This window comes from Thermobia domestica, chromosome 17 (assembly GCF_964235325.1).
Source record: "Thermobia domestica chromosome 17, izTheDome1.hap1.1, whole genome shotgun sequence".
Taxonomy (NCBI): domain Eukaryota; kingdom Metazoa; phylum Arthropoda; class Insecta; order Zygentoma; family Lepismatidae; genus Thermobia; species Thermobia domestica.
The window spans coordinates 117,225,173-117,297,261 of record NC_137470.1 but is presented as its reverse complement, the minus strand read 5'-3'; the positions used below and the strand labels follow the sequence as shown (position 1 = coordinate 117,297,261).

Below are 72,089 nucleotides of genomic sequence, written 5' to 3'. Positions count from 1 at the left end.
TCTGTGAAAAACTTCAAAACCCGTATTTTGTACTTTGAAGTCATCTTTGCATCGGCAGAGTTTCGTTTCTTTTTTTGGTCCTCTTTAAATCAAAGGTACCCTTTTTTAAAAGAGACCCTTTGCCTCATTTAACCTGTTCTCCGAAAGAAACAAAAAAAACATGTGTGCATTTATTTTCGGTCTAGTATATATGTGCCAAGTTTGAAGAAAATCAGATGAAGAGAAATCCTTGTGAAACTATCTCCTTTATACTTTCACTTTTTGGACTTGACAGGTCGTTTGCCCCGAAGTCTTCAATTTCTTTATTACCTCAAGTTGCATTGTAAATAAATGCACTTGCAAATTTGCAATATTATATATTGTTATTTCTTAGCCGATACAATTTTCTGTCCCCGAAAAACAAGAAAGCACCCGTCAAAAGCAATTCCTCGAACTTTCTCCTAGAATTTATCATAAGAATGTTTTGTGTTCCTCTCTTTAAGAGATTTGCATCCCTTTTGACCTTTAGGGCCACTCATCGACAAAAGGTACTCACATGACCGCTACATACAGACATGCTCTTAGGTACGGTCAGAGATTGGGAAAGTAGACGATTTTTTAGTAATAATAATAATAATAATAATAATAATTATTATTATTATTATTATTATTATTATTATTATTATTATTATAACAATTAGGTTTACAACTAGGGTCCGATCTCTTTATCTTGTATGAGAGGCCCGCTAGACAGCTAAGCCATTGGTGTTCCTTATTCTGTTTCTCTCTCTTTCTGTGTCGTGTGGATGTTTGTTTTGGGGTTGTTAGGCTTTTATATTAAACCTTTACATTATATAATATTTTTCTTTTTTACGAGATTTTCTTTTGGAAAAAGGAAAGAAACTGCTTTCCTCTTATGTGTGTTGGTTACCGTTCACCTTGTTTGAACTGCTTAGGTAAGATGATTTTGTAACTTTTATGTCATCCATTGCCATCACGATAATAAAATGGTAAGTCTTAACAATTTATTTTATTCTCTTATTTGCAGTTTGCCACACTGATATATTTGTAACAAAATTGAGGTTTGGTCCAACGCCTTTCGAATGTGCAACCAATCCAACCGCTGAGCGTTTTGGGTTGCCTGCTATTGCAGGAAAGGGAGAATTGCAGGTGGTAATGCACTTTTGGAGTCGTGTGTACATTTAGTTTCGGATGTAAGCTTATTTTTAAATTTTATTAACGGTAAGGAATCTAGAATATCGTCACTTTTGATCTACCTAGGTAAAGTCATACTTGCAGCCTTATATTATTACCTTAGACAAGAATACGAAAACATCTAACAGAATGACTCCATATACAAAACTCTAACACTACAAGTAATGGCTCTTCCTTTGACGAAAAGAAAAAATACTATAAGTAGTGGCTGTTCCTTTGACGAAAAGTTTAAAAAAGTATATATTACAAATAATGGCTGTTCCTTCGACGAAAAGGGAAACACTTGACGGAGATTCGATCATGGATCAGCTGATTGGTAGGATAGAACTTTGCCCACTACACCACGCACTCCGTTGCTTGTTTTCATGCTATACACATTAAATATTCAGTTTATGGTTTGTGTTTCTATCGTCTTACCGTATAACAGTTTCTCTGGTTTCCCTGCCTGTCACACTATTCGTGTTATTTGTTGTGTAAATTATATTTACAACCATAATATGTTTTGCTGTTTTACAAGTATCAACAGCATTAAAAGTTTTTAAGGTCAATTATATTAAGCAAACTGATTTTCTCATATCTTCCATCACTTCAAAGGGCAAAAGGTACTATCCAGCGGAAAATTTGCATTTTACTTATGAGACAGACAATATCTATGCTACTTGACACTACTATATGTTCATTTTTTTTTATTGTATTTTGAACATGTAATGCTTACATGAGAATTTCTCGTGTGTAAGCTATTGAAACAGACAAATAAATGTAATGAAAATGAAAGGAAATATAATACAAAAACAGTAATGATTATCGCATGGAAAATTTAGAGTAAAGGAAAACTAAAACAATACGATTACCTACGCCAATACGATTTTCGCTTAATATTCCTTTGCGAACACTAATAAATATTCACATTTTAAAATGAAATGAAATCTTTAAGTTTTACGTCCCACGGTTATGCCGGTTAGGCTAAAGGAGACGGTGATAATGAGAGATGAGTGAAATGGTGGAATGAAGAAAGTGGGAGGAAACGGGAGAACCCCGAGAAAACCCACGAGCACGGTGTTTGTCCACCACAAAGTTCACTTGGCGGGGGCTGGGATCGAACCCGGGACCCCAAACACCAGAGGTGAACGCTCTACCACTGAGCCACCGCGCCCCCCTATTCACATTTTACTCATTAAAAAGTAATGTTTACCCATTCTATATATATATATATATATATATATATATATATATATATATATATCAATGGTTGAGCACCAAAAAGGCGTAACTGCAATTTTTTAGTTTAGAGGCTTAAGTGATATGTGCCTCTCTGGCACAGAACCAAATGCTAGTAACTCAGTTATACCTTTATATCTTTTTCGAATAACGTTCCAAGGATAGAGATTTTCATTAAGGCGTCTTGGCACAAGAAAATTCAATCCATTATACATGTCCTCATAGCATTAACTCAAAATATGAAAATTCGACAGTTACGCCCTTTTGGCTCTCAACCATCGATATATATATATATATATATATATATATATATATATATATATATATATATATATATATATATATATATATATATATATATATATATATATATATATATATTCACTTCACACACACAGAAACGGAAATTTACATCATTTCAAATTCTTCATTATAATTTTTCGAACAACAATTGAGGCATCCTATGTAAAAAGTGCACATACTAGAAAATTATGGTTCGAGTAAACACAAAACGAAAGTTGTAATATTATATGCTGTTTGTTACTGAGTTGGCAACAAGCAGCATAGAAGATATATTCTTTGCCAAATGCAATTTCCCAATGGCACTGTGTTGTACGTGTGACCTTTTTACCTAGGACATTTTTGTAGTACAGAACAGATAATTAAAATGCATATTAAAGTTTCAGAAACTATTTTTATGTCTCCAAATATATTCAAACTGAAACTTGTAGAGATTGTGAAATCATAAGTTCGATAAAGTCAATATCGTCCTGCTGTGAAAAACGATACAAACTTTTAACATCAATGACATATAATTGATTCACTTTCGGGTAAGGACACCATGTAGGTTTTACGTTGCGAAAATCTCCGATCTAGTTTATTAAGTCGCCAATAAGTTAACACATTAATACTCTCCAAGATAAGTTTGAAAACACAGCAACGCACCATTTTGTAATGATTTGATGATAACATATTTCAGTAAAGCAAACGGAACCTTAATTCTTGAGACTTTTTCTTTTTAAGAAACAGTTCAGAAAAGACTCATTGTCATGCAAATGCTCTGCGTTCACTTGAAGAGGTAATGGTATTTACCTTCACAACAACATTGCAGTTAGATAAGACTTTGAATTACCAATCACATCTTTTCGTAAAATGTTCTTTTTGATCAGACCAAAGTGTCGGTCGCACTGAAAAAATCATACCCTCTGACGGGAAATGGTTGAGCGTATACTTTTTATAAACTCTTGCAAACAAACGAGTAAGCTTGGTCATCAGAAACTTTATATTTTGAACACCTGTGCCACCAGAAGGCATATGACATCGCCTTTCAAACAGATGTACCAGCCTTATTTTGGGGGGTATTGAAATGAAACTGGCACAACTAAGCCTTTGGACACAGGAGAAAAAGAATATATAATTTGTGTAAAAAAAAGTGCATAAGCTTATGCGCCCTTTTTTACGTAGTCCATCTCAATTATGACAACGTTCGAAAACTATGACGCCATATTTGAAATCAGAGCGCGAACCGACTTCGAGGAGGTGAAGTTTATTAACTGCGACGCGATATGTGTGGAAAAATTCACTTGCCATATTTTGGCACAGACGTGGATTAGATCATTTCATTCTTCTCACTTTTAACACACGAATTCCGAAAGTTAGTCATGTTATTGCCTTACTAAATGACTTTTAGAATCACTGTTAAGAGCTCAATTCAGTGTTATGATGATTTACTTCCTCCTTTTATCTTGTTCGATACTATTTCCTTTGTACATTATCGAAGAACAGAACTATTGTTCTTCTTTTGGTCCCAGTAAGTCAGACGCCCTCTTTCTCTTTTTAGATGTTATGCTTTTGAAAAAGTGGTTGTATTCCGCGTCATTTCTGCTGGTGGATAAAAGGTGGGGCGATATCACTGCACAACCAAACATATAGTTTCACTGAAGGGTTATTTCAAAGAATGTTAATTTAGTTTCACTTTTTATTGAAACGTTTTGCTTATTGAAAGGATTGGTTTAATATTACAAATATAGGCCTACCTTCTAAAAATGTTATCTTTTCACATACACTCCGCTTTCATAATTATACTATGCACTTAGATTTTGCGTCATACTAAAGAGAGCGCGTTGTATGACATGTGGTTAATATCATAAGGGAGAAATTTTATAAATATGGCTGGTATTTGGTGCAGACGAAATCTGGGGAAGAAAGCGGCTCTCTTTGGGTTAAACTTCTCCACAGAAGTCTAGCATAGCAGAATAAAATATTCTTACACTAGAATAGCATAATCTGAAACAAGACACAAAGTAAATTAAAGACAGAACATGATAATAAAGGGGATATAACATAATAATAATTGACTATAGTGCCAGTGATAACGTAGCATTACGTCTTTGCCCAGCTTCGTTACTAAAAAAATATGCCAATTAAAGTTTTTATAAGTGTGGAGATTCGGATTCATTTAAGCCGCCAGTTGAATTATCATTTCTTTCTTCAACAAGTTAAGGAGTATATTTATTTATTGATCTAAGTTTCTCTTCCTGTAAACAGTTGAAATGTCTCAAATTGGGGAAGTTTTATATACCTATCGGTCAGTTGTCCAACCTAGTTGAAACATCGCAGTTCTACAATATTTTGGCGACACGATTAAGTCTCACCTAATATTCCAGTTATTTGGCATACTCACTTTTAAGCGCAAACGATTGATAATGAGTCCGCTTCAATACTATGTAGCTAATACATTTGCAAGTTAACTCCTGCCTCTTGTGATCTTGTAGGCAAGGCTGTTTTCACTAATACAGAACTTTGCAACCCAAGTATTTGTTCGAGTATATCGATGGAGAACAGTTCTTCTGGCCAACATTATGCTCTTTCGAAGTCTCTATTGCCTACTACGACATAAAGATTTCGGCAGGAATTGTTCGAGTAGAAGTTTTGATGGTGATGTTAAGAAGATTCTAGACCAATTTTGTCTCTCGTATATCTCATTAATATGATTTTCACTTACCTTTAGCACGTAAAACTGAAAAAAAATGTGGTATAAGTTTGGCCATCACCAAAACTTTAATGGCCACCGACATTAAAATTTAATTTTGAAATCTGGATGTCATCGACGTTTATGCCAGAACATCTATCGATATCATTAAAATCAAAGTACCGTTTCAAGAGAAATCATCAAAACTATAACATAAATTTCACAACTGGGACTATAAGCACAACCAACATCAAATTCCACAGAAATAAAAAAACCTCTACGACGCTTGCATAAAGTATATTCCAAAAATTGTGTCAATATGCTGTCAGTTAATATAACTTTATTACAAAAGCCTATTAAAATATGACATAACGCCCACGAACACCAGAACTATAACGGTCGAGAACGCCAAACTTATGACATATAAAAATCTCCACGATACTGACTTACATACAAAATACATATCAATATCATAGTATTTAATATATCTTTACGATGACAAATCCTGAAAAATATAATAGAAATCGAGCCATCTCAAAAATAACAACGACCACTGATATTAAATTTATCAGATATAAAAACCTTCATATCGTCGACATATATTCCAAAAATTTCGGATATTTACAATTGAAGATAGGACGAAGAAAGTTGTTTATAAATATTGCCAAGCTAAAATTGTAACGGTCATGGACATCAAATTCAAAACAAGAGAGATCCCTATAACGCCAACTTCTAAACCAGAAATCATATTAATATCGTTATATTTAATATAACTTGAAATTTTAAAACTTTTAAAAATATGATATAAATTTTGTCACCGCTGAAATTTTAGTGGCCACCGACACTAAATTCAAAGGAAATAAGTACTTCCGTATCGTAAACATATATACGAAAATATATCAATAGCACGATATTTAATATAACTGTATCATGGAAAGCAACATGCATATAAATTTAACCATCACATAAAGCAAAATGACACCCAACACCAACCTCGAAAGAAACATAAACGTTAATGTTATTAACGTGCACCCAAGAAATGAAATCAATATCATGATATTTACTATATATTTATCAGCAAAGTGTATCAGAATCAACATATAAATTTGGGAACTATCAAAACAATTACGGTCACCAAAATGAAATCCGTCAAAGTAAGAATTTCCATGTCATTATTATAAATGCCAATAATCATATCCATGTCATGATTTTTAATAAACCTTTACCTCTAACTTATATAGACTAAACTCAACAAAAGAACTTTGGGGTAGACAAACACTGTGCGCGTGAGTTTCCTCGGGGTTCTCCCGTTCCTCCCACTTTCTTCAATTCACCATTTCATTCATTTCACCTCATCACCGTCTCCTTTAGCCTAACCGGCATAGCCGTGGGACATCAAACTCAAAGATTTCATTTATTTTTTTTCTACTCAACAGAAGTAAGAACCTTCATTTTGTTGACACAATATATGACATATATTGTATTTAATGTATCTCTATTAATAAAACCTATAAAAATTCATTAAATTTGGCCACCACAGAGACTCTAATGGCCACTAACATCAAGTACAATAAAAATAAGAACTTCAATGTCTTTGATATAAATGCCAAAAGCCATGTTAATATATTATTTAATGTGTCGATATCATGATAACCAAATATACAATATAAGATATGCTACACCGAATGGCCACCGTTAAAAATTCAGAAGTAAGAACCTATATTAGAATAGTGCGATAAAATCAAATTTTTGAGTTTCGAATTCTAATAGGGCTCAAAAGTTACGTATAACGGTGCTAATCAATGGAAAAATAACGAAAATAATTACACTTTGGATCTTCAGTTCGCGCAAACGACCTTTTTTTTTTTAATGACAAAAAACACTAAAATTCACCTTTATCCAAGGAATATACAGATTACTTTTTTTAAATTTCCTTAGCGTGTAAGTACTTTATTTTAGTTAAGTGAGGGAATGCTTGTTAATAATTCGTTAACCCTGCGTTGGATGCGTACGTTTGTGTTGCACAATTAGAAGCGTGGGTGACTGGTGTCACCCACCCAGAAAAATATATCTAGAATAAGTAAACTCATCTTTAAATGACGATTCTTTGATTTCTTTGATACAATGTTAATTATAGGTTATGGTTTTGGTTGTACGCAGTGTTCTACTGAATACAATGGACTTTTTTTCCATGACTACTAGACTGAGTGCAAGCATGTTACACGAATGTCTTATAGATGCTCTCGACATATCCATATCTTACATTTTAATCACCACTTCCTCGTAGTTTTTTTCTCTTCCTGTTCCATAGTCATGCCAGCGTCCTCAGGAACCTAATGGCTTTTCAAGATCGACCATTCCCTCTTCCTCAACACCCAGTAAGAATCCAAGTCCGCCCCTCTTCCTAATTTCAACTGGAACTTGGGGGATAAAGCATCGCCGTTGTAACTGAGATTTAGTCATTTTCCACACGATATCCTCCAAAAAATTCCTTCGTGATAATCGAGATGAACTGGTATTGAATTTCACAATGTAAAGTGCGTTAATTGCACATATATTTGGAAGATCAAAAATACCAATTGGCCATTTTATTTCGTTTTAGTATTGTGTCACTTGCACTTATTTGACCAATGTCATAATCACTGACATCAAAACACACTTCCCACTCCTGCTGTTCCTCCTCAGGTCATTGCAGAACAATATTTTTATCTTTTGTCGTCTCTGTCTTCCGGCGTTTTGATATTTTACTTGTTACGTACATAGGCGCACGGTTTACAATTGTCTCCCAAACACGCTGCTGCAAAGATAATTTATTTCTTGTAAACTGTAGACGGGAAACACAATTGTACTACTGTTGCCATATCAAACATCAACAATTAACGCTCAGCTATTGAAAGGCGCGACTGCGAACACCAACACACAGTGTTGCCATTTTGAGGCAAAAATCACTGAGGGACACCTGTCACCCACGCGCCTAATCTAGGGTTAATACATTTTATACATTTTATTTTCATAATGATTTTGCAGCTCTTCGCCCATTTGCCAAAGTTTCCCTTTTTCATGAAATGGCCCAGAACTCATCACGAGGAAGTGGCTGTTATTCGAGTTCCACACACATCCCACTCAACTCTGACCAATTAGGGTGTGCCAAATTATGTTGATTTAGATTAAATTCAGATTTTTAAATCGAATTTTGGCAGTGTGTGTCTTGAGAGCAAAGTTTCTCTAATGTAGTCATCTCTGGTTTCTTGTCCAGACACTTTTCCTGCAAACTCCGTAACAAGTTCGACACCATTCGACTTTCTGAGTATGGCACGGAAAATTTAAAAAGTCAAACTGATGGGCACATTTTTCATGCATAAGTGATAAGATAATTTCTATTGTCAAGCTTCCGAGGACTGGAAGGCAGTGATAGCTTACATTTTCTCCAATATTTCATCTGTCTATAGTTCGTGGCATTAAAATTTCTTAAAGTTGCCATAAAAGTTCTAACAGAGCAATTTAGATAGGGCAGTGTGCTCCAGATGTGGCTATACTTACTTCCGATGGCTGACATGTGCAAATCGGGTCCTACAGTCGTACGTTTCTCAAACAAATCCTACAAACGAACTTCAAGTGCTTGTAAACTATATTATAGAGGCATATGTTCCTATCTGGTTTGACATAAAGAAATATCAGTCAGTGAAATATGGATCTAAACATATTTTGAAGGTAATTCAATCAATTAGACATTTGCCAAACAACACTAAAAGAATCTATCTATCCTGTGATTTAGGGAAACGCAAACGCGTTTTTCTGCGATACGAAGAACATATTGTTAGCTATGACAGTGTATGAGAGACAACATTTACGAGAGTTGGTTTACGGGAGAGTGCTAGAGGCAAAAATCATGATCCGAAGTTGAAATCTGTTAAAACTTTTGTGGCAACTTCAATAAAGTTTGATGCCACGGACTACGGTGAGCTGATAGATTCGAAAAAATGTAAGCAATCACCTCCAGTGCTCAAAATCTTGACAACAGAAACTATCTTATCAGTTATGCATGACAAACCTGCCCATGAGTTTGATGTCTTAAATGTTCCATGCCACACTCAGAAAGTTGGAAGATGTGTCAAACTCGTCACACAGAGTCTGCAGGAAAAGTGTCAGGACAAGAAAACAGAGAGGGCTACATTAGAACAACTTTGGTCTCAAAGATCACAATGTCAAAATTTGATTAAAAATCTGAATTTAAGACAACGTTCTTAACTAAATCAACTTAATTTAGTACACCCAAATTGGTAGGAGAGTTGAGCAGCATGTGGGTGAAGCTCGAATTGTAGCCACCTCCTCGTGATGAGTTCTGGACCATTTCATGAAAAAAAGAAAACGTTGACAAATGGGCGAAGATACAGGGTGTTTCAAAACAACACCGACAACATTTGGGAGGTGACTCCTGGCACCGGATAAGACAAAAAGTATAGACCAACTTGGGTGCACAAATGCTTCCTTTCGGAGTTACAGACTGACGAAATCATGAAAAATTGAATTTTAAATATCCATAGCTCCAAAACTGAGACCTACCGCAGTCGGGTCAAGACTTCACTTAGGAACTAACATGTGCCCTATCCAAATATCCATGTTTCAGAATCCTGCGGTACTTCTGCAACAATTTTTATACAGGTAGTTGGTGAGTACTTCAAATTATAAGCCCGTAGCTAAACTCCCTCTTTACAAACTGTTGTTGAACTACCGCAGGATTTTGAAACATGGATTTTCGGATAGGGTACATACTGGTTCCTAAGAGAAGTCTTGACCCGACTACGGTAGATCCCGTAGTTTATGACCTATGAACCTTTAAAGTTCAATTTTTCTTAATTTCGGTACCCTATAACTCCGAAAGGAAGCATTTGTGCACCCAAGTTGTCTATATTTTTCTTATCTTGTTGTCAGGAATCACCTCCCACACGTTGTCGTTGTCTATGTTGTTTTGAAACACCCTATATATATATATATATATATATATATATATATATATATATATATTATATATATATATATATATATTATATATATATATCGAGAGAGAGAGAGAGAGAATAGATGGATAGGTAGGTATATGAATATAGCTCTCTTAGGAAGCAAACCATACAAGGTGGATAAAAGCAAAATTTTTATTGGATACCGCAAGTAACAAGTAGAAACCTAGGCAGCATCCTAATACCAGGTGGTGTCATAAAACCAGGTAATATTGCGGATATTTTTGGAAATAAATTATCCAAGATAAATGCTTGTCAAAAGCATTGGAAAGACCTTAATTTAGCAGTGGATCAACAATTTTGATAATGGTATATTGGTGTTTCAACTATAAATAACCCTCACCACTATACCAATGTGACCCCAGTTCTTCTTCTTGTCATCAGCATTTGCGATTAAGAAACAAATGCTTACACTTGTTGTGAGAGATCATACGTTTAATCCTGTAGTTGTAAGAAATTCTAAAAACAAAAATAATTAAACCAAAGTTTACTGTTCCTGAATATAACTGGCTAAAATTTACTGTTATGTCTGGCTATAACAAACAGTTCTGCAAACTAGAAATATTTTAACAATCGGTTCTAGAGAACCGGTGCGAACCGGCTGAATAACACCACTAACAATCAGAGATTAATCGCCACGAATAGTGACATAACACTCACATTTTTATAGGAAAGGCTAACAAGCAGTCTATTAGCCGATAAGAAAGCAAAATTTATTAAGATTAGGCCGGATCGTTTAATTGCATTTGATCATCAAGTATCAGCATTTGATTGCCATGGACAGTGGCGTATTTACGATTTTGTTTCGGGAGGGGCTTTGCTAACTTTCGGGGGGGCTTTGCCTGAAAATGTGAAAATTCTGCAAGATATTTCATATACTTCACTATAGTAAGTAAGATTTCGGGGGGGGCTTAAACCCGGAAGCCCCCCCTAAATACGCCACTGGCCATGGATAATAAAGTGATATGCATAATTAGTAGAACGTTAACAAGTTAAACTATTCGGCCCCATGCAAGAAAAATAGATTGAAATTACAACAGATCGTTTGTTCGTCGTTTAGTCGTTGTTGATCGCCAATAACCACCCTTCCATCGCCTCTCTATGCGTAATGACATAATATATATTGTAGAAGGTTAACAACTTAACTTATTAGCTATCCTTACAAACTAAATTGACTGAAATCAGTCAGATTCTTTTGTCGTCGTCAGATCACGTTTAGTCGCCTATAATATTCGTCTGATCACCAAGTATAGTGACGTAATAAGCATATATTTGTAAGGTTAACAAATTAATCTATAAAAACCCATAAAATCAAAAATTCAGCGTTTGATCGTTACTTGATTGCGTTCAATCGTAAACAAACTTTCGTTTGATCGCCACGCGTAGTAACATACTAGGTGTTACGTTACTTAGTTTCGGTATAAAGGCGACACAAACAGGACAATTTTATAACAATTGCATGTTTGGGTTCCTCTATGAAACTGAATTTACAGGGGATAATCTCCACCAACGTCAATGAATAGCGGAATTTAGAATTTCCTAGCATTAGTAGCGGCATGGGTCGTGGATCTCTAATCGGTGATGATCCCAGGATGTTCCTCACTTGATGACATGTGTTGGGGAACTTCGTAGCAGCAGAAATGAAGTAGAAAATACAAGAAGATACCCGGGTGTAGTAACATTGAAGGCACATTCTCTTCCTAGTAGAAATCAATTACATCGAATTTTATGTACGGGAAGTGGGGAACAACTACTTCAGACAAGCTGGCACATTAGAAAGTGAATAGTTATGAAATATGAGTCGCAGCTTAATAACGAGAAAAATCAAATTGCGATGTTTATGGAAATGTGATGGAAGAGGAAGTTTGCGAAAGCACCGAATTTATTGTCCGTAAATATTTTCTACAGAATACTCAAAGAGCTTTTGACTACAAGTAATGATTTGAGTAAAAAAAAAATAAGGGAGTTCATCCCGAGATGATGAATTACTAAGTCACATGTAATGGGAGTCGAAATCAGGACTTGTGGGTACACAAGATGGCAGCCCCCCCCCCCCAAAAAAAGTTGATTTTGCTTATCGATCAATTACAGGAAGATCCTGGGCATATCATTTTAAATCTTAAAAAGACTAAACGAAATATATATATATATATTCTAACATGGTTTAAATTTTCGTTCTTTGAATATATAGGTTTAAAGGAAAGAAGGATGTTTGAACACGTGCAAAGAGTACATTAATATACTCACAGATGGCGACTGAAAACAGAGCATATCTGGCGTAGATACCTCTACCGATGATTTCTGGAGTTACTGTCAGTGCGATGAGTCGTACGTTCCGTAACGACGGAGACTGCGACTGAAGCACGAGTCGGTATAGGAGGCGAATAATGAAAATGAAATGAAATATTTGAGTTTTACGTCCCACGATTATGCCGGTTAGGCTAAAGGAGACGGTGATGATGAGTGATGAATGAAAAGGTGGAATGAAGAAAGTGGGAGGAAACGGGAGAACCCCGAGAAAACCCACGCACACAGTGTTTGTCCATCACAAAGTTCACTTGGCGGGGGCTGGGATCGAACCCGGGGCCCCAAGCACCAGAGGTAAACGCTCCACCACTGAGCCACCGCGGCCCGAGGTGACTAATGAATCTAAAGGTTAATTGATGTGATAACATTGTCATCGTGGGAACTTACGTAGGGCGTCTTCAGGGACTTTGGGCGGGAGCCTCAGAGACCATGAGCAGGAGCGAAATAGAGCATCCGAAAGAGAGGGTAGTTCGTGAAATCTCATGCAGATTCTTAAAAGAGGAGCACGAAACTCAAAATCTTGAAGGCAGATGCTGAGGACTTTGGATTTTAATATATCCAAACGATCAGGTGCATGGCCACCTGAAGAGTACGAAATTGTTCAAACCTGGGTTTTCGAAGAGAGTTCAGTTCTTCAAATACACATGAAGTCAGATGTGTTATTTAATATATTAATACTGTTGTAGTATTGTACACACGTATGTAAACTAAAGTTACTAGACTAAAGTTTGAAAAATAAAGAACCTTAAGTACAATTTTGTATTGCTGCGTTCTTTCACCACGTTACAACCTGTTATTATTTTGTATGCATTCGTTTCAATTTTATTGCCATTTTCATACGCTTTGGCATACTTTTCGTTAGCTTTACACAATTATTTTTCACTTTCTCATCGCGATGCCATATTGTGGTAAGTGCTTAGATAATATCAATCTTCAGTGCTATCTTGTCTCTCTTCACTTTTCCCTTAATAATAGCCCACAATTTTTTGATAGGATTTAAGTCGAGACTATTTCCTGGCCATTGCGGAACCTGAATACCATTTGCCTCGGAAAATTAGTTACAGTCCTTGCTTTATGGCATGGTGTCCCATAATGCATAAAACCAAAGTTCCCATCCGGAAACCATTCCTTCATTTATGCGATAAGTCTGTATTTTAGCACCTTTTGATATTCTTTTCGATCCATCATTCCTTTCACGAGATGTAATCTACAATGACCAAACTCTGACATACAGGTCCAGACCATGACCGGCGTGGGTCTTTACTGTTTGGAGAAAATGTTTCATCTGACGTCCTACGAACATATTGACTACTTTCCTCACTTATGGAAAATACTGATTCATCATAGAAACATACCTGTAAATAGTATAGTGTACCTCAGTGTATTAATTTTAAATTTTATCTCAATATCATGCAACAAGCATCATATTCAGAGGAGCAGATGCTCCCGTAAGCCCTTGTATATACAATAAAGTTAAAAACTTATTCAAGTGTACCATAACACCACAAAGATGCAAAAATTGATACATATACAGGATAAATATATAATGCTTGGTACCTGACTTTGCTCCAGCCATCCTTGAATACATTTTTCGTTTTCTTTGTCCATTCCCTTTTCCCTCATTGCCGCGGTGAACTTCGCCTTTCTGCGGGGCCTTTGCGCTGGTAAGCCCGCTACACATAATCGTCTTCTCACTGTAGACGGAGGTATGTCACTTCTGTACGCCTTTAACTGATTTCACAAATCCTTCCTAGTAGCTCTTCTATTAGATTGAGCCATCTGTAGTAGTTTCCTTTGAACACGAGGGCTGATTTTCGGTTTACGCCCACATTTTCCTGAGCTGTTTTGCGTGTATGACTCCCTGGGCTTCAAGTCCCGACTTATTTGCCTTCTTTTTTTTAATAAATGGACAAAAGTAATTTTAGTACTTTACTGCAAACCTTCAGCTAAAAATAACACTTAAGAAAGCAAAATTTCATGTGTTTTGCACCTAATACACATTAAAATATTATTTGGAATACTAAAAAACATAATAACACTCAAAGTAAATTTAGTATATAGAAAGGACCTACTCCAGTTCACGTGCTCATATAAGTATACAATGATTCAGTTGTTTACCACTATTGCCAGTAAAGAATAAAAATAATCATTACTTTCTATTGTTAAGGTACACAGAAAGTCCAGAACATATTTTAGCTTTAAAAAATATCAACTCTACACAACACATGTGGAAGGTCAAAAATTCCTCGAAAATCCTGAAAAATCCACATTTTATCTAATTTCCACACGTTTGTATATTTACTAAACTTAATAAACTTATGCAACGTGTGTAAATAATAGTAGTTTTAGTAAAGTATTTTGTGAACACATGCATCAAGGTAAGCATGTATTCGCGACTAAATTTGTGTGTCAATCTTTAGCCATAAATGTTGCACACTCGTCTGTCTAAGTCAGGAGCCCATTGCACGTAGTTAGTGAGGTATGAGAATGATAAAGTCAGTGCAAGTAATAAATGTTTTTTTAATGGTACAACTTGTAAAGCTAGTGTAAAACTTGTAAGTACTACAATTGTATATACAGTAAAATTTGACCTGGACAGGACACAAGTAAGACAACTTGTATTTGTAACTGGCTTTCATTACTCTATTATTGTTTCTTTTTCCATTTTTAAAGACTTGTGAGAAAAACACACGGTATAAACTTATAGGCTGTAGATTATAGGTTGTAGGAAGTTTGTTACAGAATATCCCTAGTATTCAACGGAGACATGGTTATTCTTGAGACTTCAGCAATCTACTCTACTTTAAGCACATATGTATAGAGATGCAAGGGCTCGGAAAAAAACCGGCTTTTTTGGAAAAAAACTCGGTTTTTTCTGCTTCGCTTTTTTGCTTGGGAAATTTTGGGCTTTTTTGAAAATTCTGCTTTAAATTGATAAACCAGATTTTGTTTCGCTTCTCTACAACACAAAAAGTCATTTAATTAGTGGTTGATGCCGATAATAATATAAAACCTCGAAAATAAACCATGAATTTCGAAAAGATATTTCAAACAGTTTTACTTCTCAACATATTTACATTATGAATTCCAAAGGATTAACCAATGTATATAATAAGATCTTTTTAACCTCCTACATACAAAAGTAAGCAGGGTTGGCAAGAGCCATGGTTGTTTTTGAAAATGCCAAAAACCAGTTTTTTGGGGGGAATTTAAACTAGGCTTTTTTGGTTTAAACCAGGTTTTTTTGGGTTTAGATATTTTGCTTTATGTATTTATATTACATATTGACAGAAATAAGTTTGTTTCGCCTTGGTGTTATTATGCAACAACGGGGTTATGCTGGAAGAGGTCACATAAGCTTAAAGAAGTCCGGTCAGTAAATTTCTTAAATTGAGAAACTCCCGCCCTAGCCATCGGGAAAATCCCGTCATTACTCTAAATGTAAAACAATAACGGAAAAAATCCTGTTATTGCTTTGCATGTAAAATTTTAGAGGTCAACGTATCATAATCAGTACGCTAAAACTGAGGTATTAAATTACAAATTTAGTATGTAGATATCATTGAAAGTACAATCCAAGCTAATGTTGGAAGCTACGTAGTCAATCGATAAATTTTGTCAATTTATATCAGTATATTTAAGCAACCTTGGCTTCTTTATAAAACAACAGGCATTCAGGCATGCAGAAATATACAATTTAGTTTCGTTTCTTATGTTCAGGCTTAACATCCTTACGTAATACTGAGGTTATCAAGGAGAAGACTTTCGCTTAAAGTGACATCCGAACCGCTACTTTGTTTACGCATGAAAGAAGGGTTGTGGTTCGACCGAGAATTGAACATGGGACACCTTGATTAAAAGGTGAAAAGGAAATAAAACTAATGCAGATGGTTTGATGTATGGAAACATCACCATGAAGTTCACACGATTCGCATTTTTCGTACCTTTTATTTTTTTTCGGTTTAAACCAGTTGTTTATTTAAAAAAAAGAAGAAAAACAGCTGGTGTAAACCAGCCAACCCTAAAAGTAAATACTTCTTTTTAAAAAATACTCAAATAAGTAGCAAAATTCTATGTAGTATTTTTACTTCAAAATATTCCATACCCTCTTTTTGGAACAAAATAAAATTAAAATAAAACATAAGAAAAATACTTAGATTTATATGATACACTTAGAGGCTGCACACCTAGAGCTTTTGGTTTTGTATATTCTTGAAATTCTACAGTTTTATATAAGCACCATCACGGTTTATTCAGTCCTCAAGTTTTCTGTATTTTTAACAAGAGGGATTGAACATGAAGGGTGTGAGATAAGAACATGGTAACCCATAATTTTACTATTTTAAGAAATTAGAAATTTTCTGCTGCACAATCCATTTTGAAAGTCGGAAAGCTGATTTTTCACATAAGTCTATACATGAGGGATTAAACGAAGCGGTATGCGTTGCTGCCTATCTGATGCTGCGTAACTCAGCAATTGAAAATTTGTTAGTTACCATGTTCTTGGCTCACACCCTTCATATCATTATGGAACTCTCCCCACCCCCACCAACACACACAAAAAAAAAAGGACTACGGAATATATTTAAGTTAAGATAAATACAACTGCACAACAAACATGATTGACTGGAGCTTTTGCGCTTCTATCGAGAAGTCCGGAATTCAACTCAGCATTCGACCATTCTGACAAAACTTTTCTTCATTCCATCTATGAAGTAGAAATAGTGCGTGTACTGTGAGTTGGCTGACTTCATTTCTTATTGTTTTTAAATCGTTATTATTACTAATTACCAGCATTGACGGTTTTGCGAGGGTTAGGGGGGCGGTCTTTCGGACTGAAGCCTGTTCCCCAAAATTACGGAATGTCTAAAACAAACAAAATATCTATTAGAAATGCCTTTACTCATAAACTTTAAGCTGCCGTCAAATAAAAATTACGAATGTTTAGAAAAAATAAACATTAGTAAGAAAAAAACCCTCCCAAAATACTTTTCTAAATCCGCCACTGATTCTCAGTATAAAATGATCTTCAAGGTTGTATCCGGAAGATTATCGCTAAATATATAAACGAAACGAAATACAGTATTAGTTATGCCTGTACTCATAAACTTCAAGCTCCTCCCAAATAAAATTAGGAGATTTTAGAAAATGAAACAATCAGAGAAACCCGCCCCAAAGTACGTTTCTAAATGCGCTACTGATTATTTGTATAAATTAGTATTCAAAGTTGTATCCGGAAAATTATTGCTAAATCGTTGCACAGCTACAGTATAACAGAACAGAAATGTGGAAGTATGGTTAGACGGATATATTGAAAAACGTACGCTTTGACGGATATATAGAAAAACGTAAGTTTAACTTCTGCGTTAGAAGCTAGAGTACTAAGCTCTTAGAAATGAAACAGGCGACAAACTGAAATGATATCGAGAAGAAAAAATATCGATAACTCAAAAGTTAAAATAAAGTTAAATAGCCTCTAAAATTACCCTCAAATACTACATTCTTCATGTTAGCTTTAATTCGTAAAACATGTGCTCCATCCATCTTGATGGTGAATTTTAGAGCGAAATATGGCATTTAGGTCATGGAATTCTTGTCTAAGTATAGAATATACTATAAGAAAGCTATTTAGATAGAAAAATCATGAAAATGAAAAAAGCCAAAATTTCCAAAATTCTCGTTTTTTTTCAAAAAAGCCGGCTTTTTATGTGAAAAAAAAACATCGATTCAAAAAAGCCGGCTTTTTTGCATCTCTACATATGTATGACATGCTAACTTCTTGGTATAGCTCTCAGCACTATGGAAAGGTTTCTGATTTTATCTCACATCATTTGAGGTTGTAGTAGACAAAATCACGTCATTGGTTTCCTCCTATTTTCTCCATCTTGTTATTTCGGCAATTTTCTCATCGTATCCCGTGAAGCATTGTACAGTATCACATAATGTCCTTTCGATCGAAGTATTGACGTGCTTACTTGGCCCGTATGGATAGATATGCATTAATTTGGCAATTTTCCGAAGGACGTATGCCATCGGAAAGCATTGTTACCGGCGTGGGAGACCCGGGTTCTATTCTCGGTGGGGGCTCATGTGGTTCGGATTCCACGTTAATTAGTAGGTCCCGTCTAATATGGCCTCACTGTTGAAAGGGACGTTAAACTCAAAATCAACTCAAGTCAACTCAGTACTGTTCCCACCTCAAAGCATACCGTTACGATATGGTGTTGTTTCTCCAGCTGCGATGTGATTGCATTGCATAACAACATTAATTGCAAACTGCATTCTGGTAACTCATTGTCGATACATCGAACGGTTTCGAAATAGAAAACTTCATTTAATTTCATTCCAGACTTTACTTTCCTCCGCAATTATGATACTGAAATCATAAGTCAGGCTTATGCAGATTAAAAGCAATTTGTGCTGGTAATATTAGTCACTGTCCTGAATGCAAAATAAATCAGAGATCAATTATGCTTTCCTCGAACTGCGTTTAATAAATTTGCCAATAAAGTTAGCGGATGTAACACCTAGCACTTAGATAAAGATTTTGTTTACCAAAATATGTGTACACATAACAAGTAAGGTCCAGTGGAAATTCACAGAATATCTTAGAATTGTTCGAGGAAGAGTCTCCCAACATCCTATTCATGTAGTGCGAATTTAGCTGGTCTTGATTTAAATCGATACTTTTGTAAGCCAATATAGACATCACTGGGTAACGAACAGAGGACTACACGCATTAACATTAACCATGAAATATATGCAAGATATCTTTCATATAAAAATGTTAATTTATTTCGAATGTGTTATGAAGAGATTTCGTATCTTTTAAAAAAAATACAAAAGTAAGATAACTTTTATATAATAAACATTAATTTATTTCGCATGTGTTAAAAATAAATTATGTATTCCTTTAATAGTCAAGCAAGATAACTTTTACATAATAAGTCTTAATTTATTTCATCGGTGTTAGAAAGAAATTGCTTCCGTCCTAAATCCCACTTGTGATGAAGGAGAGAGAAAAATATAGATGTGACAAGCCATCGATCTCATTGCGACATATCTTCGTGAAATGTTCGCATCTGAATTTCAGGACTATTTGTCTACAGGAATTAAGGTTAGAAATTAAGCACTTGTTCCATTTTATGTGCCTCTAATATTGTAATATGGAATTGAAGACTTTGAGGCAAAAACCCGTTAAGTCGAGAAAGTCAAAGTGTAAAGGAGGTAGCTTCACAAGGGTTTCTCTTAGTCCGATTTTCTTCAAACTTAGCACATATGTACTAGACCGAAAGTAAATCGACAAGTACTTTCTTGTTTCTTTCGGAAAATAGGTTAAGGAAGGCAAAAAGCCCCTTGTCAAAAAAAAAAGGATCCCCTTGAATAAAAGGGCCACATTAAAGAAACGAAACTCTCCCAATGCAAAGATGACTTCAAAGTAGGAAATACGGGTTTTGTCGCTTTTGCGAGAAAAGAGTTTCAGGGGGCAATGGCTCCCTTCGAAATGACAAAGGACCCCGCACATTCCTTACGAAAATTAGATTTCGGTGGAATTGCTTGAAATCATGATATGTTGTAGATATTGTGTACCTGAGAAAAAGTCTCAATGGGCACAACCAACAATCACTGACCGTTTGGTCACTAACGGGCCACATTTTTGAAATCAGCGAAAGGTAAGGTTTTCTGGATTTCGGTAAAATGAATGAAACCGTGATGTGTTGTAGATATTGTGATCCTGAAAATACGTCTCAATTTGTACAACCATCCATTTCTGACCGTTTGGTCACTACATAGCTTAAAAAAAAGAGCAGAAGATAACGGTATTCTGAATTTCGGTGGATGTTGTAGATATTGTGATGCTGAGAAAACGTATTAATGGGCAAAACCACCAATTACTCACCGTTTGGCCAGTACGAGGCCACTTTTTTGAAAGTAGCCGAGCCGAAGATAGTGATATTCTGGATTTTGGTCAAAATGACAGAAACCGTGATATATTGTAGATATTGTCATCCTGAGATAAAGTCTTAATGGATACAACCACAAGTCACTAATCGTTTGGTCACCACAGGGTTACTTTCTTGAAAACAGACAAGTGTAACGATGTTCTGGATTTCTGTAAGAATGAGTAAATTTGTGATATGTTGTAAATCTTCTCATCGCTAAAGAAAGTCTTAATGGACACAACTATCAATTGTTGACCGTATGCCAGTACAGGTCCAGATTTTTGAAAACAGCCGGGTATAACGATATTTTTGATTACGGTGTAAATAAATGAAACTGTGATATATCTACGTTGTATATGTCATGATCCTGAGAAAAATTGTCTAGTGCTTTCCAGGATTTTCCTTTGTCCCTCAACTCTTTTCTCGCAAAACCTTACTTTGAAGTCATCTTTGCATCGGGAGAGTTTCGTCAAGTGGAACCCTTTTTTGAAAAGGAGCCCTTTGCCCCTTAACCTATTTTCCGAAAGAAACAAAAAAATACGAGTCGATTTATTTTTAGTTTAGTATATATGTGCTAAGTTTGAAGAAAATCGAACTAAGAGAAACCCTTGTGAAACTACCTTCTTTACACTTTCACTTTTTAGAATTAACGGGTTTTTGCCCCAAAGTCTTAAATTTTAGTTGTATATTTAACAGAAATGTTTAAAACATTGTTGTTATGATTTTTAAATAAACTAGATAGTTATAATTAAAACTTTACTATTTAAGCAGCTCTATACAAAAAGGTAAGAAAAATTAGACTATTAGCAGTATAAACTTAAAATTCGTTTGGGAAAGTGTTCAAACTATGTGCTATAAATTTTGCATGGTGGTCTCTGCGACGTAATAACATAACTTACCACTCGGCTCTGCCGACCGCAATAATTAGTTGCACTACTATCGTGATGAGTCAACTTGAGCTTGGATAAGAAGAACATAGATTAAATAAACGTATTCCAATCAAGATAACAGCAATGCTATTTGGACATATTACTGCTTTTGTGTAACACGAAATTTCGCCGAACCTCATTCTTGAAATGTAATTGTTACATGTTGGTCAGAATCATATTAATACTGATCGTTTCCAAACGCCTTTTCCTATTACTTAAAGCACTGCTATTTCAGGCTTGGGTTAGATAAAGGACACGGTTTATCGGGAAGTATTCATTGACGTATCGACCTAAGGAGGATGATGTCTAGACTGGTAATGATCCTATTTATTGAGAAATAAAATAAATCTTGCGCTCTTCATTGAACATCCTGTATCATTATCTAATGCATATCAATTATTTGTACATATGTTTACAACGGATTCGGTATGGCGTTTCTTTCTAATATGAGTTAATCTTTGAAATGTAAAGTTTACAATAACTTAAGACCAGGGATTCCGCCATCCCCTCCCCAATGGGAGGTGTCACCCCATCAACTTCTTGTAAAACCCCCCAAACTTCTGCTTTCATCCGAGACAGAACAGGGAATTGTTCACGTATTTCATGTTTTGCGCGAAGAAGACCTATTTGAATATAGAATTCTCAAACGATTGAAGGAACTTTCTTCAACGGATTTCTTACTGGAACTTTCGTGTGAAGAAGATAAATATATTATGTTTACTAATTTCTCAGCTCTGGCAACAAAACTGCTTCTTCTAATCGGCACAACTTCAGTAGAGAGATCATTTTCAACAATGAATAGAACTTTAACTTTGTAATGGAGCCGGCACACTCCAGAACGCGTTAATGATTTGATGGTGACCTTCGAAAGACCTTGTTTACCTGATGTTCCAAGTGAAAATAAATATGTTGAGGCTGGTTTTGAAAATTTTATAGGTTGTGCATAAGAGGAATGGTAGGGAAATCCTATACGAGTGGCATTAGTTCAGTTGCGCCACGGGTGAATCAAAATAAATGAATTTGGATTTCTAAGAACATTAAGGAACTTGGAACAACAAATTTCATTTTTTAAGACTGGGCCACGGTTTACAAGTATGCTTTTCAATATATATCGGGTGTTGCAAAATAAGTGTTACAACTCTTGGATGGTGACTCCTACCACTGAGACAAGAAAAAAGTTATCTTGAACTTTCGGCTATCGGACATAGTTTCAGATCTACAAGGTGCCGAAAGCGTGGGAAAATGACTTTCGGACGCCAATAGTTCGGAAACTATCCAACGTAAAGAGGGCGGGTAAAAAATTTACTGAAGAAGTCGTACCAGCTCTATTGAATTTTGCATATTTCACAATCCTACCACGCACGCGCAAGGGATTCCCTAAAGGAACGTAGGGATTCCCGGATAATCTGCCAAATGAAAATTGCTGTAAATGATATGAATTGATAGGATTTCTACCAGGTAACAATAATTCGTTTGTATCAAGTCGATATCTGGAACGAATACAAAATGGCGGACAACTTCATGCCCGTTGTGTGTGGTTGCATAATCGCCAGGTACGAATGTTGGCCAACAGTGACGTTCTGAGTATTAAGTGTAGTGAATTTGTATTCAAATGCTCTAGAAAGACATCTCGAGTGTCGGTAGAGCGTAACAGATGAAGGAAGGTGATTCACATGTGTGGAAACACGTAACGAAAAATGACCAGAAATATACTCTATAAACGTGAGTTCAAAGAGTCGGAAATGTAAGGAATACAACAAGAACATGAAAGTTATTGCCAATTCACCAATAATATTCCCTCAAACTGATGCAATATAATGTGTACGGTTGCATACCAATAAGGATGCAACAACTGAGGCCAAGGAGACTCACAAAGAAACTGGGGAAACTAAAGGAATGTGACTAGTGGGATCGCATGATCGATATTGAAATGTGGCAAATGTGTATGTTGATATCGACATATAGCTAAGGGAAAAATGTTAACATGTCCTACTGCCGTTGAGAAACCGTCCCACGTGGGGAAAAATTGGAAACTAACGTTCTAAACTCTGCTATTACATCTGGTGCACTTTCTGGTAAACCGTAACTAGAACACGAATGTATCAATGTCTCCTCTTTTCTAAGATGTTGTCCCACACTCGACACATATGACAAGAAATCTCTTAATTCATGGTCCAAATTCTGATAGAACGTGAAATTAGCAAACTTGTATCTTGCCTTCCGTTTTCTGGGTAATATGACGTACTCGAAATAGAGGAAAATACCTCCAGAAATTCGTATCTTGCACACAGTGTACATACCAGGACAAAGAGGAAAATGAACCAATTTGGCACATGTATCACTACTGCTTGAACACCATACAAATGGAAAATAAATCGACATGAGAAACAAAACAAAAAAAGTCTGAAAGCTCTGATTGTTTACAACTGTGCAATAAGAATAACAAAATGAAACACACATGCATATCGGGATGCTGACAAGAGTACTTGCCAAAGAAAGTGGGTACTACTCAAAGAAATGAATACAAAGAAAGTGATGCTCCCTCGTAGTCTCAGGGCTTGAGAGCTCGCTCTCGCGCGTGTGGTCGCAGTTTCAAATCCTGCTTGGAACCCACGGTCTCAGATTCAAAACCGGAGTAGTGGTTCGGATCCCACTTGAAACTGTAGGTCCCACCTGTGCCTAGCCCTGTCGTTGAAAAAGATACTAAACGCCATAACATAAGCAAAAGAAGAAAGTGAAGTAAACACGCACGATAACAGGTAACGCATCGAGGCATTTACAGGGATATTTCTTGCTTGTAATCAAGTAGTCCGGGGTGGAGACACAAGTGGTTCGGATCCTATGTTAAACTGTAGAAAGTCTTGATCATCCCATTGAAGGCAATGGCAAACCATCAGCTTTACCTTGCACAAAAATCTTCGAATCGAACACTTACTTCCATCCAGAACTCCACATCAGCTTCATCACCATCTGTTGTGATTTGCCGAGGAAAGTCATTCCACAAACAAGTGAAAGAATAAAAGCCATCCTTTCTAATGGTTCCGTACGACTCAATGACAGCTTGGTGTGAAATTGCTACCATGAAAGGCACGACCACAAAGGCAAATAATAATAATAAAAATAATAATAATAATAATAATAATAATAATAATAATAATAATAATAATAATAATAATAATAATAATAATAATAATAATAATAATAATAAACTAAACATAATCATAATAATCGTAATAGGATGTTTGAATAACTACATCTGAAAATGACGCTATGTAGTCAGAATAGGTTGATAGCGATTTCAGCTATGTAATACAGAAAGCGCCACTAGAGGCATGGGATGTGTACCTATGTCTGCTGTGACGTATTAGCGTTGGTGAATACACCCAGCAACTGTTTTTAGTCGACAGTTGATTGTCTTGTACGTCCTTCGTTTTGCTGTTCTGAGTTTAGTCTGGCTTGTGTGTGTCGTTGAATTGCGCCAAGGAGTATTCTACCTTCAGTGCGTATTTCGGTGTTCCTTTTGGGTTTGTGCGTGAACACCTATGTGACATTACGTGGGTGCGAATCGAAATAGTTGTCATTTGTCACTGGGACGTAAATTTCCCCCCTCCCGTGTTCATCAGCTCTGGAACAGGATAATGGAGGAATACTCTACCCACGAGGTCACCGATATGCACCTCATCTACGGGGAGGCACACCAAAACAGCCGTCAAGCACGCCGTATGTATCAGGAACGCTTTCCAAATAGGCAGCTACCAGCACATACACTTTTTGCACGACTTGATGCTCGACTGCGTGAAACTGGCTCGCTACTACCTCGTAAGTGGGATTGTGGAAGACCTCGCACTGTGCGCACTGTGCAGTTTGAAGAGGAGGTGTTGGATGCGATATGGGACGATCCTGACACTAGCACACGTGCTATTGCTCAGCCGAGACAAACCCATCATACTAATGTGTTCCGCGTTCTTCAGGAAGAGGGTTTGTACCCATACAAATTGCAGAAGGTGCAGCACATACTACCTACGGACTTTCCCAAGCGGGTGGATTTTTGTCAATGGTTTCTGCAACAAACACATACCATTCCAGATTTTCCAACAACAGTGTTGTGGACGGATGAGTCAATGTTTACTAGAGATGGCATCTTGAATAGCCACAACAGTCACGTCTGGGATATGGACAATCCCCACGCAATACTTGTGCGCCATCATCAACACAGGTTCGCAGTGAATGTGTGGTGTGGAATCGTAGGTGACCATTTGATAGGTCCGTACATTTTGCCTACTACCTTAAATGGTGGGAATTATCGTGTGTTTCTTCAGGACGCATTGCCAGAACTTTTAGAAAACGTGCCGCTTGCAGATAGACAACGTATTTGGTTTCAGCACGACGGTGCCTCCGCACATTTTGACCGGGAAACCAGGGTCGTACTCAACAACATTTTTGGCGATCACTGGATTGGCAGGGGTGGACCTCATCCGTGGCCACCTCGGTCACCCGACCTCACACCGGTGAATTTCTTTTTGTGGGGGGAAATGAAACGGCTTGTGTATGACACCCGCGTGGAAAGTGCTGAGGACCTCGTTGCTCGCATCAATGCCGCTGCTGGGACCATTAGTGATATGCCACATGGATTTGCGCCTACCAGACAAGCTGTGCTTCGCCGGTGTCATCTTTGTATTGATGTCAATGGCGAACACTTCCAACAACGTCTCTGAATATTATAGTGTTTGTAAGGCTTTCTTCGTACTACATAGTTTCTTAAAGTGCATGGTACAAGATACAAATAGTGCAGATCCTGAAGCTTATTGTTAATTTTTTTTCTAATTGTTAATTGTTCTGTCCCCCCCTTTTCTTCAGCTCATTTTCTTTTCTTTCTGATGCTATTCTAGCGTTAATGGGACCTGTGCCGATTTGTTTTATTTATTCTTCGTTGAAATGTGCACTGTACAAATTTGAGGCTTTACTTTTTCTATATTTTGAGTGCGTAATATTGTCCCAGAAGAAGTGGGACATGCTAACATATAGTTACTTTCAAGCTGTATCAGAATTTGAACCATGTCTTTTAGAAAGTTATTTCCCATGTTTCGAGTGTGGGACAATGTTCCAGACGAAGGGGGTCGTGGATTCAATTGTGTTCTACTTACGTTGTACCAGAATGTGACTTATGTGTACTAGAACATATTAGAGTTATTCTCCTATGTTTCGAGTGTGGGACAATGTTCCAGTATAGGTGGGACATGGATATAATTGTGTGCTTTTTACGTTGCACTACAATACGAACCAAGTGTAATAGCAGCATGTACAAAGTTAGTTTCCTATTTTTCCCACATGGGACGATGCCACAGCTGTAGTGGGACATGTTAACATTTTTCCCTTAGCTATATGTCGATATCAACATACACATTTGCCACATTTCAATATCGATCATGCGATCCCACTAGTCACATTCCTTTAGTTTCCCCAGTTTCTTTGTGAGTCTCCTTGGCCTCAGTTGTTGCATCCTTATTGGTATGCAACCGTACACATTATATTGCATCGGTTTGAGGGAATATTATTGGTGAATTGGCAATGACTTTCACGTTCTTGTTGTATTCCTTACATTTCCGACTCTTTGAACTCACGTTTATAGAGTATATTTCTGGTCATTTTTCGTTACGTGTTTCCACACATGTGAATCACCTTCCTTCATCTGTTACGCTCTACCGACACTCGAGATGTCTTTCTAGAGCATTTGAATACAAATTCACTACACTTAATACTCAGAACGTCACTGTTGGCCAACATTCGTACCTGGCGATTATGCAACCACACACAACGGGCATGAAGTTGTCCGCCATTTTGTATTCGTTCCAGATATCGACTTGATACAAACGAATTATTGTTACCTGGTAGAAATCCTATCAATTCATATCATTTACAGCAATTTTCATTTGGCAGATTATCCGGGAATCCCTACGTTCCTTTAGGGAATCCCTTGCGCGTGCGTGGTAGGATTGTGAAATATGCAAAATTCAATAGAGCTGGTACGACTTCTTCAGTAAATTTTTTACCCGCCCTCTTTACGTTGGATAGTTTCCGAACTATTGGCGTCCGAAAGTCATTTTCCCACGCTTTCGGCACCTTGTAGATCTGAAACTATGTCCGATAGCCGAAAGTTCAAGATAACTTTTTTTCTTGTCTCATTGGCAGGAATCACCTCCCAAGAGTTGTAACACTTATTTTGCAACACCCGATATATATATATATATATATATATATATATATATATATATATATATATATATATATATATATATATATATATATATATATACTTACTTTTTCATTAGGAACACAATAAGCTTTTAACTTGACTATGAAACGAACCCGCATAAGGCATGTATAGGTTATAAAATGGTGTTACAATGTGTGAAAATGTGAAGAAGCCTAATGACGGTTCAGAGACAATTTGTCAAACTACGCATAATCATCAAGACTATTAATACATTCGTGGTAATGAGCTCCTTCATGGCGGAGGGGTTAGCGTATTCGCCTTTGACGTGGGAAACCTGGGTTCGATTCCCGGCGGGAGCTCGTGTGGTTCGGGTTCCACCTTAATCGGTAGGTCCCGTTTTATATAACCTCGCTGCTGAAAGGGACGTTAAAATCAACTCAACTCGTTCATGGATATACGAATCACATTGGTATGTACAAAATTACTTGAATTGGCTATAAATTTTAACGAATTAACTTACCCCTACATTATTGCGATAAGTGTGCAATTTCTGCGATTAGCAATAATTGTTCTAGTATATCATGTTGTTTTAGCACTTCAGATATCAGATAGAGTTCATCTAATCAAACCTAACCACTGACTGATCTCACAGTCAGTTGTGAAAAATGAAGACTGAGGGTAGGGCAAATAGAAATCTGAGAATGACAAGAGAAATGATAAATTTAGGAGAACATCCGACGTTTATTTCTCCATGCATAGATTAATCACGAAAATTAGCACGGATTTTAGTTCAATATCAGGCAAGTGAATTAGATAATTAACATTATAACTTACCTTGGTTGTAATGGGTATTCACTCAAAATAGAAAAAGAAACAAGAAACGAAAAGCCAATTCAACATTTTCTACTTTGTTGGAATTAGGGTTAGAGTGCGAAGGTGTCATTTTTCTTGTTATTGCAGAATTTTAGGATAATACGAGAAAAGAAAAATAGTAATAGTCATAAATTTTCTGAAAGTCAAGCACTCACACACCCCTTAAATTTTTGAACACCCTCCTGATTTTGAAATCCTGTCGGAAACCCTGCTTAAGGCCATTAGTTATTTTTTTTTCAAACTACTATAAACATTCTAGTTTTTTGCGCTGAGCAGTAACGCATCTCTCTCAAGCCTCTTTTCCAGAAACTAATTTCATTGAAATTAGTTCGGTTTTCACCGAAACCGGTTTCAATTCCACTAATACCGGTTCATTTCCCACCGAAACCTGGTTCGTTTTCTCCAACACCGGTTCGTTTTTTTCACCGAAACCGGTCTCGGTTTTCTCCAAAAAACCGGTTCGGTTTCTCATTAAAACTGATTTCTGTGAAAACTTTTGGAAAGCATAAAACTATTTCTGTGGAAACGGAATCGATTCCCGGAGAACAACGAATAGGCCTACTATTCTGGTCAGAAATAGAACCAATTTTGAAAAAAAAACGGAACCGGGTTTGAAGAAAATCGAAACCGGATCCGGTGAAAAGCCGAACCTGCTTTGTAGAAAACGGATAACCGGTTTCGGTGAAAACCGAACCAAATTCCGGTTAAAACTGGTTTCGGTGAAAAATCGGGTTTTTGAACCTTTTCAAATCACGGTTTCGGTTTTCCTAAAAAACCGAAAACCGAAAAAGCTTTTTTTGTGCCTACCACTAGTTTCAACAGATCGCGACTATATGTCTCATAGTTTATCCTTACGCTTTCTTAATACTGTGTTACTGTTGTGCAACATTGATGACTTACAGTACCGTACTTGATATCACTACGACCCGAATATGGCGACTATTAACGTTAACTATATGACTTCTACAGGTGTAATGGAAATGTATGACTGAGAAGCCAGACATAGTGCGTAACTAAAGGCGGGTGTCCGGGGGCAGATCACCCCAACATCTTCTCACCTCAATTGGTTGAAAACGCTCACCTTTGAGTCTAGTTTTTTTTTTCTTGCATTATGTTATACTCGTCATATAGTTCAAACTAAGCAAGAGAAAAATATATCACAGTTTTCACGTTTTCGAGATATGTGCATGCGCACAATTATTTGTCACCTTCAATTCTTAGTGTCGAGTCTCAGTGATGTAATTTTACCCACTTATTACTGCATAACTATCGTCTATTTTGTGCAACTTGGGACTTTTCACTTCTGCCCTGCCTGAGATATTTGATGGTGAAAATACACGATTTTCGAAAATTCGCAAAGTTTAAAAACTTCCAAAAAATCAAGTATATAGTTCTCAGATCTGAAACTTGTTTAGGACGTGGTCTATTATCTAGTCTCTATGTTGACACAGAATTGAAGGTGAGTCTAATTTACTTCGTTTCAAAATGTACATTCCAAAATTGCAATTTCTAGGTTTCCAACCTCAATGTTCAGAGCTTCTTTTCTCGACGTTCTGAAGTACGTCTCAATGTGCACAAAACATAGAATATTGTCCATTCCATTATCTTTCATATGGTTTTGGTTTGAACTCATTATCTTCAAACCTAAAAAGTTACAGCGTTTAACGAAATGCACTAAAAAGTTATGGTGCTCAGGTGCCTATACAAAATGGCCGCTACGATAAAACCTGCGCGTCTAAAGCATAAATGAATGTCCGTTTTCAACTCCCTAAATATGGTACAAACTTAGGTAAAAAAATAATCAAAAAAATAAATTTTGTCAGCAACCATCATTGGCAGGGTGGTTTGATTTAAATAAGTCTGATTTAAATCATGATTTTAATCAATATTTAAATCACTTGATTTTTTAATAAAAATCGTTGATTTAAATAACATTCCGAAATAAATTAATTTAAAGTGAAAATAAGTAAAATCCCGTTTCTGTTCTGTTATTTCGATTATGGAAGATAAGAATCATAATACAATCAGAGACAAATGTATGTAAGCACAGTATGGAAACGAGTATTATGCAAAAGATGATTAGGGAAAATCCCGTTTTGAACGGGTAACGGGTGAATCCTGCTTTCTTCTTTTCGTAACATATTTTTTTTTAATCGTTAACTATTCCAACGGAGAAATCACCATGGACATTTAAGAGGAAAATTCTTTTGCGTCCACGTCTATTTGTTTGTTTCGATAATAGGGGCGTATTTAGAGGAGCCCGATCCCCTCTTTGAAAAACAAAAAAAAAAATGATTTTAAATTTGATGAAATTTATGTACTAAATACATAGAAGTTCCTCGGGATCGTAATACGGCAAATTTTGGATGAGTTAAAATATCGAATAATACCTTTGATAAAGTGAATACTTTCAAATATCTAGGATCAATATTAACAGATGAAAACTATATTCACGAAAAAATTAAATGTCGACTAAAAACAGGAAATTCGTATTATTATTCAGTTTAAAGTTTCTTATCGTCGCGGGTTCTGTCGAGGAATTTCAAGCTTAAAATATATAAAATGATAATCATGCCTGTTCTGTATGGTTGCGAAACATGGTAACTTACTATGAGGGAAGAGCATAGACAAAGTATTTGAGAACAAGATTCTGAGACGAATATTTGGAGACCCAAGAGGAACGGGAATGGCGGAAACTTGATAACGAGGAACTACATAATTTATACGATTTATCAAACATTGTTAGGGTCATCAAGTCTAGGGGACTCAGGTTGGCAGGTCATGTAGCCAGAATGGAAGAAGTATTACTGGAAAACCAATCAAAAAACGACTATTAGGAAGACCTATGCGCAAATGGGGGACAATATTAAGGTGATTCTCTTTGAAATAGGAATACAAAGTAGAAAATGGATCCAGTTGGCTAAGTACTGAAGTCAATGGAGAGTTTCTTTGAACGTGGCATTGAACCTTCGGGTTCCATAAGCCATGGAGTTGGTTAATTTTAGAGGAAATTTATGTATATACTTTATATGTATTTCGTGCCGCTAGCCAGTTCCAATTTATATATATATATATATATATACCCCTGCCAAATATCAGTAACTTTCGTAAAAAGAAAAGTGTCATGGTGATAAAATGTTGCTGTACGTTATTTTTCCCTCTTAATGCTTAAGAAACATTGGGATTAAAATAGGTTAAAGATTGGTAATTAATTCAAAATTAAGCCCCAATACTTTAACCTAAATGGCATAATTAACATTTAATACTAATTCCTATTTTTTTTTCAGTTCGCGACTTGTATTATAGGAGGAGAAAGATTTGATTTAAATAAAAAATCGATTTAAATCAAAAAATCAACAAAAATGATTTTTAAAAATATGATTTTTTTCCCACCCTGATCATTGGTCGACTTCGTTTGGATTGTCCCTGCTTTACTTGTAAATCTAGCAAGAGATTCAGAAATAAATATGTTTTGTTGATCTTTTATTGTGTGCATTCCACATTGGCTACTTATTAAAAACAAACAAGAAAATTCCATTAACTACTAACAATATGTAGGTGTATATGAATCATAACTTGTTTTGCTGTTTCGGCAGTTTATCATTCCCTTCGTCAGACACATGTCACGTTTTTGTTTCTGAATAGGACAATGGCAAATTTCAGAAACTAAAACACAAGTTATAAAGAATGTATGTATATTTTTAGTAATTAGTCAGATTTTGTTGTCTATTCTCAGTTTAGACAAAGGAAAAACGAATATGAATAGTATAAATGATGACATCATATTCGTCGTTCTTTTTAAACAGTAAAATATATAATTGTCTTCCTTTGTTTTCTTTTCTTTTGCTGTTAGGTACTTCTATATGCATGCTTGCAACACAGTTCATTATGCTCTTTACAAGCAGTCTTTGCGTCACTGTTAGAACTATGTATGTTGTCACTGTTATGATTCATGTTTTGTCACTCTTAGGGCTACATGTATTGTCACTGTTAGTACTACATGTGTTGTCACTGTTAATGCAAAATGTGTTGTTACTGTTAGGATTACATATGTTGTCACTGATAGTATTAGACGCGTGTCACTGTTAGAACTAAATGTGTTGTCATTGTTAGGATTACTTGTGTTGTAATTGTTAGGATTACATGTTTCACTGTTAGAAGAAATCAAACAACAATAAATACATCCTGCTACTTAACAGTCTGCATTTTGGATCAATCCACCTAAAGTCGTCCAAAGATGAAAATGGTTGCTCGACTATCTCCGAAAATTATAAAAAAAATTAAGAGTGACGAACCGTGTGTATGAGGAGGTGAATAACATCGCTCACGTTTCAGCATGTATGTACAGTCATCCACATAAGTACCTGGACCCCTGACTGTTATAATTCCATTACCTGGGATCCAGGTACTTATGTGGGTGACTGTACATACATACGGAAACGTGAACGATGTTATTCACCTCCTCATACACACGGTTCGTCACTCTTAATTTTTTATGGGTGACTGGGTGACTTTAGAACGTAAATTGCTAAAGGTAAAATTTTGTCTAATATAAATAAAATGAAAAATGTGTGTGTGTGTGTGTGTGTGTGTGTGTGTGTGTCTGTCTGTCTGTCTGTTTGCTGTGTGCGGCCTGGGGACCAGACAAGTAGACTGAGAGTTACCAAATTTGGGTCACGGGTATCTTGGTCTGGCCCCAGACAAAGACGAAGAGTTTTTTTTTTTAATTTCGAACCAGGGGGGTTTCAGGGGGCGTTTACCAGGACATGTAAAAGTAGTAGAAAATGAACAATATTAGTGTCGAATTCATAGTTTTCTCTGATGCTGAGATCAATAGTAAAACTGTGATCGCATTAACTTCCAAATTTACGCCTTCGGCTGCGGGCCGGGGTCAACGGGTGCGGGGGATACCGAGACATGTAAGAATAACCCAGAACAATATTAGCGTCAAATCCATAATTTTCTCGGTTGCTGAGATCAATGGTGACACTTTCATTAGCATTGACTTTCAAATTCACCTACCATTGTATGGGTGCCGAAGGTCCCCGGGGGGGGGATACAGAGACATGTAAAAATAATTCAAAATGACTGATATTTGTGTCAAATCCATAGTTTTCGTAGTCCCGAAAATAAATAGTGAAACTAAGATCGCATTAACTTTCAAATTCAGCCCTTCGGCGGCGGGCTGGGGGTCACCGTGGGCGGGGAATACGGTGACATGTAAAAATAATCCAAAATGACCGATATTTGTGTCAAATCCATAGTTTTCGCGGGATCGCTGAGATCAATGGTGACGCTTCCATTAGCAATGACTTTCAAATTAAGCTACCATTGTATGTGGGCCGGGGCACCAAGTGGAAGGGGGGGTTACGGATAAATTTAAAATTAATCGAAAATGACCGATATTAGTGTCAAATCCATAGTTTTCGGGATCGCTGAGCTCAATGGTGAAACTCAAGAAAGTGTTTACTTTTAAATTAAACCCCCATCAGCTAAGGGACGGGGCTCATACTAAAGAGGGTGCCGAGACATGTAAAAATAATCTAAAATGACCGACATTTGTGTGAAAACCATAGTTTTGTCTACATCCGCGTTGTCTTTTTCTGTTTAGTAGTAGATGGTTTTATTGTGGTTGAAAACAGGTTAGTTAATGGTTGTATTAAGTATAAACCGTGTTTATTATTAAAGTCATCCCAATGGAAACATCTACTTTGTCGGATATGCATTCATACAAAATAGATCCAATTTTAGAAATGTTTAATTTTTCTTTCGTTGTTCAGTTTTTTTTTTTTTACATAGACATTTTATCTGACACGTACGAAGAACGGGCATATCAGCTAGTAATAATAATAATAATAATAATAATAATAATAATAATAATAATAATAATAATAATAATAATAATAATAATAATAATAATAAATAGTGTAATTGAAATTTTTAATAATTAAAATGATCTGACTGTGGTGGCTCAGTAGTAGACCGTTCACCTTTGGTGGGTAGGGTTCTTGTTAGGATTCCAGCTTTCCCTCAGTTGGTTTTGTGGTGGAAAACACCATGTGTAAAGAGTTTTCTAGGAGCTCTGCTGTTTCTTCACAGTTTCTTCTGTCTCCTCTAGCATACATAGCATAATCGTGGGTCGTTAAAGATTTCGTATATATATACCTTATTAAAATTGAATGAAAATCAAAATTCTTTCTCTTCGCTCTTAGTTGTGCGAACTGCTCGGTTATTATTGACAGCTGCTGCATGTATCGCGTGGGAGGGTGACGAAGGCTGCATTCCTATTTCCTACCACCTGATTGAAGTACGCCGTGCGAGATATGTTTGTCGATGACTCATCGTCGTTCCTGTTCTTTCGAATGCAATTGCAATGTGTGTATTCTTTCCAATTAGAATTTCGTGGGGCGCGGTGACTCAATGGTAGAGCACTTACCTCTGGTGTATGGGGTCCCTGGTTCGATCTCCTCCCAAGTAAATTTGTGGTGGACAACATCGTGTCAGTGAGCTTTCTCGGAGAACTCCCATTTTCTCCCTCATTCTCATTCCATCAATTCTTCCAGCATTGTTCCCTTGCTTAATCATCCTCTCCCTTAACCTAAAGGACATAACCGTAGAACGTGAAACTGAGAGATTTCATTTATATTTTTTTTCGAATTAAAATTTCAGTGCAAGCATTAGACAATGTACGTATTAACCGCCGATAGAATGAGGAAATAAAGAATGTTAATGTTTATTATTTCGTTGACTTTAAAGCTCAGTTAAGAAAGATAATTTACTCGTATGTATTTCAGTTCTAATGTTAATTCTATGTTAGTTCTTGCCAACGCTAACAAGGTTGGTCCCTCAGTACACTCCTATATCATTATATCAATAGTACGGTGCTCATTATGAATAGATGGATAGATGATAAATAGATAGTTCGATCCCAACCATATTTATCCATTGACACAGTAGTTCTATATCTAGTTGAAATTCTGACTATATCAGAGAAACATTAGGCTACAAAATCCTTTCTCGAGAAGCAGAAATTCCCATTTTGGTCTTGAATTTTACACGTTGTACTAATAACAAAACGTTTATATATGAAACTATTGAAGGTATCTCACTTTCTTTAATACTATAGTAGTAAATTATCCATAAATTTTGATCTTTTGTGATTATCAAATGTTAAGGACAACAAGTCGATTTTGTTGTCAGGATCTAGTATTTGCATTATATCTTTGAATCATCATTTTTGAACGTTACCGTACTATAAGAACTTCATTCTCCGGTATTTCGTGTGGAACGTTTTCCAAGTTGGTTGCTTCTCATTTCGTTTTTTTTTTTTTTTAAATACCACAGCCTCATTTCCATTTCTTGATTTTTTTCTTTTTATTTAATCACAAGTTACTTCTGTACTAGCATTCATCAGGGCTGCCAACTGTACGGGTTTCACCCGTATTGTACGGGTCTAACAACTCAGATACGGGTGTGCAGGTTGCTATTCAAAATGTACGGGTGAACTAGTAATATTGACACTGGTTTTCTTTTATTGGTTAAAAGCAACAATTCGATCATTATTGTCATCATTTAGCAAAATAAATAAATAAAATAAAAATAGCCTTATTTGCCTATCCTACTGTGATCAGAATCATTAAATAAGATACGACCAGAGTGGTATAAGTTCAGTAGTAACGGTCTAGCGCCCATGCAACAAGCAATTTTGTTTTCCGGTCTTGGGTTTCGTGGTGCCATGGTAGCTATTCCTAGCATGACGTATGCTTCCGTATTGAAAAGTTCTAAAAATGAAAATAAGTGTAAGTTTAAGTCTCTTCAGAAATAAATATTATTTACAGTTTCAAATCAACCTTATTTTCTTTCTTAAACAAATACTTTTAAACATAGATTGAAAAATAAGCACACATGGATGTGTTTAACTGAAATAAGGTTCTAATTTAATGAAATTTAATTTGCAGGACTCAAGCAGTGAATGTTCGGGTGAGCAGGTTTGAAAAGTTGGCAGCCCTGCATACATGCATTTTTCCGTAACAAAATGTGACCATTAGTACTGATTTCAGGACTATTGAGAACCCATTGGTCCACTACCCGTCCATAGAGAATTTTGTTGCTGTCGAATAAGTATATACAGAATGGATCATCGTATATTGATACATCTTTATAACTTATGAACTAATGAATCAAAATCGCTAAAATTTTCAACAATGCAAATATCGGCTATAAGACATTAACTGACATATTCCGCGATACCAACAATTTGACAGTGTTGCCAATCCAACATAAAGTTATATTTTTACAACAGCACTATATTTCAAATTTACATATAAAACGGAAACCTACAATACCACACGTGTTATGTAGTGTTACAAACTAAGGACGTTACAGTATCACAAACATTCAAAACTTGGAGGGTTCTAAAACAGTAATAACGCAAATGGGAGGAACCGGGCAATGCAGATCCAAAGTACTTTAGTGAATAATGATCACGATGTGACGAATTTCGAATGAATATGAACAAAGTTATAATTGCTTGAAAATTTTACATTTTTTTCAAAAAGCTTTATCTTACAAAGAAGGAAACACCTTAGTTAAGTACCTCATCTAATTACATAGATAGTTTTCAACCGATGTGAAGACCACAATGCCGTTTGCAGTAATTTTATATTTAAAAATGTTCTGGAGAAATGGTAAAACAAGTTAAAGTTTGAAACACTGCTTAAAATTACATAATTCTGGAAACAATGTAATAACACCTACCAAAAGGTATTATTGTAATATAATAGAAGCAAATTAATTTTAAAAAATGCTTTATTAACTTCCCATAAATATTCAATTTAAAGCAATACCCTAAGACGGGGTTACTTCGCACCGGATTTAAGGAATTTTAAAGAAATTCGCATGTAACTTACAAGCATAATGATTTAGATCATTGTATTTTAAACATGTAATACCTAGATATATAAGGAAAACATCCGTGCAAGTACATTCGGTATGACCACAATTATTGAAATATAAACTTTGGTACAAAGTTACCCCGTAGGTGGGGATACTTTGCACAACATACAAAAAAGAATGTTCAACATACGAACATAATGTTTCTGTGCAATGTTTTCCCTTCAGTATTTGTACATTTCACTTCCTACACAAAACTGCATCCAGTCTACCACGCACGTAGCCTGGATTTCGTAAAGGGGTGGGGGGTCCGTGACAAGAAGTATCGATCATTCTAGGGGCTCGATCATTCTAAACTATTCTACTGTAACATGTATTGGTTTGTTAGGACAATAAAATGAGGATATGTTGGTAAGTATTTTAATAGCAAACTATGAAGAAATCTCGAGTAAAAGAACAAAAAATATATATATATTCAAAAAGATTTTACAATATTTACGTTCCTTCCTCTGTTAATTCAAATATATCACTTTTCCTTTCATTGTGAAATGTAAGGAACCTATTATAAAAGTACACTCATGTCCAAAATTATTGTCGCATATCTATAACTGTCTTCTTGCAATAATATAATTTGATAATGATTTTGAAGAGTAATTTTAATAGAAAGTGTATAATCGGAAAATGTATATTTGTGGTCAATTTCATAGGAAAAAAATTATAAACACGAAAGTTAGAATGAGTAAAACAAATTGTTGATAAATGAACAAGAAAGTTTTATTTTCGTTTTATTGTTCTTATTTAATGCTCTTTTGACATGAAATTTGCCAAATACATGTCTTTGCCGATTATACACATACTAACATTATAAAAATTATTGGGTGAATTCGTTATCAAATTATATTCCTGCAACAACATATTTATAGACAGACATGCGACAATAATTTTGGTCTTGGGTATGCATATCCACTATTATAAAAAGTACACAGAGAAAAATCCGTTCTCTAGACAGCAAAATATTGTACAAATATACGGTATCCTCTTGCTTACTATAGAAATCAGTACGGAGCATACGTTATCCGTATGCTACATAAGCACTGCCCTTAGATGTTTCATCATGCTGTTGCAGGATGTCTGACATCTAACAGTTTTCCGTATATCACATGCATATACTTATGTTACCTTCGTCAGTTATATGTTATATACGTCCATTTGTGTGTGAGATCCTGACCGCCTACATTGTTTCATACAGAAATTACGTATAGATGGAACACTTATACAGAAAGTATTATAAAACTTGCGTTTTCAGTTATACGTCTGCTATACGTTAAGTCCAAAAACCACAGGAATTACGCATGTAACCTATCTTTTTAAGTACGCCACCTACATTTTTTTTCTCAGTGTACATATTCAATAATGTCTTGTAAAATATTTTACAATATCTACGTTTCTTTCTCTCTTGAATCAAATTTTAACATAACTTTCCCACAAAACTTGATTGTTCTGATTATTCCATCAACTATTGTCTGTTCCAAATGACAGGTTAAAGGAGCAGTAGAAAACTGTTTCTGAAATAACATGTTTGATACTGCGGAGAAGCGATGAAGAAAAATTATGATAAATGTCCACACTGTTACAGAAAACGGCACTATGCTTTCGAAAGCTTGAAATTTCCCTGGCTAGTAGCAGAAATTCTGAGAATTATGCACCTTTTCTGGAATTTTTTAAATTCCCTGGCTTTTCCAGGATATTCCGCTCATTTGCCACTATGTGTTGCAAGTCATACAAATCTCCTCATAAGAAAGAGTAACCAAAAGCTTTCTGTAGATTTTCTTTTATTTAACGCTGGTTAATCTTTTATTTAACGCGACCCCCGGACCCCCTTGGCTACGTTCCTGCAGACTACAAATATTGATATTAAAATGATGGTACCGGTATGAATATTTAGTATGAATTACCGATATTTGTACAGACAATTATGTATTTTCCGGTAACGGCACAGAAACCACATTCTGGTAGTTTAGCATGTCCCATAAAAATGAAAAATCAGGAACAGAAAAAAATCCCCTTGAACTGATTTGCCTTGGTTGCTTTCTATGTCCAAATATATCATCCCAAACGTAATCAGTGGGATATTTAAGGGGTTTGAGGCTTTCAGGCTGAAGCTCACCCAAATTGCATGATTTATTTTTTTCTTTTTCTTTTAATCTATGTTAACCATTCCTATGCGTATAAGCTGCAAATACTTCCAAAGGTCTAGAGATTTCTAAAAAATACAATGATATTCTGAGTCAAGCCCCTCTCAAACTATTCTTCTGGATTCTCCACTGTTCGTAATTTATTTCCCAACAAGAAGTCCATTCCGACATCTACATAAATAGGACATTTACCTAAAATTAGAAGGCAGGAGGTACCAGCAGTAGAAATTTTCTATCTAAGGGGTTACTTTGGACCCGTTTAAGTTATTCCCGATTAGAGGTTGAAACTGTCTTCTCCCAGTTTTATTTTTTATGACCTTAAAACGTTTCACACTTCAATTTCAAGTGTTGCTTCAAAGTCCCATTATACACAGTAGCATTCTACGAAACTGACTTAACTTTGACGGAAATTATTGTAGGTGATATCTTACAAATTTTGTCGGCCTCTACAGCGACTGCTTTCCACACCTCTACAACAACAAACCCTCTGGGTAATTAGAACTGATGTTAACTGGCAACATCATAGCCAAAATACAGTTAGATGTTCTATCTCACGGGGGCAGTTGAAATTTTCTTTATACAGTTCATGTTTTACCGACATAAGACTGTGCAACTCTTTTCATATTTCGTGCAAAGTTACAACTAAAATACAAAAGAACCTCGTCTTACGGTATATTAAATTTTACAATTTCTTTCATAGCTGCCGAATGGTTTGAGATTCCAAATTGCTGTAATCGACATTATGATCTTTATGTGTATTGAAATCAATGTACGTAATTAGAAATGATACTTATCTAAACATTATTTTGAAATAAAGTTACATGTAAAGTCAACAATTTCTTGTAATTTTATTTCTACCTGTTCGAAATACTTCATATGATGACCGTAGTATTTGACACTAAGATACTTTTAATATGTATTACCTCCATCGGTCTCACTTGTGTTATTTCTGTTGTAGAACTCTCCAATATTTTTTCGGTGTTTATGATACTGTAGGTTTCTTGGTTTGCAGCACTGCATTATCAGTATGGCATTGTCAAAATGAAAAATGAAATGAAATCTTTGAGTTTTACGACCCACGATTATGCCGGCTAGGCTAAAGGGGACGGTGATGATGAGAAATGAATGAAATGGTGGAATGAAGAAAGTGGGAGGAAACCGGAGAAAGCCGAGGAAACCCACGCATACGGTGTCTGTCCACCACAAGGTTCACTTAGCACGAGCTGGTATCGAACCAAGAACCACATGTACCAGAGGTGAACACTCTACCACTGAGCCACCGCTTCCCCTGTGTTATTGTGTGTTTTTGTTTTAAATGTAGATTTCAAATATGTACTAACATGGCGTAGTTTCTTTTAAAAACACAGCTTTATATTAGATTGGCCTTGTGGTACCACAGAGTATACCAAACAATGTCTGCTTCCAACACTTGTATTGGCACATAACTTCAGCATTTTTGTCCGTTAGTTTAGAAGTTAGAACAGCGTATCCAGATAAATGATCCACCCTGTACAAAACGTCCTACATATGTTGCTAATTGGAACGAAAATTCCCTTTATTCTTTTTCACAAAATTATTGTTAGAAACCCCACAAAATGGGATTTTCTCACGAGTCGGCATCACTGATTTATATATGCGGTTGCCAACACTATGTAGCAATATATGGAAGAGTTGCCAACTTAATTCTTTTCCAACTAAATCTAGTATTTTAGGAAGGTTGTCTAGCTTTTAAATTAATATTTTAGTTGCTAGCGGGAAATCTAATTATTTTAAATACTTTAAATCCTTTTAAATACTTAATATAACGTAACTTTTCCCTACATGCTTTTCTTTTGAAAGTGTATTTTTCTCTTATTCAATTATTTCATCAATTTCTCGTGTTGCACAAATACGTAGTGCAATCGAAATCTCTCACTAACCTAATCTACGCTGTCATACTCTACCAACATAACCTAAAAATTTTCTACTCTACTCTACCCTAGTACACGTTAGTTCATGAATAATCGTTTTTATGGCATATCATTTCCCATGCATATTATCAATCTGTACATAATTATAAGAACTTACGCAGGAAGAGTAACAGTACAGGATGTCTTAGACAATCATTTTAAACCTTAAAATGAAATAAAATGTTTTTTCTCAATTTGGCAACCTATCGTAAATCTACACGATTAGTATTCACAATACTAAATGATAAATCACAATCTGGTTGTTTTGGTGCTCCATTTAGTTGCTTTTCTACAAAATTTGGTTGGAAAATAAAATTTATATTGGCAACACTGATCTATGGAAGCGTAGTTATGTGTCATCCTTCACGGCAACTCAACCAACGTTACTTGTTTGTTTCGCAACTTTCACTCTAGATGTCGTGGCAGTAGGAATGTGCATTGCATATTTTATGCATTATTCTTTGTTCTTGGCGGTCGTGCTTTGATTGGCTAATAATGACCAATCACTGGTTAGAACAATTGAAAAGGACGTGTGCAAAAGACAAAGAGCGTCACAAGAATTGCGCTTTTACCGAAGGGAGATCCATCTGGGCAGCAGTCACATATTGAAGTGCGTCAAATTTTTAGTAAAGTTTGTGCCTTATTGTCTTCATTGTTGTGAGCAAAGGATAACACTTAGTAAGTATACAAAGTTGTCAAAAATTATTCCTTTGGTCAATTGATTTTCCTGGAATTATGATCAAATTCGGCAGGTCTGGAGATTTCCAACATGGCGTGGTTGTAAGTAATACAACGCAGTTAGCCTAGAAAAGAAGTCGCAATCAGTATAGACAAGTGAAATTAGTATAGTTAATCAGGAAACAAGCATTTACTTATTTTGTAAGAATGATGTGATATCTACGAAATCAGGTAAGAAACATTTTATTCAAATACGTTTATCGTTATACTTAGGTTGCACGTGGAACAAAGGAACGTACGTGATCAGAAAATATAAGGTTTGAATAATTACCGGCATTAATTTTATGTCAATAGTAAGAGAAACGAAGAAATATGCCATGTTTACGAGAATATCTTGTTCTAAACAATGCACTACAAAACCCGTATTCATAAGTTTACTGTTTCGTAGATTTATAACGGTGTTGTTTTGTGTAGTGTTACAATAACGATGTACTAAAATGTTACTATTAGTTAATTTGTTCTTTATTTGCATTCCTATAGCGAATATTCTTGATATGGATTATGTAATGAGATTTATTTTTTTTTCTACGTGGATTTCTGTAAATGTGTAAACTTGCCCAGCAATGCACATATACATATATATAATGTACCGGCATCCTGAGAAGAGTTTGGTTCGGTAGTTGGGTGTTCTTAGAGTAGTGTTTGTTAACTGTACTTGATGCCGCCAAACTCTCGGTACTAAACATTTGGAGATTGTGTAAAACGCATTCGGCATCTGGAGAGAAAATAACTGCACGGTATGCTTACATTTTTATTGTCTACCGTTGGACATAAACAGGCAATACGTGATGTGTTTTTTTTTTTTTTTTTTTTGTTTGCTTGCTTTCCGTTAACAAATATCAATATAACTTACTTCAACAAATTAAATGCGAAAAAAAATGCAAGGGAGGAAGCAAAATTGTGGTAAGTTGTGGAGGTATTAACGCTGTGTTAATAAAGAAGATGCAAGGCGTAAATTCATTTTTGTTAGTGCGAGTGTACAGTAACACTTAATACGAATATCACTAAGTTTATATGTACTGTAGATATTTTACCAACTATGTTTAAACTGCCTTCTTTTTGGGGGGGTCTAACGTTCCTTTCCGGTACACGAGGCTATGCCAATGATCTACAGCTTAACTTGGGATCTGAACCACAGAAGCTTATACTGGGAATGAACCCAGGTCTCTCGCACCAAAACTACTTACACTAACTGTGTAGCTATAAAGAAGTTAACGTCTCTCTTTGATTTTGAAGTACTATTTTCTAGTGACTGTACAATAACATTTAACGTAATTTTGTTAAATTTACTGTATATATATTTTACGAACTATGAAAGCATACTTTCTTTCAGTTACTAATATACAGAGACGGCTCGCCAGGAAAGTCACGTCTTTAAGATTTAATATTTTATTCCTAGTAACTAAAGAAGGAAAATTTATTTAGTGTTCTAATTGTCATATACAAGATTTAGAAAGATAACACTTCTTTTCTTAGCATTGATCCCAAAACATGTGAGAATGTGGTGGACAACATCGTGCCGTGGATTTACTGTGGTTATTCCATTTCCTTTCACATTTTCATTCCACTGTTTATTTCGTAAGCATTGACTTTCATCAACCATTCGTTTCATTTAGCTTATTCTACATAATTGTGCGACGTTAAGCTATGAAGTCAATTTCAATTTCATCATTAGATAAAGAGCTTAATATAAGTTTTGTTTTTGTTATTTACCTGAAATATAACGTTCTTTTGTATCACCAAGGCTATATGAGATTCTGATTTACGGCTTAGCGTGGAATCTAAAACACTTGAGCTCCCAAAGGGAATTGAATCCGAGTCTCCTCCACCTAAGATGTGTGTACTAACCACACAGTCACAAAACAGAGCTAACATTCCGTTTTGTTTCTCGTGAAACATTTTGTATGTAGATCATGAAACCTCGTTGACCTACGACCAACTTTGGTTATAACTGTCCAATCCAAAGTCGGTAAGAGACCTATTTGAATCAGGTAATGCAAAAAGGGATTCAGTCAAACAAACTTAATTCTAAGGAAAAAAAATAAAAAATGCATTTTTGAAAATAAAAAATCAAAATGAACTTTTTGCATGTAGATAAAAATTACATTAATCAAATACTGTATAGGGAAACTTTTTTGTGCGTTACCATAGTAACCAAACTATTTTCCGCTGCGGACCGAAGCCCTCCTTGCACGTAAATTATAAAAGCCCTGTATTTTGTATTATTATTATTATTATTATTATTATGTGTGCAGATTGATCGTACATATCCACAGATTTGTAAAATTTACAGAAGAAATTTGTAATATTTTTTTAATAGTGTAGTGTGTAGAAAATGAAAACATAGTGCGTTGTTACCTGGAAGATGCGTATGTACGTGAAAATACAGTAATGGAAGTCGAATCTGGTATGCGCGTATTCGCCCAAATGGTAAGTAGTGATGGATGCACAATTTCTAAAACTTACAGAATGAATTGGTATTAATATTATAATAGAAGAGTATGTGAATAATCAAGGTACGTTGTGTTCTTACGTCCGACATGGGTTTGTGGGTAGAAAAACAGACATTGAAATGTAACATCTTGCACACATATTCTCCTTCATGTACTCATTGAGCACAGTGTATAAAGTGAAGGAAGGTGATTCAGGGTAGACTAAGGTGAAGAGTTATGAAGCGGAACCATTGAAGTGTTCGTGAAGTTCTTACAAATTTCTGAAGTTGTTACAAATCGTCAACGCGGAAGGTTGCTAAGATGTGAAGATATGAAGAATAGTAGAAGGTAACTTTTTCTTTCTTTTCAGATTTCCATTTGAAATGGCAAATGAAAGTACCAATCACATATCTTTGTATCGTGAAAGCAGTGGTTTTCCACAATTCTCGTTTACACGTATACTCACCATCGCTGACGCGCCAGGTCCTTTCTGACACACTCCTCGCTACCGCTCGGTCACCCTACTGTGCTCCTGCCCTGACTCGTTTAGATAGCATTCGTGGTTTTTAGTGCTCATTTAGCACAGATTGGTTGGTGTTTTTGCACAAGACCTCTTAAACAAATCTGCACCGGGTAATGCAAGGGCACACCTCAGATATGCTTGGTGAAGGTACAAAAAGTAAATTGCAGAGAGAAAGAAGTATATAGTTCATGCATTTATGTATGATCAGTACAATCAATCTGTACGTTATTTTGTTGCTCGTTGTTAACACAAAACTGTTTTAAGACGTTTTATGCCCAGTGGAAAGTCTATAATAGATATAAAAACGTAACTCCAAATGGAAACTAGAAAATTAATGTAGTCACAAACATATATTTAAGACAATACTGCATATTGAATATTGTTTTAAGATTTGTTCTTCTCATATAAAGAGAGCACTATCAATAGTCTTAGCCTTCTGGCTCGAGCTGTTCAACTGTAGGCCTATTCATAATCAATTCATAAAAGTGTTTGTGTTCATCAGGAACATAGGATAGAAGTTTCATGACATCATTGATTGTGGCACTCTTCATGGAAACATTACCAACTGCATAAGCTGCAGGTGATGACAATGTTGTATTTTGTTGTTCATCTTTGCATATTTTGAATGAGTATGTCACTATACTGTTAATGGTTTGACTTGCAAAGATTGTAACAAAGTTCTCTTTATAACAAGACAACTTCAGTTAATTTTAGGTAAGTTAGTTGAGATACAGTTAGGAATCTAAGAACGTAATATGTTAGGGCTACCATTCATTCTTGATTTCTAGGAGATGTTCTCCTTTTGGACTCTGTAATTTGCGTCTGGGTGGGTTTTCCTCGTAGATAAAAATTAGACTACATTAATCGAATGCTATTGCCACTAACATATAAAACAAATATAATTATTCATGCAGAAATGACTTACTGACTCAACCTTATTTTGAAAAGAATAATTAAAGTTTTCGTCTGTTTATAAAATGTCAGACCAATGAAACTGAAGCCCAAATGCATAGAAACACAGGCAGTACCTTATAGGAACAAAATTCCGTTGTTAACTCAATTTCGCCATTATGGTGATTGAAGCCCTTTTGCATGGACTAATTCATTTCTCAAAACTACTAGTCTTGTAATATGTTTTATACAAGTCGTAAAATATCGTCAAAAAAGGAATGCTATAATAATAGTATAGGCCTAAGTTAAATCTAAATACAAAATGCTGATACTCGTAATTTGTCATGATTTTACGATATATACAATTGTAAAATATTTGAATTTATACTAGTATTACAAAGATATTAGTTTCACGAAAGAGGCTCGGATCTGAATTCGTACAAAATTTCATTGTACGAACTCTCACAAATTAAAGCAATTAATCGGTGTTCATACACGTGGTTACATTACTTCCGTCTTATTCGTACCTTGTACGAGCAAAACGGTATTTTTTATATAAAAACTAGAAAACAAACCAAAAAATCAACATTCCGGTACTATCAGAAACCAATTCTGCTGAAGAATATAATTGGTTTAAAATACAAATGTTTGGTTTTTAATACAAAACCAGTTTCAAAACCGTAATTGGTTTTCTGAAAGTTTTTTTAAAAATCTGTTTCGCCTTTTCTAAAAATAACGAAGACTGAAGAACCTATATTTGTGCCCGAGGAAAGAAACAAAGGAGAATTTTCTTGGTGGTGGGTTCTTTCTTACTTTTTTTTTAACATTCAGTTGATTTTGTTCCCATTTCATAAATAAATATTTTTCTAATTACTCTATAATAATTTATCTTGTAAAAATATCACAAGGTGTAGTTCATCTTGGGGAAAGATTTTCTTTGGACAAAGATTTTCGGAAACGTTTATTGTAATTATGTTTGTATTTTGTAAACAAATGTATCCTATCAGAGTGCATACATTGTGATAGAATGAAGTGAAATATGAATTTACTTGCTTGTAAAATACATAAATGACTTACATTCTTTTCTCAATGTTCCAATTGCAGTGAGAACTTCTTGTAATGACAACAATAAAGCATCAATTGCTTACATATGCTAACACTTTCACAAATGAATTCGTACGGGAAGTACCGTGGTTCAGTGATGTACCGTGGTTCAGTGACTTACTTCTGGTGTGTGGGTTCCCGCGCCAAAGTAAGTTTATGATGGGCAACATCGTTTTCGTCGGTCTTCTCGGAGTAATCTCGTTTCCTGCCATACTATCATTCCATCATCATTCATTTGCATCCGTCTTTCTTAGCCTACAGGGCATAATCATGGGACATTAAACTGAAAGATTTCATTTCATTTCAAATATACTCACTTTTATAAGAAACACCAATACAATATTCATAATGCCAAATACTTTGTAAGTTTTCACATGTTAGTTCATTTCCGTTAGGTAGTAATCAATTGTACGGCAACTAATCAACGATAACACAGCCACACACACAAAAATAAAAAGTTCTGTGCACCGGACCCCAGAGTCTGGATTTGATGTATTTTGCTACACAGAATCCAAATTTCGAAACCTCGGGATGATCGATCGTGTCAATTTTTTATGGGCGAAAAACTTTAGCGATTTTAGACAGGGAGGGTACATGTAACACAGCCATCCAAAAGAACAAAAGTTCTGCACAGCGTACCCAGGGTATGGATTCGATGTATTTTGGTATACAGAATCAAAATTTCAAAACCCCAGGACGATTTACAGTGTCAATTTTGTTTCATGGGTGGAAAATGTATGTGCTGTCTTATGTACCAAAATTCGCTGAAATTTTTCGCCCATAAAAAAACTGACATCATCTTGGGGTTTTGAAATTTGCATTCTGTGTACCAGAATACATCGAATCCATAATCCGGGGTCCAGCACAGAACTTTCATTTTTTGTGTGTGGCTGTCTAATCGTTACTGCATCTAATTAAGTGGCTTAGGGAAAGTCAACGGTAAGCGCGACTTCTGGTGAAATTCAGTTACCAGGTGGAATGGGTTAGGATCGAAACACAAAACAGTATGTACGTAATTTTATTTTGGAAATATATCATCAGGAGGTAGGGGAAGCTTGTTTGGTAGTTGACACTGCATTTCATTGCATGCGAATCTTAACTTTCTTTTATTACCTTACTCGAAAATTCGAAAGGCGGCTCGGTACCTTTATGGTAGTGCGTTTACCTCTGGTGCGTGGGGTCCTTGGTTCAATCTCCCACCAAGTAAATGATTCGTGGACAACATCGCGTCCGTGGTGTTTCTAATGGTATTCCCATTTCCTCCCATATTCTCATTCCACCAATTATTCCATCATGATTCACTTACCTTATTCACTGTTTCTCTTAGCCTAAAGAGCATAATTGTAGGATGTAAACTGAAATGTTTCATTTCATTTTCGAAAATTAAAAAAAAAATCACTCATGATATTCTTCCTCCAAAACCGCTCAATTATGCTGAAACCCTTTCTGAATAAATATATGACAGCAGCTTTCTTCTACTCTCGAATAATTGGTAGATATTGCTTAGCGTGCACGACTCCAAAGTTATAAGAAAACCAGTTGAGGATGTTCCAAGAGCATTGTCAGAACGAACTTTAAAATAGAACTTCTTGTTCTCTACGCCAAAAACGATGGTAGTCTATTTGTCTCTCATAACTAGAGGAAGAATAATTGCTTTTTGAATCCGGAATGCCTACAGAGCAAGTTGCTCGAGCCATGAGCCTGGATATTAAAACCATTAGATATGAAATTGAACGATTCGAAGTAAAAGATGAACATGGATTACAAACTAAAGTGAAATTGAGTAAACCGAAAGTGACAATGAAAGACAAAAATATTTCGATTAATGAAGCTAACGCAGCAGACCTGTTCGCTGCTGCAACAAAACTGAAAACAACTTTAGGTCTCTAATGCATTGCAGAGACATTTAACTGTACTGATGTTATTTGTTCTGTTTTGCAGATCAAACTGACAGATGCGCATATACATGCTCGCATAGAGTTCGCAAGGACGAATATCAACAAGCAAAAGACTTTTGGAACCGTGTAATCATGAGTGATGAGAAAGTGTTTAGTTTATACGAAGGAGAAAACCTGTTACAACGTTCTACGATATATTGTTTTGCGAAGACACATGCCCAAAATGGAGGGCTCAAAATTGAAAAAAAAATGTATCATCTGTCAATGACTTACGGTTCCCGAGATATGACTCTTAAATCTCCCAAAATCGGAATTTTTTGGCCAATATCTCGCGAACAGTAAGAGTGACGCGAAAAGTTCCATCACTTTCTCCGATAGTTTTTGATGCTCTATCCAGTGGAGGGCTCAAAAATGAAAAATTCACAAATAACAGACACACAAAACATACACGCACACAGAAAGAGAGAGAGAGAGAGAGGCATAGAGAATTCAATAACGAACTTCGTAAGTTCGTTGGAAATATTGACGGTGATACATATCCACCTATATGATGACAAAGAAAGATGCCTGGTGCCTACTTGTTTACTAGAACCTGGAGACAAGTCTATTACGTATGTCATTTAACTGCTGCTTTTAAGCAGTGAGTGGAATACCAAAACGTAAACACCGGCTGTGTTGCCAGATCTAATTTTCCTGAACATTAATCACACCACCTCACCCACACTTCCGCTTCGCCCCCAGTGACTCTAGTGCTTAAAACAACGTATGTGTGGGAAATGTTTAATATCGTCCTTGCTTTTATATCATTACAAGAAAGTTTTCGATTTCAACATGTTCAAGGAATTACATAATTTCAATCAGTGTTGGAAACTTTACCAATGTGAATTATATCACTGAAATAGTTACGATGTACTGTAAGTAGCATTATGATCTTCATGTCTATTGAAAACATCTACCTGATTCGGTGGGAAATTTATCTAAGAACTTTTTCGGTATAAAGCTTTTTGAAACAATTCAGATTTGCAATCCCCCGTAACTTTGTTCCTATTTATTAGAAATGCAGAGTGTTTCAAAATGAATACTAGGGCCGCGGTGGCTCAGTGGTAGAGCGTTCACCTCTGGTGCATGGGGTCACTGGTTCGATCCCAGCTCGCGCCAAGTGAACTTTGTGGTGGACAAACACCGTGTATATAGGTCTCCTTGCGGTTCTCCCGTTTCCTCCCACTTTATTGATTCCACCATTTCATTCATTTCTCATCATCACCGTCTCCTTTAGCCTAACTGGCATAACCGTAGGACGTAAAACTCAGAAATTTCATTTCATTTCATTTTCAAAATGAATATATGGTTTTTAAGGCTTTGTGGTATTTATTACAATTAACTTACAATTGAGGAGTTTTATGTAATAAGAGCGTAAGCGAGTTTACGCCCTTTTTTGCATCAAACGCATTTGTGGCTTTTTGCCATGCTTGTTTAGCCTCCTGGTAACATTTCAATTCAAAATCGGAATTAAATGCTGTATATTACATTGTTTTATCAAGAAAAAGATACTACTTAAATTTTCAACATCTTTTTCCTCCAACTGCATGTTTCAGACTTACGGCCTTTATTGCATCAAACTCCTCAATTATGAATAACACATCAAATGAAAGAGCAATTCAAACAGTTTTGTTCGCACACACGTGCATGCACTGTTTCCTTTGTCTACCAATAGAAAGCGCTAGTAGTAACGATGGCGACTAGTAAGCTGAATCCTTTTCGTGTTTTACATTTTGCAAATCCTGAATCTGTAGTTGCAGTTCAACCGTCTGTATGAAGAATTTTAAGGAGACCCTTACAACTACGTCCTTATCATTTGCAGTTGCTATAAGCTACAGACTATTGTTTACGTGCCATTTTTGCAAACGAAATTTTGCTGCATGATGAAGATTTTTTGAATCATGTCGTCATTAGTGATGAATCGACATTTTACCTAAGTGGTGATGCGAACACTCATAATGTTTGCATCTGGGGAGTCGGAAAATTCCCATGAGATGGTACAGTTGTAACGAGACTCCCCTAAATTTTTGAATGCGTTTTGTGCCATATCCTGGCGGAAAATTTAATGACCTTTCTTGCCTATCAACTCGATGAGCACTGTGTGACGAATGGTGCTCACATTGAACACTTGTAGCAAAAACTGTTTAAGTTGATTTTTTTTTCATTTGATGTATTGTTTATAATTGTTCGTTAAATGTAATAAATACTATAAGGTGTTAAAGCACCGATATTCATTTCGAAACACCCTGTATCATGATGAAACATCATGATCATCGTATTTAGCAGTAACGTATTTTAAATGTGCATTGCTCTTTCGACTCACTTGTGTTATTATTATTGTAGAGGCTTCCAAAATTTTGATGTTTGTGACACCATGGCGTATTTAGTTGGTAACACTGAATAATTAATTCGGTGCAATTAGTTTTTGTTCAATAGATTTGAGTATATAGTAATCTGACGTCGTGTCATTAAAAAAAGTGGCAGTAGTAGTATATTCTACATATACAGGGTGAGTCTTCATTTCTATTACAGCGTTTGGTGATTTAATTTTATGCTTTAAAAAAACAACCAAAAACGTATATATACACAAACACCAAAAGCGACATATTTTCAAGTTTATATGCGCAAAAGTTTTACAGAACTAAACTTTGAAGCCCCATAGCTAAAACTAGTAGTTGTAGGTAAAGCAGGTTTGAGATACACAGAAAGCCATGGATGTTTTGCACTGTAAAAAAAATGAAACAAATTTCAGTACAGATCTTGAGGAGAAAATTGACGAAATAATGTTTATAAAGTGTGCTTCGTGTGTCCAAAAGTGTTAATTCTCTAAAAACAATATCTAGTATGACATATTTAAAACACGTCTTCTCGACAAACAGTTCGAAAACGAAGTGACGACATATATTTTGCACATTTTGTACATATATCTGGGACATACTTATACAACACAGTATCTAAAAAGAGTCAATATGTTTAATCCGGAGGTGCTCAAAAAGTGTCTGTGTCCTACTATGTCTAAACGTACTGTAGTTTCGTTATTTTTTGTAGTGTAAACAAGATTTTTAGGAATTATCACAAAAATGGATCAAAAGATTGCGATCTTGGCCAAGAATTAGTATTTGTATGAAGGTCCACAAAATGTTTGGGGGGCCTCCAAATATGGTTTTCCTATTTTCTATGGAATAAACACATCATACTGAGTTAAGTGATAGTTTGAGTTTAGCTACAGTATATGTAGTTCTCCAGATATAAGGCAACAAGAAATTTTTTGAATGAAATATATTGGATCTTTTGATCATATATATATATATATATATATATATATATATATATATATATATATATATATATATATATATATATATATATATATATATATATATACCGCTTCCAGATAAAGTAGACATTGAATTCAACATATAAAGTAAAATATTCACGAAAATTTTGTGAAGGGATTCCTGGAAATTCTTGGTGCCACTGAAAAACATTTGTAGATGATTTGGCGTTCTTTGCATACACTTGACAAAGCATTTGAGGTACTTCAGACGAAGTTTTCCCCAACCGCACCAGAAATTTCAGAAAGCTAATGAACAAAAACACTGAAATTTTGCATCATGCAAATACCAGAATAAGGACATTGTTTGGCATACCTTGTGATACCAAAATATTATCAGTGTTGCCTACCCATCATAAAGTTGATTTCATTTTGAAATAGCACTAAGTCAAGTTATTACGTGCTTCAAATTAACATGTAAAAGAAAAACATACGATATCACAGCTGCTATGCAGTGTTGCAACCTAAGAATATCCTAATATGACCAACATCCGAAGCAACAATAGCAATGTGACCCATCATACATGAGGGATGACTTCCTTCAGCGATTACACTATCCGAAAAAAGGGAAGGAAGATAGGATTAGGGAAGAAAGAATCCGGTCTGGGACCTGTATGTTAGGTACCATCCCGGCATTTGCCTAATGTGAATGAGCAAAACCTCACTAAGGATAGCTGACCTGGAAAAGCCTTTATACTTTTCCGAACGAGTGTACCTACTGGAATCAAACCCGGGACCACTCGCACCGCAAACGAGAGCGTTAGCTACTACGCTACGCGAGGCCTCTGAACGTTTAAGAAAACATCTTGTGAAGTTTGTTATATCAACACTCGCGAAAAGTACAGAGCCATTATTTGTAGATTTTGGATGGTTTTAAATAAATGAATTATGAATCTCTTAATACTTTTTACACAGTAGCATTCAAAACTTGATTTTGATTGTCCATGAGCGTGGGAAATCCCTCCTCTTTGGTTTTGTGGCTAGCAGCGCTGTTTTGGTGTACATGGTTCCGGTTTCGATTCGCAGTGTCTCAGAGGTTAAGCCCTTACTTCTGGTTCGTGTGGTAGAAGGTTCGATTTCAACTAGTGCCAAGTGGGGTTCCCCTGTTTCCTCGCACTTTCTTTAGTGCAGTCATTGATTATTATCTTCACCATCTCCCTTAACCTCGGGACATAATTGTGGGGCGTAAAACTTAAAAAAATCCTACAGTCTCTTTACAATTCCATTAAATTATCAAGTAAATAATTACTTTATGTTTGTAGCATCATTCAATGATGTTGAATATTAGAAAAGTGTTTTAAAATTGCACTTACCTCCCTTGAGAAAAGCAAATTGATATATACCACATTTGTCACCAGTTTTGACTCAACGAATACTCGAAATAAATGGCACGTGGTCTCCATTTGTTGATGTCCCTTGTTTGATTAGAAACTCGGGCGATTTGAGCACCATGCTCACTCTGGGTATCACTCCTGGAATCATGTTATCTGCAGGTACAGCTATCCAAACTTGCAGTGTTTCTTTATGCAAACTTTGACAACATTGTGTTAATATGTTTGCTTTCTGTTCTTTTTTTCTTCAGGAGTCATCATTGTTAAGAACTGCAGTGTATCCAGTTCATCTCTACATTGAACTAGTACTAAGACCGCTAGGAACCTTTAGCTATGCCAAAATATCCACCAAAGTCCGGAAAGAAAACTTGGATGGATACGCATCTATACAGAGTAAATAACGAAACACCTCAGGCACCTAAGCCATATAAACGCATTCGCATTGGTAAGTTTGTTTCCGAATGAGTTTTAGATGTAAGTAGGACTGGTTTTCAGTATAACAAGTAAAAGTCATTCTTTGGTAATCCTAGCTGAGCCTGTTGTCAGTGAAGGTGGAAACAAGTTTTATTTTTGTTGTTGCTGTTCTTGTTGTTGTTGTTTTTGTTGTTGTTGTTTAACAAATGCATAAGGAAAATCAAGAAAAAATATAAAAGAGCTAGTTGTACTGGAATTGCAAACTGATATATTGAGATTGAAGCTCAATGTTGAATTATATAAAACGGATTACCATCTTTCCTCTACATATGAAGGGTACGGGGAAAAAACAAGGAATGTCCATGTATGTGCTTTATCGGGTCCTTTGTCCTATCTGTTGGTGACTCTTGGCACTATTTGACTATCTATGCCATGCATGCGTACATGTAGAAATGTTCATGTAAAAAGTGGCAAAAGATTTCATAATCCCTTTCTTTGTACGCGGTTTTCAATATTAAAACGCCGTTATCTCGAAAATGCAGTTTTGTGACATTCCTTGTTTTTTCCCCTTACCCTTCAATGTGTATGCTTTATCTTTCACTAACATAGTTCATTATTATTTGAAGAAAAACAGACACAACGAGATTGTACTTTAATGTTTAGGCCGTTCTGAGTACGAGTGCCTTTTCCATGCCCTTCGTTGTTCATGATGGGGTGGAGTACTTAAAGTAGTGGCTTTCAAGATTTGTTATTTCTGGTGAAAGTGGGGGCGGCAAATGATGCAATTGCACGGGACAACAAATTGGCTAGTGCCAGGCCTGACTATGAGGTTAAAGAACACGTAAAATGTATACTACGTAACTAGGCCTCAAAAAGGGACTTTTTAAAAAGAATAAGGGGTATTTTGTGGCCCGTTTTCATTTTGGGGGGGTTGGACACCGGACGACTTTATGAAGAAAAACATCCATTAAAACAGAAGATCTGGTCACCTAGTTTATTATAATTCGTTAGTGCATCGTTTGTGTACGCAATTCCCAACCTTGTGCTTCATTAATTTCGGGGATATACTCGACAAGGTGTGTGGGCCGCAGTGGCTCAAGGGTAGAGCGTTCACCTCTGGTGCATGGGATCCTTTGTTCGATCCCAGCTCGCGCCAAGTGGACTTCGTGGTGGACAAACACCGTGTGCGTGGGTTTTCTCGAGGTTCTCCCGTTTCCTTCCACATTCTTCATTCCACCATTTTCATTCATTTCTCATCATTACCACCTCCTTTAGCCTAACCGACATAACCGTGGGACTAAAAACTGAAAGATTTCATTTCATTTTTATTTTTTTTCGGAAAGGTGTTGCGGCCTGGACTCACCATCTTGATCTTATTACTTCCTGAAACATAAGAAGAAAGTAAACATAATTTATTAAAACTAATTCTCATTCTTTCCACCCACAGAAACAAGTTTATTGCAATATTCGCTTCTGGGTTCCTAATCGTCACGGAAGACAAACGAAAGCTCATATTTTTCTCCCCCAAATAGGGTTAGTTTGTTAATGTATTTAAGGAACTTACTTACTACTTCAAAGGAAAAATTCCTGGGTGACCGGATGATAAATGCCTGCGCCAAACTGCTTAAGCTAGAAATTTCAAATTTGAACAGGACATAGGATTTGTACGTTACAGTATCACTAAGTAAGTTTTTGTAAATTTGAGAAGAAAGAAGGAAAGTGCTGTGCCATTTATTACAATAAGATGCTCATATCTTAAAATTCCTTAAATTTAGAGAAATGGAACGTACTTGTTTAGACTTCTCTTTAAAATAATTAAACAGGTGTTATAGTACTTTTGGTAATTTATTTGGAAGAAAAGGAATAAGCTAGCGAGGAAAAAGGTTGGAGAATGTAATTGTTATAATAATGAGATTTAGCTAACAAATGCCCATTCTTTGCGCAAGAAGATTGATGAAAAATATTTTGAAAATTTGAACTGCCTTTTCCTCCTTTACGATGCATATTTGAATCAAAGTGAAGCATAGAAAACACAGCTCGAACCAAATGTTATGTTCAGTACTGCATTTCATATTATGCAGCCGTTTTTCTTTGCGAAAAATTTGAACTCTCTTCTCCCCTTAAGATTATTATTAAGTATTCTGTCTGTTGATAGATCTTGGGACTAATAGAGAACCGTTCGTGTCCGGAAATCTTTCTTCCACATTTCTCGATCTTCAGCTTCATGTTTCAACTCGTAATATTTTCTTCTATTTTTCAAATCATTAATCAATTTCTTCTTTCTACTCTCGCTTTCCTTCCATCTTACCCTCTATGGTGGTATGGAGGGGGAAATTTCTTCGAGAAGTATGTCCAATGCAGTTCGTCTTTCTACGAAGGATGGTGGATAAGAGAGTCCTCTTCTTTCCTACATCTTTCAAAAATCTTCGTTATTTTCTCTCTATCTATTTTATCTTCTCCATCATCCTCCAACACTATTTTTTAAAACTTATTAAGGTACTTGAAAGTGTCAACTATGTTTCGAAGTTCATTTCAAATGGATCAATTGTTTTCGCATGATGAGGAGACAGGGAATGTTGAAAGATTATAGAAAATTTTCCGTGCCTCTCTCCCAAACAAGTGAAATTTTCGAAAACGCTTAAATATGTCACCCATTGTTTTTAGCTACGAGTTCAAATGAAAATTTCGCTGTAGTCTTTTCTTATTTTTAATTAAGTTTCTTTTATTCTCTACTTTTCAGTATATATTATGAACTATGAAGTACCTAATAATAATAAAAAGAAAAGTTGTGTTTTTAAATAAATTTACCGGTGTCAATTCATGTGGCTCCTATAAGTTCAATCTTCTCACATTATTGATTGCACGAAACAGCCGAACGACAGCATTACGAGAGCCGCCAAACGACAGTGGTATGGTGTATGCCTAATTCGTCTGCAATGGCATGGAGCCACCAAACAACAGTGGTATGATGTATGCCTAACTCGTTAGCAATGGCTTGGATCCGCCAAATGACAATGGTATGATGTATGCCTAACTAGTTTGCAATGGCATGGAGCCGCCAAATGACAGAGGTACGGTGAATGCCTAACTCGTCAGCAATGTAATGAAGCCGCCAAACGACAGTGGTATGGCGATGCCTAACTCTTTAGCAATGGCATGGAGCCGCCGAACGACAGTGGTATGGTGTATGCCTAGCTCATCTGCAAAGGCAAGAATATTTTCCGAGGGTCCACTTCCACGGTGTTGTTGAGGGGCTCATCCGAACATGATGTTGGTCGGTACTTATGGAACTTATTTTGCAATGCTGTGTCATCAAAATGAAATTTAACAAACCAACGATGGACTGTGCATTTATTCTCCGCTTCTGTTCCAAATCCACTGTTAATGATTTCCTTGTTTTTATTTGCTATGTAGAATTTCCCAGTTTGAAATCTTAAAGAAAAATAACTCACAATTGTCTGTTCTCTATGGGGCACTTTCATACAAATCCGTTCAAGAACGCACAACCTCCTAACTGTCTTATCAGCCCAGCCTATTTACTGGATGGGTATTGAGTTTGTATCCTTAAATACGTGATATTAGTCCATCCCTGTGTTGTGTTACTGAAATGTGCTTTTCATCAGATGTTAAAACGTCTATATCATTTGCATTATCCTAGTAGGTCTAATTACTTTTACTTAAAGGTGTTTCTAATTGATTAGTTCAGGCAATCAATTGATGTTTGACAATCTGAGAATGTCAGAACAAGATTTCATTGAGAATCTAAGCTTCTGACGCACGAGGAGGATAAAGATCCATATAAGTGTGATCATGAATATCAGAACAGATGTAAATAATGGTATCTTCTAAACCTGAAAAATGTTAACAAGTCGAATTATAAGAATCCACTATATATATGCGTACGTACTAAATATATGTTTACTAACTTGTGGGGAAGGATAAATGGCAAAGAATGAAAATATTTTTATATATCTTGTTTAGAAAACGTATTTAAGGAAGTAAATTTACCTAGGTATATTCTATACATTGTATGTCATAGCATTGTAACCCCTGAAACCACCATTTAAATCCTTACTTACCTATCCTACTGGCGTTACTTAAGTAACGCCCAGATACTAAGATTTTAAAGCTACTATTTACAGTATATCAAAAGCTCCATCGGTGGCAGAAAATGCTGATTTTTTTTAAAAGACTGTATTTAATAAAGGTGTGCCTGGGATCCTGTTCCTAGGGTAGGAATTTAAATTTAGAGTGCGTACTCAGGCTCCCTGGTTGAAGGGTTAAACCAGCTTCCAGACCAAATTCGCATTACTTTCTTCTAGAAATTAGCAGTTGGATCACCGTTTGAAGCAAGAGAATTCCCTTTATCCACTTTTTTCATGTGTTAATTCGTATCTATTCATAAATTAGAAAATAACCAGTGGAGAATGTTCAAAGAGCATTGCCAGAACGAACTTAAAAAGAATTAATTTCTTTCAATACCAATACCAGTTATTGATTCAATAATTACTGCTCATTAGTTACTAATAATTATTGAATCAATAACTAATGACGCAATAATTGTTGAGTCAATAACCCATGACGCTTAATTATTGAATCAATAACTGGTATTAAACAGAGTGTCAAGTTAACCAAGAGGATAAGATAGTATGGCTTCGCTAGGAAGTCGAGCAGTTTGACGGCAAGGGTTTACCAGGAGTCAAGCTCGGAGCTCTGGGTCCTAAGATATTGCATACTCCGTCTAGATAGTACGATTTTGAGGGATCCAAGAGCAAGTAGAATGTTGAATTCGGTCAGTCGCGCCTAAGCGATTGCGTACTCCCACCATGTGCATGACATCCAAGGGTAACCACTTTGACGCAAGGTGCCGATGGAGCCCAAAACTGCAGTTTATAAAGGGGTCGGAAAGGTTTGCCCTCGAAACAAATTTAGGTCACCGGTTGAAAACCTAATAGGCACAAAATCTGCACCAGACTCTTAAGCTGAAAGGTTGGGCATGCGTGGTAACAAAAAAAGTCCTGAGAAGGAACGAAGTAGTTGTTACTATCCTGAAAAGAAAGTTTGATTGGTCTGCGCACGGCACAAGGACCAAAGTCAAGTAGAGAAAAGTTAATCTTGGTGCAATCAAAGACGTTGGGAATATCTGGGGAACGGCCGCCAGTTAGCCAATAGACACCGGCTACTATTTGGTACCAAAATGTTTACCATCTTCTTACGTATTGATCAGCCCAATATGATCTCTCTATGACTTGCGATTCACGAGATATAGCTCCTTAAATCTCCTCAAATTGGAATTTTTTGGTCAATATCTCGAGAACGGTAAGAGTGATGCAAAAGCTTGCATCACTTTCTCAGATAGTTTTTGATGCTTTATCGAATGGAGGGCTCAAAATTGAAAAAAATCGCAAATAACAGACAGACAAACACACACACAGAGAGAGGGGGCGGAGAATTCAGTAACGAACTTTCTAAGCTCGTTGAAAATCGGACAGTTGGTTCAATGATTTCTTCTTTCCAGAGTTTGCTTGGAAAACCAGTCATTTATTTTACGAAACTCGGTTCTTTTTTGTTTATGATTCATATATTCTATCACCCTGTCAAAGTTTATTGCTAAACGAACGACAGTTGACTAAATAGCAAACTGAACCGTGAAGTGCATGAAATTCAGTAGGTCATTGAATCGCTTATACTGTTTGAGTTGAAATCGTGTAACTAAATTACTCAGGATATTTAACGTCGCTTTTGTTGTTACCTAATTATGTATAAATTATCATTTTAATTTCGGGCTTTATTTCAGATTACTTTAAAAATGTGAACAAAGCTAAAGTGGAAGATGGAGAACGCAAGGATGGATTCAAGAAGGAAAATCCAAAAGTCAAACAAGAGGAACCGAAGAAGCAATGTGATCCACCAAAACCCGAGGAACGCGGACGGAGGCGCAAGGGGATTCCAAGGAAGTTTGTTAGGTCAGTTCAAACTGAGTATAATTTCAGGGTAATGAAAATTTATGCTAGAAGAAACTGATTTAATAATGACAGTTTATTATTATGAATTTGTCTTCACGGAGGCAAAAAGTATCAGGCACTTTGGAAGCTCGAATAGTGGTGAAAGGGCAGTGTAATTATAACGTGTTAAGAGGGAAAGAGTGGAGTCCAATATTACTCCACTTTACCATATAGAACAAACATCGTGTGCGTGGGTTTCCTCGAGGTTCTCCCGTTTCCTCCCACTTTCTTCATTACACTGTTTCATTCTTTACTCATTATCATCGTCTCCTTTAGCCTAGCCGGCATAACCGTGGGACGTAAATCTCAAAGATTTCATTTCATTTACCATATAGAAGATGAACTGTTAGTATCAAAGTAATTTCTCCTGCAATATGCCTATTTGGCTGGAATTAACTTTGTATTGAAAATTATTTGTAACTCTTTAAATGTTTAATCATTTTTACTGAAACAAATAAACAGTGAAAATGATAGTGTTAATTCAACACAATGGCTCTGTGTTACCCGCGTTGTATTAAATTTTGACACAAGTCTGTTGCTACTTTAACTATCTTGCACTTGAGAGTGAATTGTTGCTATGCTAGTAATTTAATTCACCATGTGACGGGATGCGGAGTCTTTTTAGGAACCCATTGGGTATTGTTTTATATACCGTTGGCAAACACTCTTAGAAAAGCATTCGCATTATTATTAAACTGTCATAGTTTTTCTGAAGGATAAAATAAAGTGTGTCATACATTATTTATGAGTGGTTACGAGGAACGAAATACAGTCAGCGACGAAGGGAAACATAGTACACACAGAAATAAAATAGATGGTAGTATTTCCAATCAGATAAACGTTGTTAGAAAATTCATACGCTCACATAATTATTTTCGTATATAATTACAGGAGGTTTAATGCATTGTTTATTACTTGGTACAAATGAAAAATATACCAGATAAAACTTGTTCATAGCAAAAACAATTAACACCTACTCTCACTGTCAGTTACTAGATATTTATGATATGAACTCAAGGTCATGTATACGCTCGTGAACGATTTTGAACACCTCCGAACTCATTTTGTCTCGACACGTTTGGCTCAACCCCATCCTATGCTACTGGATATACGTTACGCTACAACCGTGATCACATCTCACCAGCAACTTACAACGATATTCCCATGCATTATTATACAGCTATCTAATATTTTATCATTTACAGCTAGATCATGATCTCTTGGGTCCCGAAATTTTTGCCATTTATCGACCATGAAAACTTTTATCACATATTTATCGATCATATGCAGTGCAAATACCTACTCACAGGGGGTTACCTATGTCTACATCAGTTTTTGAATCGCCCAGAAACAGAAGATAACTTCATTTGTCGTAACTAACATCTCCCTGTAATGTGGTCTCCAAAGTATTGCATTTAATCTGTAATTCATTTTCTCCAATTTTCTCTTTTCAGAAAGCCTCAACATTCACTACTTTGTAATTTGGATTTGTTCTGACCATGAGCATCACATATTACTGACATATTTATATATGTTTCCTTAACTATATGTCTATGTCATCTCATTATATCTCTTCGTAAACGCAGGGGAAATGATGAAAATATCCCTGAAAATTACTTTTTTTTTTTTTTTTTTTTAGAAATTTCAGCTTCCTTGCTGTGCTCCTAGAGTGATGTATCGCACAAATGAACCCAAATAATATTCGGCTGACAAGTCCTAGACTAAAGTTTTGTGAAGTTTCGTGACGTACGGTTATAGGCATGAAAATAGGATATTCTTCGAAATATATTACAACAACCAGTATACGAACAACAGCTTGTTAAATGATTATAATTAATATACAATCACTCCACAAGCTGTTGTTCGTATCCTGAATGCCAAAGGTTTATGTTTTGCACTCCACTCTCTATAATTATGCAGGGTTTCCAACGATATCATACGCATGTCCTAATAATATATTACAGATAATTTTATTATTTATTTATTTAATGTGCGTACCCCTATTTGGATCTCAGGAACAAGTACCTACGAGAAAGGTATTATAAAGAGTCTACATCTTATAACATATTTTTGTCAGGTTTCACTAAATATATATTAGTTATGAAGATGTATAAGGATTTCAGACTAAGGACAATAATTATTATAGCAAGAATAACTTTTGAGAGAAAGAAGCGAGAAAGGGTGATAGATATTGAGAAAGGGTATGTTTTCATAAGTAAATCAGTGATTCACAACCAAGGATATTATAAAATAGAGAATCCGCCCATACGTATCATTATCATATGAACTCAATGAAGCCAAAAACAAAACCGAGCATCGTCTGAGCCGGAACGTCTGATTGGTTACTCTCGTTTCCGCCATGATTGTTGGCTCGAAACATTGCGATCTTAGTGGTGCAGAGTGGGCAGAGTAGGTGTGGCGAAGCTGTGACGTATGGTTTCACGATTTTGTTGTAGGGGCAGATCCTCTATTTTATAGTGTCCTTCTTTACAACGGTGTGTCACACAGTTTTATATGATGAATCGCAAAATTTTAGAATTTAAACAAGTTAATTTCGTTTCACAGTGCAAAACTACGGTAGGCTTTTAAAATATGGGAATTCAATACTCAAACTTGAAGTATGCATCTATAACTACTGGATGCAATAGAGTAATAACATCAAAGATTGAAAATGTTCCTTGGACGCTGAATTCATATCGAAAAACCATTATTCGCTACCCCTTACTGTTTATGTTCTATGGCGATAAATGATAAAACTTAAATTATTAATTCGAACCATTTCTGATTTGAATAGAGGGAGTCTTATTCTTGCGACGCTGAATCGATTTGCTGAATCGTTTTGATATCGCTTACCGCTTTTCCTCTATGCGAATAAGCATTCAAACCGAAAGTGCTACTAAATTCCAGCTATTTCAGATTTTGGTAGAGCGTTTTGCTTGGTGATGGTATGTTCTTTAGGTATGCTGAATCGATTGCTAAAAACAATTGCTACCAAATATTATTATTTTTGTTTAATAGCGATCAACATTGAATGAGGAAACGATTGATTTCTACCACTTCCTGTTTGATTACAGAATTAATGAAAGAGATGGAACCTATTCTTGAGACGCTGAATGAACTCCAAGAAAGCCGCTTCTCGATATCGCTTACCGTTTTGCCTCTATAGAAATCAGTACTAAAACCATAAATACTAGTAAATTTCAACCATTTTCGGTTTTGATAGAACTGTGGTGATATGTTCTCTTGAGACACTGAAGTGACAGCAGGAGACAACTTATTGCTATATATTACCCTTTTTGTCCTATGGCGATAAATGTTGAAAGCAAAAATGACTAATTTTAAACATTTCCTTTTTGAATAGAGGGTAAACAGAGGAAATATAATCTATTATTGGGACGCTGAATCGATTGTACTTTTTTAAAAAAATGAAGAATGTATGTATCAAGCTTCATCTTCCTAATTTGAGAGAATTGTGTGACACTCAATTTTTCGCATAGATGTTCAACTCCCTACTCCTAGGATATACAGTTTAACCGAAATAAAAACTGGAGTTAATCTATGGCCCAGTCGTGTACCAAAAATTACCAAATTCGGTCCAGCGGCCTAGGAGAACTTCGCCGACAAACACCATTGCAATTACAGTAAGTTTAATATGGATAGGAAATTCCACTTTACCTTCCCCTTAAAAGAGAATTTTCAGAAAACCTGCGTCACAGATCCACCGATATTAAACAAAGAACTGATATTCCAAGTTTCATATTCTTAAGATAAGAGAATCGACTCAGAAGACTAGGAAGTCGAAGACTATTAATTAATCAAGTAATGTTATCTTTTATGCCAACTATGACACTCTAATGGTATTTTGTTAAGAATTGCTAACATAACAGCTTCACTTACATTAAATTTATTAGGAGAATTTGGCATATTGAATACAGTTGTTGGATAATCATGAAGAAGTATATTAGGACTTGCTTTATTATCTTATTTTAGTGCTGCGTATAGACAATATTTCTGTTCATAAACGTACACAACGTAGAGCTTGTTATCCTAATCTACATTCTTGTTGAGGAAGTAGTGTGCGAGAATACATATTGTTGTTTTTACACTGATTTCCTCTAAATATGTTAATTTTCTTTGCTAGCCCGATATTTATATGATTATAAGTGCTTGAGTAGTTTAGTTAAAATCTTAGTTTGTGCTACTAGAGATCGTTAGTATGATCCTTGGGCCGTAGTTTGACTTTTTTTATTTGTATAATTAGATTTTATTTTTAAGTGTTAGATATTTTTAGATGTTATATTTATTGAATAAGAGGTTGTAAGATTTGATTTGATTTTTAGTTTAGCGTCCCTTTCAGCAGCGAGGCTACATGAGACGTAAACTTACAGCTTAACGGAGAATTCGAACCACATTAGCTCCTTCCGGGAATTGAACCCCGCCAAAGGCGCGTCCGTTAACCGTTTACCCAGGAGGAAACTCTTATAAGATTTAATAGAAGTAGAATTGTAATTGTATTTTATTTGATTGAATATCGCATGCATTACACTTAAACAATTGAATACAAGATTTGTACTGTATAATTGTAGTATAGTAATTTATTACAAAGATCAGTACATAAGTTCTGATTCTTATCTTAAATCGTTTTAGTATACTAGAATTAATATTTGTTCTTTCAATAACGTTATTGATTATTTCTCCCAACTTAATTAGAATTTTACTTGGTTGAGATAGATTAGAGTTAGTTTCATATTGTTTGGTTATCTATTGTTATAATGTTCGTTCATGTAATGTGGATATGATAACTGCTCTTTCTAATCGAATTCAGGATGTAGCAATTTTATTAGCAATTGCGTGAATGTTAATTTATCGAGGTTGAAACTGTGTATTTTGAGAACAGTTTTAACTAACAATAAAATGGTAATCATTTCTTTGTTTTTCATTATTTTAGCTGCTATAACTGAAAAGAGCCCAAATTTATTTTTATATTTGACTACCAGCTGCGATACTTGCTCCAGTATCTACATGAGTTCATTATTCTACACTTGTAACTGCAAGGGTTTATTTGTTGATTCGCTTTAGTGATTTTTCGACAAGTGATTATACAAGTAAAATCTTATTATTATTATCTGGTTTAACAATATTCATGTCTGGTATTGATGCCAATTATGAAAATGATTTAAAGAACATTATTTCTATATCTACTCAGAGCTATTTTTTTTAAGAAATAACCACATCATACTGAGTTAATTGATAGTTTGAGTTTGGCTATACTGCATGCAGTTCTCGAGATACACTGTAAAAAATTTCATAGGTAAATTTACAAAAAACGGTGGCAATCTGTTTGCCACGCCTGTATGTAAATCAATTTACGCCTATAAAGTAAAATTACTAATATGAAACGGTGTAAAATTACATTTTTATCAATAAAAATGTCATAATTTCTTATAAATTTACTGTAAATTTGTAAAAAGACCCAGCAAATTTTGTAATTTAATCTAAGGAAATGTATATCAACTTGCAAAATGAAGGGTAAATGATTTTACATTGATATTTGGTAATTTAATTACAAAAAAAAATTTCAGTGTATAAGGCGTACAAGAAAACTTTTGCTGAAATATATTGGATCTTTTGATCCAAAAAGTAAGAGCAAATTCCTCTTACAATTACTAATAATCAACTTATTTGTCTCAAACGTATTCATTAAACCTATTATAGCTGAAATTAATTCAATTTCCACAGAACCAGTTAATTAGAATCTAAAAAAACATTTCACCACTAAAACAAAAAAAAATAATAATAAACAATATGCTACTTAGAATATAATATTATTTTAGCCCTCTCTATTTCTAGGGGTGTCGTTTGAGACTTCGTTTGAGGGGAAGGCAAAAGTACCACCAACATAAGACTTTCATGTTTTGTACTAGTATATTAGTAGACAATTGATTAAAGTATATGTACTCCTCAAACTCTTGGGGGTAGCATTGCCCCCTCCTGCCCTCTCTAAATCACGCCCCTGTCTATTCTAGGAAGTAATTTTGTAATTATATTATTTAATGTCCCTGGTACAAAAGGAAAATTTTTATATCATTTTTTACACAAAAATATTTTAACACTATTTTGGATTCCTTTACAGTACTAATTAACTATAACACAAATGAATTAGTTTTTCTTTACCAAATACAATAACATAATATAAAGTTGATTAACATATTCAATTTAAATAACATGATTAAGGTAATCATATAGTTAATCAAAATAATCTGAATTGCACAAAAACCTTTTCGATGTAATTGAATAGCTCAACTAGTAAGCTCTATTTTGATATATTATAGGTATACCTTTCGGTACATCCTGCGTGTTACAACTTATCTCATCTAAATAAATAAGAGTGACGGGCGATGTGAACATATTCTAAAGACATACTCATATAAGCTACATGGCTTAATTTTATATTCAAATTCACCTCCATCAATTTTTTTCAGCTAGAATTCGCCGTAGGCACTCTATTGTAATCCATCTCCACTGACTGATAACTTGCACCTTGGCCTAATGTTTGTCTTAATAAAGATATTGAAAGTATTTAAACAACTGCTATTTTTATAGCACCATCAATTGTGGCGGTGCACAAACTGTAAATACAACAGTAAGTAAAATATACGATCGATCACAAGACAGCTTCCTTTAAATAGTCTAAAATACCGTCAATTTCTTTGAGTTTCAAGCTCTAACTACCACTTCCCAGGTTTACTAATTTTACGGTAGCTAATCCAAGTCTAATTAATAATTTCAGAGTATCAAACAAAGCATCATATTACTAAATAACAATTTCACCTATAAATATTAAATTAAATTGTATATAGAAATATAACTGCGGCTACACTTTTACCGTCTGATATTCCTCTCTAGTGCCCTGTTGTCTCTCTGTCGGAGCCGGCACGAATTTTGCCAGGCCTCCAATTTTAAACTACTTCAAACATTACGTAGCAAATAAAAACAAGCATTGAGATTTAATAATTTAATAAGCACACATTTTCAGGATGTTGTGCTGCCATCTCACCCCCAAGGTTGAGTGTACAATTAAGTAATAAGAGATGGGAAGTTAGGAAAACTTTATATAAAAGAAATAATGATGAAAAAAGTTAATTACAATTATAAATTAACTATAGTTGACACTCAAATTAGAACTAAATTACCTCTTTTCACAGCTTGTTATAGGATATATTTTTTCACCTTCAAAATTGAATCATATACAAATATATTTATTTTCTCCCCAAATGTATGTTTCTAGCACTAGCAATTATTGGATAATTTAAGCATATTAATATTTATGTAACTATTGTCGGTATATTAAAGATACTTAATAAATATAAATTGATACTAAAAATCTTTATTGCTGATTTAAAATATATATATATATATATATATATATATATATATATATATATATATAATTAAATTAACATAAAAGCATCATTATCAATAAAAATGTAATTATATTTTTATAAAAAAAACTGCTTTAAATAAGAAGCCTGACTAAAGAGCTATTGTATTTGTTGTACGATGATAAACCTTAAAACCGGAAGTGATTATTTTCCACTGCTTTCGGTTTCCATAGTTGAGATGGAATTTATTGTTTGAATGCTGAATCAATTCCAGAAAATTAATTGTTGACATATCTTAGCATTTTTGCTCTGATACCAGTCGACAGTCAGACAGACGGACGCACGGGCATAGCTGTTCTATAGGACTTCCGATATTTATGCATTGCATAGTTTGAAAGATTAATAATACAGCTCTATAAGCAATTATAACTTGTATAAACTTTACCTCTTATTAAATTGTATAATCTATTATTTTCATGATGCATACATAATAGGCCAGTTAATTTTATCTTTCCTTGGACTAATGATCAAACTAAGAGAGCCACAAGGGCAGATCTCAAGGGCTACCTGTGGTCTTCGTACCATTGTTTAAGAAACAATGCCCTAGGCAACTACTTTTATAGTTAGAGATGTAAGTAGTACTGTATCCTGTAGCGTAGATTGACCCGAGATTTCTAAATTAGAAAACTTATGATACATTTCACAGGTGGAGATTAAACTATTTTCGATTCTAATTGAGCCAATAGGGAGGGAGACAGTGGCTCAGTAGTAGAGCATCACCTCTGGTGGTAGCGATTCCTGGTTCAATCCCACGCAATGTGAGTTTTTGGTGGACAACATCGTGTCCGTGGGTTTTCTCAAGGTTCTCTCGTTCTCACCCACATTCTAACTTCACCGATTATTTTAGAAATATTCCCTTTCATCAACTGTATGTTTTAGCCTCTAAGGACGTTAAAGTAAAAAATGCTATTTCTTTTTCATTTGAATTAAAACAATTTGTAAATAGTGTTGAGAGACTCCTAGTGGGCGTCCTAGGGTTAAAGCAAATTTAAACCTGAGTTACTACTCAATTGCGTAGAATAGTTATCTCACTTTCCATTTTTATCTTACAGGCTCCCTCAAAGTGATTCCACTCCTAAGGAAGGAGGAGCACAGGAATCCCCTCAACTACCGGAAGCACCTCGTCCTGGCACTTCACATGACTTTTAAACACTGAGTATGGTGTTCAACAGGAAAAGCTTGAAGATTAATTTTGTATTCGAACACCATTGTACTGAAACGCCGATATATTTTTTTTCTTTTTCATTAAAAGTGCCATTATATATATAAGACTGAAACGTTGATAAGTATATGGGAGTTCATTGTTGCTTGAATTTGCTTATATATGTATATTGTTGTTAAATTGAAATTTCTAGTCTCTGGTTAAGTTTTAAAATCATGCAACATGACTTACGCAGTTGTATAACTTCTTAAGCTTAGTTGAGTAGTTCTTATATTTATAGTCATAAAATATGACCTCAACTTTGTGTATATGTGATTATAATTGTACCGTTTAGAAGATTTAATTTATGTGTTACTATTTGAAAGTAAATTTTAGTTTTTACCAGTATCGCCAATACGCATACAGTATGTGCTGTCTTGTTAAGTGATTCACAAAACGTAACTGAGGTAATTACCCAAGCGGGTTTATTATTATCATCATTATTATTGAGCCTTCCCAAAACTAAAATTACTGATGACATTTTTACTCTGTTCTGCCTTCGTATAGTTAGTATCATTCTTTGCAAATACAAAATAACTTCAATTATACAAGTTCTAGTCATCCGTATCTCCAAATTTCCGGATCTATATGAGAAAATAAAAATTTCATATTTAAAATAAACGTTTAATGAAATGTGTTCTTATTGAATATATTGAAATGTATTCATTCATTTATGTATTCGTTTTTTAAAATATCATTTCCTGGGAATTTATATAAATATGTGAATCAAATTGCTAATACCTCTGGAGTTATGTAAGTACGCACTACTGTACTGTATTTCCAGTTATATATAGCAAAACTAATCTTATTTTCAACATACATTACATCTACCCTTTTTAAACAAAAGCAATTGAAGAGCTCTTTTATTTCACATATCTTTTTAATGATTGTACTAATTGGTTGAATTTCTGTATAAACGAATGGCGTTCAAAACTCAATAACCCAGATAATTGTAGTTTTACTGTATGTACAAAACTGATACAAGGGTTGTTAAACTCTCACTGGTACGACATCTGAAACGAAATAAAATGTTGGTAATTTTACAAAATTTTTACAATGCATTTGTGGGATATTGTAGTTTAACTTATAAAAGCAAGTGCTTATGACTTTAGTATTCTTCTACAAAGATGTATGGTAGAGACAAAGGTTTTCCAAGTATTTTTACTAAAACAATGACGACAAACAGAAGACTGAAAATATTTTATTAGAATCTAATATACTATTAAAATTATTTTACAAAATATTTCTTTTTCCAATATATCTGCAAGATATTGTTTAAATTATTTTTAAAAAGTTATTATAATTCTAGTATCCTTATTCAAAGATGCATGGTAGAGGAAAAGAAATTTTCCAAGTATTTTTACTAAAATGATAAGGACAAACAAAAAGTTGAAGGTATCATTATTACAATCTAAAATAATAGTAAAAGCATTTCACGAAGTATTTTTACAATACCTGCAAGATCTCGGTTAACTTATTAACAAAGGTACTTATAATAGCAGTATTCTTACGCACAGATGCATGGTAAAAATATTTTTAAAATTGAGAAAAGATTTTCCAAGTATTTTCGCTAAAGTGATTAGGAAAAGAGAAGGCTCAAAGTATTGTCAGAAGAATCGAAAATATTAGTAAAATGATTTTAGGAAACATTCTTACAAATTACTGTCAGATATTGTTATTTAAATTATTAAAATAGTATGTGCATTTATAGTTGGTAATATTCTTTTTAGAAAAAATATGATAAGGAAAAACACAAGCCTCAAAGTGTTATCAGTAGAATCGAGAAAAGTGTCCTTAATTACTGTCTCTGATACTGTGATATTTCGTGATTATTCCTTCCTCGGATACCTGTTCATGAACAATGAGATAGCACATCAGTATACCCTTAATGACTTTCTGTGATATTTTCTGATTATTGAATTCATTTCTCGGATACCTGTTAATGAACAATGTGATAGCACGTCAGTATTTCCTTAACTACTTTCTGTGATATTTTCTGATTATTGAATTCCTTCCTCGGAAACCTGTTCATGAACAAGGTGATAGCACATCAGTATACCCTAATTTATTCTCTGTGATATTTCCTGATTATTGAATTCCTTACTTTGGCATCTGCTTATGAAGAATGTGATAACACATCAGTATTTCCTTAATTACTTGCTGTGATATTTCCTGATTATTGAATCCATTCCTTGGAAACCTGTTCATGAACAATGTGATAGCACATCAGTATGTCCTTAATTACTTTCTGTGATATTTCCTCATTATTGACTTCCTTACTCTGGTACCTGTTAATGAACAATGTGATAATACGTCAGTGCCCAGATATAAATTACATATCTGTATTATTACGTTATACTCAGCTAAGCAAAAGTTGTACTATGTTTAAAAAATATTTTATTTTTATTGTAAGTTTGAATTGTGGTATACTTGTTACAGAATATTTTGTATGCCAGAAGTTGACAATAAAAAAAGAACTCATACAGACTTGTAGTTATTTAAAAACACTACTACAGTTTTTATGTGACAACAAAGTTACACCGTCATTGTAAGAGCACTAGCCTATTAGCAAACTTTCAGGAATTAGATAATTTTGAGCAAAGAAAAAGGTTTTTAATTATTTTGAAAATAAGCGTTTATTTCTATACAGTTTGCAGTAAAAGGGCAAGAATTTGAACTACGCTGATTGAATTTTAGATTATTATTATTATTGCTAAAGAAATTCAATTTTCGCTAAATTGTGGAAGCAGCTTTCTGTCTAATTATTCCACAGCTCTACATATCAAAAATATTAAAATACGGTCCAAATTTACAGAAAAACTCAAAACTCCTAAGTCAGTGCAATTCAGCAAAGTAAGACTATAAATTCGTATACTAATAATAAGTGCATTTCGCCTCACAGTGTTGAAACTACGATAGACTTCCAAACTATGGGAATTCAATACCCAAATTTGAAGTAGTACATCTGTAACTTCTGTTTGCAATAGATTAATAAGTTCCAAGATAGAATCAGTTTCTCGGACGCAGCATTTAT

At 35.2% G+C, this 72,089-nt stretch overlaps 2 protein-coding genes across 2 annotated transcripts; both read left to right on the top strand.

Moving 5' to 3' along the window:
* The first annotated feature begins 25,218 nt into the window (after positions 1 to 25,218).
* On the top strand, positions 25,219 to 26,295 carry LOC145674137 (histone-lysine N-methyltransferase SETMAR-like). Its single transcript, XM_081743966.1, has one exon. It carries the CDS (start codon positions 25,219 to 25,221, stop codon positions 26,293 to 26,295), a length of 1,077 nt encoding a protein of 358 aa, XP_081600092.1.
* A 15,851-nt stretch (positions 26,296 to 42,146) lies between these two features.
* Positions 42,147 to 71,473, top strand: LOC145674665 (uncharacterized). Its single transcript, XM_081744888.1, has 4 exons — positions 42,147 to 42,381; positions 54,245 to 54,438; positions 60,205 to 60,373; positions 68,907 to 71,473. Exons 2-4 carry the CDS (start codon positions 54,327 to 54,329, stop codon positions 69,001 to 69,003), a joined length of 378 nt encoding a protein of 125 aa, XP_081601014.1. The 5' UTR covers positions 42,147 to 42,381; positions 54,245 to 54,326; the 3' UTR covers positions 69,004 to 71,473.
* Positions 71,474 to 72,089: the final 616 nt, after the last annotated feature.

Excerpts from the sequence above, each read along its gene's own strand:
- LOC145674137 (XM_081743966.1), top strand. The coding sequence starts at position 25,219 with ATGGAGGAATACTCTACCCACGAGGTCACCGATATGCACCTCATCTAC.
- LOC145674665 (XM_081744888.1), top strand. The coding sequence starts at position 54,327 with ATGCCAAAATATCCACCAAAGTCCGGAAAGAAAACTTGGATGGATACG. Across the intron at positions 54,439-60,204 it reads ATATAAACGCATTCGCATTG|ATTACTTTAAAAATGTGAAC; the intron begins GTAAGTTTGTTT and ends GCTTTATTTCAG. Across the intron at positions 60,374-68,906 it reads ATTCCAAGGAAGTTTGTTAG|GCTCCCTCAAAGTGATTCCA; the intron begins GTCAGTTCAAAC and ends TTTATCTTACAG.